This window comes from Ochotona curzoniae, unplaced genomic scaffold, assembly GCF_017591425.1.
Source record: "Ochotona curzoniae isolate NIBS_2020 unplaced genomic scaffold, NIBS_Ocur_1.0 contig_2210, whole genome shotgun sequence".
In the NCBI taxonomy this organism is placed as follows: domain Eukaryota; kingdom Metazoa; phylum Chordata; class Mammalia; order Lagomorpha; family Ochotonidae; genus Ochotona; species Ochotona curzoniae.
This window is the reverse complement of record NW_024465369.1, coordinates 5,991,298-6,063,386: the sequence shown is the minus strand read 5'-3', so window position 1 is coordinate 6,063,386 and position 72,089 is coordinate 5,991,298. Positions and strand designations below refer to the sequence as shown.

General features: G+C 38.3%; 1 protein-coding gene and 1 pseudogene across 4 annotated transcripts; both read right to left on the bottom strand.

Moving 5' to 3' along the window:
• Window positions 1-2,811: 2,811 nt before the first annotated feature.
• Window positions 2,812-3,159, bottom strand: LOC121150802 (annotated as a pseudogene).
• Window positions 3,160-20,167: 17,008 nt separating this feature from the next.
• On the bottom strand, window positions 20,168-63,733 carry SPOPL (speckle type BTB/POZ protein like). 4 transcript variants are annotated; one of them, XR_005882994.1, is made up of 12 exons: window positions 63,458-63,726; window positions 38,662-38,807; window positions 38,348-38,469; window positions 37,946-38,097; window positions 36,120-36,247; window positions 31,016-31,193; window positions 30,879-30,934; window positions 28,653-28,775; window positions 25,500-25,642; window positions 25,357-25,410; window positions 21,339-21,642; window positions 20,168-21,188 (listed from the first exon to the last, which is right to left on the bottom strand). XR_005882994.1 is itself a non-coding variant. In XM_040971519.1 (11 exons), exons 2-11 carry the CDS (start codon window positions 38,737-38,739, stop codon window positions 21,498-21,500), a joined length of 1,179 nt encoding a protein of 392 aa, XP_040827453.1. In that variant the 5' UTR covers window positions 38,740-38,807; window positions 63,458-63,726; the 3' UTR covers window positions 20,168-21,497. The 4 variants fall into 4 exon arrangements, 3 of the variants coding, with proteins under 3 accessions (XP_040827453.1, XP_040827455.1, XP_040827454.1); XM_040971519.1 differs by having other exon boundaries at window positions 20,168-21,642; XM_040971521.1 differs by lacking the exon at window positions 28,653-28,775 and having other exon boundaries at window positions 20,168-21,642; window positions 63,458-63,733.
• Between the last annotated feature and the right edge of the window lie 8,356 nt (window positions 63,734-72,089).

The window sequence follows — 72,089 nt, the reverse complement described above, 5'->3', positions numbered from 1 at the left end:
GTCATGTCTTCCATATTCTACTGCACAGACATCAGCAACTGAGGAAGCCCCATCCTGATACACACATTTCAACGTCAGAGTACACATCCCGTAATTCCCTCTATGATAGGGTCTGAGTCCAATAGTCTAGTTAAGGAGTCCTTCAAGAAACCTCACATGTGTAACCTCACATTTGACTTGTGTGCACCAGCTAGTGCAGGGTCAGGTTTTGTCTGTCACCTGCACCAGCCAACACACATACCAATGGACGCAGCTGCCAGGTCAGTTTTGTTTCAGCCCCATATCTCATGCAAACTGATGGGTGCTACAGCCAAGCCCAGCCAGCCTGCCACAGAACTGGTCCTCAGGCATTCCAGCTCATGCTCATTCCACCAGGCCTGCCTTCAGACCCAGTTTTTGAGCATGCCAGCCTTTGTTGTGGCCTAGCCTGACCCAGCCCACATCCTATTTGGCTCTTACGCACACCCAGGATTTGTGACTTATCTCAGCCTCTCTCCCCCAACCCAGAACCAGCCCTCATGTGCTTTGACAGGTGTGGCCATCTTGTCCAGCCTGACCTGCCCCCAACCCTGGTTCTTTCTTTCTTTTAAAAAGCAAATATTTCAGAGAGAGCTCTAAGCTTGTGATTAACTTCTTAGTTTCTACAACAGCTGAGTTGGGTCATGACCTGGGCCTGAAGCTGGTGATTTAATTCAGGTCTTCCATATGGAGGATGGGAACCCAACTACTTGAGCTATCATGTTTGTCTCCTAGAGTCTGCATTGGCAGGTAGCCGGAACCAGGAATCAAATCTGATACCGGGCATGATCATTCTAACCAGTATCTTAACAGAAGGCTTATCAGCCCATCTCTACATTTGTCTTTTAACTCAATTTCTCCATGAGCCTTTTGAAGTTCCCTGGTGCATTTGTTCCCTAGATGTGTGATTAACCAATAGGAGCTGGGAGCAGAGATACTTCAATATCAGTAAACCTATCAAGTTCCCAGATCTTAACTGCCAAATACCATTCTCCATTAGAATAGTGTGAGAGTAGCTGGAGAAATGGCTAATTCTAACATGGGATTAGAAGTGCAAGATAAGTCTGAAATACATTTTGTTATCTGAGAGAAAAAGAGGTATTCAAAGAACACTGACAAAATGACAGAGAAATCAGCCTGCTGAAGCTCTCAGTGGCCAAACCAGGGATACATTAATGATTTAAGTTAATGATGTGAATGGACTGCATTTCACTGAATAGATGTTTATATACATAAGTGAATAATTTAATGAAAAATGGAATACTTTCATGGCTTAAAAGCAACTCCTCACAAAATAATAATTTAGAGTCCTTATTAAAGGAGTAGTATTGGGGTGGTGTGATGGCTCAACTAGCTAATCCTCCACCTGTAAGTGCATGCATCTCATATGGGTGTTAGTTCTTGCTTCCATCCAGCTCCTTGCTTGTGGCTTGAAAAAGCAGTGCAGGGTGGCCCAAAGCCTTGGAACCCTGTGACTATGTGGGAGACCCGGAAGAGACTCCTGGATTCTCGTGGATTCAGACTGACACAGCTCTGGTCATTGTGGCCATTTAGGGAGTGAATCAGCAGATGGAAGACTTTTCTGTCTCTCCTTCTCTCTATAAATTTGCTTTTCCAATGAAAAGAGATAAATCTTGTTTTTTTTTCAGAGTCTGCAGTTCTTTTTAATAAAATCTTATGATGGCATAAGTTAAAATTTTGCACTGATGGCCTATCTCCTGTACCTCTGTTCCTCCGAAGAGTTGGCAAAAGTGCCGTTTACTAAAGACCAATGTACAGCAGCTCCTCAATTTAATCTTCCAAGTAGCTGTTTCTAGACAATCCTGAATTCTTTTTTTTTTTTAAAGATTTATTTATTTTCATTGGAAAGGCAGATATACAGAGATACCCGTATATGATTCCGTCCGATGATTCACTCCCCAAGTGAGCGCAACAGCCGGTGCTGCGCCAATCCAAAGCCAGGAGCCAGGAACTTCCTCGAGGTCTCTCACACAGGCGGGTGCAGGGTCCCAAAGCTTTGGGCTGTCCTCGACAGCTTTCCCAGGCCACAAGCAGGGAGCTGGATGGGAAGTGGAGCTGGGGCTGCCGGGATTAGAACGGCACCCACATGGGATATTTGGCGCGTTCAAGGCGAGGGCTTTAACCGCTAGACCACCACACCGAGCCCGACAATCCTGAATTCTAAGTTAATCTGAGGTAGTAAGAAATTCAAAAGTCAAGTTTCACTCGTTACTGTATCTAGTCATGCTGCCTTTCCAAGCACCTAATCTTAAAGATCATCTATCAAATATGAGAAGTGGTAAATATTCTCTAACTGATATACAGCAGCCACACTAACATGCCTTTCAGTAAGGCAGCAGTTCAGATATAGGAAATTGTTCTCATTAGATCAACACAGATAAGGCCAGAAATACAAAGCAGACATTATCATATACCCTCATCTCTTGCTTTTAGCGGGTAAAGAAAAAAAATCAGAATGCAGGTTGAGTCCTGCTTGATTCTGAGTGCTTTTCCTGGTATTAAAATATGAACCCAACCTCCCAATAGGTTTTGATTTTTTGCGAAAAGTGGAGCATGAGTTAAGTCCAGCCTGATCTCTTAAAAGAGGAAAACAGGGAGAATGTTTACTACACTGGAAATCACTACCCATATCTCAACAAATCCAACCATGTTTTATTTAACCACACAAGGCAATCTTATTTAAAATCAGGACTGCTGAACAAAAATATTCTGCCACCCTTCATGATCTGAATTCCGATGTAGAAGAATTAAATTATGGTGGACATAAAAAAGTCATGAGGCATTTCTGTTTTGACATACATAAGACAGTGGCCAAGCATTGCTCATTAGTAGCTTCTTGAGATAAGCTGTCAAGTCTGCCCTGTCATTCTTCTTCTTAATGTCAGATCATCTTGCTGCCTGGGTTTCTTGGGCTCCTCAGGTACTCCATCAGAGTGTCCTCTCCCCAGGTGATGACTTTGTTCTTGGCATTTGTGTAAGAGAAGCTGGAGGCTTGCCCCGTCTTCCCCCAAGTAGACCATGGAGATTCGGTCCAGTCTTGTGCTTGCCTCCTTTTTCCATGGGTTAGCACTGGATGCACTTCTGAACAAAAATCTTCTTGCGTTTCTCAACATCACCCATTTTTAAAGTCTGCGCTGGTCGCTGTCTGTGTCTGAAAGGTCAGCCATGGGAAGCTGGACGTTCTGCTCTCTAAATCTTTTTAATAACCAAAGAGGAGCAGTATTGCAGTTGGAAAGACTAGCAGATACCTTCTTAATGAAATAGTGAATATAATCAGTAATGTGACAAATGGGAGACATGCACAACCTATAAATGCACTGTGATAAACAGACCCATTTCTGTGGTTTCTCCCCTTGTTCTTCTGAGTATAACTGGAGTTGAACAATGAGAAAAAATAAGACCTATTCAAACTGAAGGCTGTTCTATCAATTAACTGGCCAGTAAGCATCATAAGTGTGCAGGTCATCAATGTTAAGGGAAAACTGAAGGAATCTTAAAGAGGCAATATAACAAAATTCAGCATGTGATGTTGAACTCCATCCTTTTGTCATATAGAACACTGAGGCATTTGTTGAAATGTGAATGTAGCCAGACATTAAATGATGCTGTGGGCAGTTTTATTTGTCAATTTGACTAGGCCATGAACATCCAGGTACCTGGTTAAGTATTATTTCTGGGTGTGTCTATAAATGTACTTCAAGAAAAGATAATCAGTTGAGTTGGTAAATTGGGTAGAGTAGATTACTCTTCAGTGTGAGTTGGCATCATCTAATTTTTTCAGGACCTAGCCTGAACAAAAGGAAGAGAAAGTTTGAATTTGTTCTGCATCCAATCACTTGAAGTGGGACAGTTACTGCCTGCCTTGGTGCTTCTGTTCTCAGAACCAGCTAGAATCCATGCTGGCAGCCGTCCAGCTCTGAAGCTTTCAGACCACACGAGCAGCTGTTTAGGTACCACCTTGCAGACAGCAGATCGTAGCCTAAAAAGCATGGGGAGCCAAGAACTCCCACTAAATTTCTTTATATATATTCTCTTGACATAATTAATACAGGTGGTTTTAATGTATTGCTGTCGGTTGTCTGGTTTTGATGGTTCTATTGGACAATGTCTTTGTAATATAGGAAATCCACATGAAACTTGTAGGGGTGTTAGTGCATGATGGTCACACACTCACTCTCAAATGGTTGGAGAAAATAAGTGATTTGTTTTTGCAGCTTTTCCAAAGGTTTGTGATTGTTTCAAAAATCTTTTAAAAGATAATTGTATGATAAAGAAGTATAAAAAGCATATTCCAAATATGAAAATAGAAATCAAAACTACGATAGTTTTGAAAGCATGCATAAAGAACTTTGAATGAAGAGTGATTATACTGAAAAAGAGATGACTGGAGAAATAGGGAACATACTTGTTTGTGACTTAAGATATGTTTTATAATTTTAACAGTTAATGCAATGATAATGTATGCACACATTGGTTATAAAAATTAGGATGAGCAAATAAAACTGTCAATACTTTTAAATTATGTGATCTTATACTTGAAAAAATATACTTTAAAAATCAACTAGAAAACTACTTCAAGGAGCAAACACATTCGATAAACTAGCAGAGTAGAAAATGAATATGCAGGCATCAATAGATCTTGTACACACCAGGAACAAATCAGGAAAAGTAATCAATGAAAATATTTCTAGTTCTAACTGCACACACACACACACACACACACACACACACACACACACACACACTCACAGCACCCTGATGGGAAGAAAGCAAAAGAGCTCTTTTCGATTAATGTGAAGAATTGGTATTTAGGACAGCAAAAAAAAAGACTTAAATGAACGAACTTCTTTTTATGTGGAAGACTTCACATCACAGATGTCAGTTCTTCCCAAATTAATTCAGAAATGTAATTTAATCCCTAAAGTATCAACAGATTACTTCCAGAAAGCTAAAGAAGATGATTCTAGAGTTCACATGGAAAAAAACCTTGGGAAGTGGAAAAGAGGAGCATTAAAACAAATCTAGAGCTACCAGATGCTAAAGTGAATGATAAATTCTCATAATAAAAACAAGGAGGGGCCATGTGGTTTCATAGCGTGAAAAGTTGCCTGCAGTGCTGGCATCTCATGTGGGCCAGTTCATTTTCTCCTCTACCTCTCATTCAGCTGCCTGCTAATGACCGAGAAACAAGCGTAGAGCTCTGTGACAACACAGTTCCTGCCTTCCAGCTGGCCCAGTACAGGCTATTGCAGCCAAGTGGGGAGTTAACCTGCGGGGAGAAGACCTCTCTGTCTCTTCCTCTCTGTGATTCTAACTTTCGAGCAGATAAATAAATTTTAAAAACATAACAAAACAAGATAAAGATATAAAAATAAGGAAACTGCTCAGTGTAACAAAATAAATATCCAGAGATGTGATATTGGAAAAACTAGACAGTTGTCTATGGAAGAAATATGGTTGATCCAAATCTTACATTCCATATAATCTGATTAATTCTGTGTGGATCAAATAATTAAATGTACTAGAAGAAAATATTGGCAAAAATTTTTACCACCATAGAGTAAGACCTTTGTAACTATGACTATACCTAAAATGGTTCAGAATAGGATGGATAGATACACTCATCAATAAATATATTTTAAAAAATCTTGTCCTCAGTAAAGCCCAAACATAACAAATGTAAAATACAGGTGATGAACTGGGAAAACAATTCACAATTCATATTGAAAGTACAATATTAATTCTCTTAATATATAAAAGTGCCCGATGGAAATAATAATGCCTGCAACTTAACAACAAAGTTCAAAAACAGATGAATGGATCTTATGGGAAACAGAGAAATAATCTTGTAATGGGATAACGCTAAACTTTATCCACAGTAATAGAAGCACAACTTGAAAGTCACACTCAAACACTCCTTCTTCTAGTACACCGGTGGGAATTCCAAAAATTTATTGACACATTTTATTGGAGAAGCTGTGGTGCTTGGTAGAGGGACCCAGCCAATTGCAGTGGAGACTCTGTGGCAGCAAGTGATTTTCCAATGGACTCAGCTAATCCATGTCTCAGAATTTATCTTGACCACATCTGTGCACGTGAACATAATGTCAGTGGAATTCACTACAACTTGTTTATAATAGCTAAGGATTTCTGGTGGAATTAGTAAAATCTTAATAATATCGGCTAGAAAAATTTTTCAGGGCTGGTAAACTTATAATATCAGGACTGATAAAATATATAATATTATTACAACATAATATTTATATATCCATTAAAAAAAAAAAGAGAGACGGGGGCCAACACAGTGGCATTAGCAAGCTAATTCTCTGCCTGTGCTGTTGGTTTCACAGCTGGTTTTAGAGTTTTGCCTTCTCCACTTCCAGTCCAGCTCCTTGCTTATGGCCTGGGAAAGCAGTGGAGGATGGCCCAAGTCCTGGTCCTCTGCACCCACGTGGGAGAGTTGGAAGAAGCGCCTGGCTCCCACCTTCCGACTGGTACAACCCTGTTGTGGCCATTTGGGAAGTTTGACATTTAAGTAAAATACATAAATTTGTAAGAGAAAGAATAATTAGAGAAATCCAGAAAGCTAATGAATAAGATACATCTATTTGCATATATTACTATAGAGACTTCCCAGAAAAAAAAAACAGTAAAGTATTATAAGAAGTATTAAGTGTGGATATAGATGGAGTGGAAGAAACATTTCTCTTTGGCTAATATTTGACTCTTTCTGACCTGTACAAATGATCATTTCTAATACTTGCTGTCATTGCTGTCTTATATTTTGAATGTACATGAGAGTCCAGGAGGACATGAGAGGTGCCAGGATTACTGAGCTGCTTTAATCTGGCTAGTTCAGTAAGAAATACAATTTAGAAAGATGTCATCTGAGAAACTGGCTGTTTATCAGATTATATTAATTGTTCGCTTTTTTTTTTGCGTTGGCTGATTGGAGCATCAAAAATGTATTAATATTTAATGGCTGTTTTCTTCCCTTTGGCTTTTTTCTTTCCTAATAACAACATTTTATAGTAAATGTTGAGAGTAAAAGGTTGGTGTATAAGTAACTGTAGCTGGCAAAGCTGGTTACCGTCTCTGCCTAGTACAGTGGAAGTGCTAAAGAATAGCAGAATCCACCTGGAGCACTTTTGTTCTGGCCTCAGATTGTCACTAGACGATACAGCAGGTAGTGAGCATATTGTCAACAGACTAACGTTACATTATCGCATAATCCGAGACAATTTTGGAAAGAGAATCTTTACATTCTTTTCTCTTTTTTTGAAGATTTATTTTTAAATTTTTATTGGAAAGGCAGATATACAAAGAGGAGGAGGACAGAGAGGAAGATCTTCCGTCCAATGGTTCACTCCCCAAGTGAGCACAATGGCCGGAGCTGAGCCGATCCGAAGCCAGAAGCCAGGAGCTCTTCTGGGTCTCCACATGGGTGCAGGGTCCCAAGGCCTTGGGCCATCCTCAACTGCTTTCCCATGCCATAAGCAGGGAGCTGGATGGGAAGCAGGGCCGCTAGGATTAGAACTGGCACCCATATGAGATCCTGGCACGTGCCAGGCGAGGACTTTAACCACTACACTATTGCGCTGGGCCCTTTACATTCTTTTCAAAGAATGGACTCAAAACCCTCAAGAAAGGCAGACAATAACCAGGAATACAGGACACTGCTAAACTTAAGTATTGATAAGACGTAGAAGTAACTGTTAAAAAAGCAACAGTTCCGAAATGAATAAATGCGGCAATCAGAGGCCTTTCTACAAGTTGGAAAAGAAACAGCAAACCAACAGTAAACTACAGTAATACCACTTTGACCTCTTCCCATCTCAGAGGGATACTGACCATCTGCTAGAAGAGCTGACATGATGCCACAATCTGAAAGCTTAAGTGCCATCACAAGGCATTTGGATATGTTCAGAAAGACACTTGAGGACTAGCCCCTCTAGCATATATAAAAGAATAGTGCAAGACTAGCCACTGCCTCCCTCGTTTTGCATACTGTGAATGTGTCATGTATAAAAAGCATTCCATGGGCCTAGCATAGTAGCCTACTGGCTAAAGTCCTTGCCTTGCAACTTCTGGGATCCTATATGGGCACTGGTTTGTATCCTTGATGCTCTAATTCCCTTCCAGCTCCCTACCTGTGGCCTGGGAAAGCAGTAGAGGATGGCCCAAAGCTTTGGGACCCTGCACCACATGTGGGAAATCTAGAAGAAGCTCCTGGCTTTGGACAACCCACTTCTGACGAATGCAGCCATTTGGGGAGTGAACCCATGGACAGGAGATTCTGTCTGAAAACTCTGCCTTTCAAATAAATTTTTTTTTTCAAAAAAGCAATAGCATATTTCAGCCAGAATAAATTGTTTATAAGTCCAATTTTTAAGAAGTGTTTCCTAAATTAATGTGACCATTTCCAAGTTTTTCTTTACTATTTATGTATTAGTCATTTTTATTTTCTCCCAGGGAAATGTCAAAAGTTCTGTCTTTGGTAAGTATGAGATTGATAATAGGATAACTGAATCAACATCATGGGAAACTCTCCAATGCAGCATGACAAATGTTCCTTAAATGAGAACAGATCTTACAGTAAAGCAATCTGTTTGGGCTGCCTTGCTCTTTACAATCCCATACGATAAAAATTACCACAGTGAAAACCTAATTCCTCCTTGCTTTCAATTTTCAATGTGTAATTAATCACACATCTCAAAGATTCTTGAAGCGTAGTAGCATGAATTGAACACATTCTTAATAGACGTTTGTACTTAGGGTATGACTTTGTGATATTACATTATCAGTATTTCACTGGTAGCCTCTACTGCCAGGTGCACCTACATTGATTTCAGAAACATTTCCATCGAATTTCTGATTAGTAATACACAAATGGGATTTCCTACAATTATTTTCTAATATGAAAGAAAAGAAAAACTAAGGTAATGTGTTTCCTTGGAGAATTAGCATAAAATGAGCATTATAAACTTCTTCCAGTATCTCAAGGTCTGATGTCCTGATTGCCCCATATTGCTAGGAGGGAACCAGAGGGCTTGGGACATCTCCTGCTTATTTGAAAGAGAAACTCATTAAGCACAAGGATGCCCAAAGGCTTTGGCCAACATCTGCTCTAAGATACAGCTGATCCATTATGGAGACTTCAGAGCCCACAGCTGGGTATTAAAAGCAAAGAAGTCAATTTCTGAGTAGTCCCGTTTGTGGAATGATTCATCAGTTTAGTGATGAACTGAATGCTGTTCACAGCCCAAGCATGGAGGAATGCCCTTCTCCAGGAGAACGTTTCTGTTCCATACTATCTCAGTGTCAGCAGTGTCACACACGTGAAATCTGCAGAATGTACAGCTTGAGAGAATTTCTTTAGGCATAAAATAACTAAAATAAAAATACAAATTTTCTTAGAAAAGTGAATGTTTACTTCATATGAGAAAATGGATTACCATAAATTACAAACGTTTAAAAGCTCAAAAATACTGACATCACAAGATTAATGTAAATAACACAATATTTTTATTGTCTGCCACACACTCTAGTTCTTTTCCTTATAATTTGTTTTGGCTGAATAACCTTCAAACATTTCTTCACATTGACAATTTTGTAATACATTATCTATAAAGAGGTAATAAAAACAAAATTCAGCCTGGAACATGACTGATGAAAGCTGTGTTATAGTCCAGATGAATTTTAAAAACTTGCTACTTCTCAACTTATTATTGATAATGATATGTGGGATGTCAGGATGCATAAAACATGACTTCACACCCAGTTGTTCAGCCTCCAGTATTACCTCTACAGGCTCTGTGCTTTCTACACACACAATTTTTGAAACATTTCACACAAATTCTATCAAACGGGAAAAGATGAATATGCATTGATAAATATGTATGCTGTAATACTGCTTATGCAGAACACAACTGCCATTTTTTTTTACTAGAAGTTGATGAGCTTCATTTGTTTCCCTCCCACAACTACAAGGTGAGATTTATATGGACTGGGGTTTTTTTCTATATGCTTTATTATTGCCATACTCCTAGCATCTAAACTAATACCTGACATATATAAGAAGCAATTTACAAATATATGTATTTGTATGTATATATTTGTAAATACTTACACTTTAGACTTATATATATAAGTATATATATATATATATATATAGCTGTTAATCTGCCTTTTCTCTTTTTTTAAATTTCATTTCATTTTATAACACAGTTTCATAGGCTCTGGGATTCCCCCGACTCCTCCCCATGCCCCCCCATCCATGGTAGATTCCTCCACATTGTTGCAGTATTACAGTTTAAATCCAGTCATGTTTCCTTCATTGCAAGCATGTACTATGCATAGAGCTCAGCAGCTCTGGTCTGAAAGCAGAGCTGACAGAATATCATCCCATCCAATGAAAAGCCACAACACAACATCAACAACAATTTACATTATGGAGTTAATTGACATGGTATTGAGTGACCAATATAAATGCAAGTTTTTAACCACATCCTGTGACTACTTCATTGACATCAGAACCAGCTGTTATACACCTCAAAATGGCTATAGAGAACTATTCAGCTGTCTCGTGTCTATTTTCATTTTTATATTTAGCAGTTTATAGTAATAACGCATAATTTTTACTGAACTTGGCGAATTTTAGGATAGTCTAAACAGGCTTATAACTCTAACGAGGCATATGTCAACAGTTGAGGTATAGAACAGTTTTAGGAGGGGTGTGCAGAGAAATCTTCAATACCTTAGGGAGGAGTAACTAATCTTTGTGTCCTACCTAGTAAGGTATATGTGAATCTACGCTGACCATTTCCTGTCTGGTTCTAAGCTTTCCTTATTGGTCTCTATCTAATCTATTTTTTTTTGACTTTTTGGGGGTGCCTCCGGAGTGACCTTGTTGGTCATTTCAAGAGAGGGTGGGGATCCAAAGTTGGAACTAAGTAAGGACCAGAGAAAGCTCCCCTCCCGAGTCCCGAAGGAAATTTACTGTTCTTCAGTTCTGAGGTCCACTCAGGGCTCCCCGCTATTGTTCCGATGGCATTAAGATCCTGTGAGGAAGGATCTGGGCATCTTCCATCCCATGTGGTAGATCCAAAAGGGAGTGGATGACCTCAGAGTTCTTGGCCTACAAGGGCAGTCCAATTCCCCGTGGTCTTCTTTTGTGTAGATATTAGCAAGAAATGAACTTGCCTCTTAAATTTTATAGATCTTAGAAGCCTTTATCACAGATCATTTGGCTGCATATATTTCAGATACTGCTTCTGCATCATTGCCCAAGTAATTCATTGCCACATACAGTAGCACATGCATACGTGGGTGCAATATCTGACCATGCACCTTTGCTTCCATGGTTTCAGGAAGTTGGCAGGTGGGCAGGATTGGCCCTGGAAACCATGCATCAAGCAGAAGGGCTGGAGATAACTGGACATAAATGTTTTCTGGTTCATGTACATAGATTCTATACATGTAAATATATTCCCAACTCAGTTTCCTTCCTTGGCACCTCCAGTGTCTCCCAAGACTAAGGAGTGACAAAGGGAACACCGCAGTGAGAAGAGGTGGTGATCTAAGTCCGTTGCAGTCAGCATATTTATTGATGTAAATTTCAATGACCATCTGAGTATGTAAGTGGATTACAATCAAGTCTCCTGGAGCTTTGAAGGAGATCCATCTGTACCTCGATGGGGGCCTTCAAGGTGACATTTTACTGAGATCCCAGCAAATCCACATTCACACACTAGCCCCATTAGCACAGTTTGGAAAGGCTGAATCTCCTCCTACACCCATGTTCACAGCAATGGACTTACATTATGAGTTTAGCATGGACTCTCTTGCAATTGTTTTTACCCACTTCCTGTTTCCAACACAGACCTCTTCCTTTTCCTGACTTTACAAATTGATCTCAATTCTTATCTTCACATTTCATTCATGAACTTAACAGTAGCTTCAATAAAAGATGAAAATGCTTGCCTATTGAAATAGTAACTTCGGTTTATGGCCATACCACCCTGAACATGCCCGATCTCTTCTGAAATAGTAACTTCCCTTAAAGTCAGAAAATCTGGTGTTTACATTAAATAGTAACTGATCAACTGATGGTGTGGTGGGGGAAATGAGAGCTACTTTCTCCTGTAGACAGAATGTGTCAGTTTGAATATCAGCTGTGATAGCTGTATTCATATCCACTGTCACCTAGTCTTCACACCATTCCCAAGAGGTAATTATCCATATTTAAAAATATGAAGCAGTGAATCTAAAGGTTAGGTACTTGGTCCAAGGCCACATGCTCAGCAGGCAGGAAGCATTGACTGGCAGTGATACCAACCTGATGGGTCAGCCCGGTCCTGCACATCACATGGCCTAGAACAGCACATATATGCCACTCTCTGCAGTCGTGACCATCAGGTTTAATAATCCTTCCTTCAAGTCGTAAGCTGATCTGGCCCTTTAATACATCAGTTATGCATAGGAGGGGACTGTATTCCACCTTCCACCAGAAACTAAGCTTCTTCAGACTTTTGACAACATAGAAAGCAGAAAAAAAAGAGTTCAGAAATTATACAAGATGGCATGAACACTTATGATTTTTTTTCTCAGATGCTAATAGCCCCAAGATACTCATAAATAAAGCTGATTTGAGCTATTCAGAGAGCATAAAAGAAACGCACCTTCAAAGGCCTACAGATGTCTTTTCAAAGGCGTGAACCTGAGACTCAGTGGAAGAAAGGGAGCCACCATGAAAAGAAACACAGATAAAACAAATGAAAAAATAACAAGTCTACAAGGATGAGCAGGATAGCACAAATAGCTGAAATAAAATTAACAGAAAAATTCTAAACGATAAACAAATCCATATTTATCATTGGCCTTGGGTAAAAATATTTTATTCTTTGTGTTTTCATTTCATTCTCCGGCTGACTCCAACACAGAGATAATGGAACCCTCAGTTTTCTACCATCACTTTGATCCTAACCTTCCTCTCTCGTTAGTCCAGAGTTACTTCCCAGTGCTCTATGTCAGGCCAGCAAGTTTTTACAGACACCACTGTGATGTGTGTATTCAGCAAACACGTGGTCCTTTGCTTCTCTTAGCCTCATGCTTTCTCCCTGGGACATTCCCATTGCCCTACTAGTTTCTTTGCTGTCACAGAGGCACACTTTAAAAAGCATAATACAAATCAGGCAGTAAAAGCCAACCTTTTTTTTTTTTTTTTTGAGAAACAGCAGCCCCCACATGACTGTCACTTCCTGCTTCCCAGAGACAAAGACTGCCCACTCACGTGGAAGACACCTTTCCCTTTCCACCCCCAAGCTTGCTGACACAACTCCTTCTTGATGTATTTATTTTCTTAATCCCAAACAACAGCTATTGGTTTTCCACTATGGGAGTATGAAATCACAACTTCTGGGTTATGATGATATTTATTTAGTGTTTACCTGAATATGTTTATGGAAGAAGATCATTCCCAGATGAGCTACATAATGTGTTCCGACTGCATTTTTACTTGAGTTAGCCAATGATCTTGTCTGTATATTTGCTAGATTTCTGGTTTTTGTTCATCATAAGTTAATGATGAACTTGCTGCTAGACTTGCTGCCAGAGCTTTCTAAAAACCTGCATGGGGCTAAAAACTCACTACTAAGAAAATCAGAGCATTGAAATATGAAGTTTGTTATTTAGCCTCTCTCAGAGTAAACACATACTAAAACAAATTTTTTTGTCCTAATTTTTTAAAAAAGGAATTGACTTGTTAAAACTTTAACTGCAATTTGATATTGTGGGACATACAATGTATCTAAAAATCAAGTGTATGAAACCAGAAGCACAAAGGATGGCAGAGGCAATAATAAAATTAAACAGTTGTATGCCTTTTCCAGCTGACATGGAATCGTGTAACATTAGGCCTAAGCAGAACATGAACATGAACACATCTTGCAATGTCCAGAATTGTCAGTAAAAAAGGCAAAAACTCACAGATAAAAAGAAAACAGAAGAAATTCGAGTATTAAACACACACACACAAACATATGAAGACATACACACAACATTGGGGCCACCATTATGGCATAATCAGTAAAGTTATTGCCTGCAACATCAGTATCCCATATGGGCACTGGAGTACTGGCTGGTCCACTTCCAATGCAGTTGCTTGTTACTGGCCAGAAGAATACATCTCAAGTATTTGGGCCCCTGCTACCCACATAGGAAACGGAGAAGAAGGTTCTGGTTCCTGGCTTCAGCTGGACCCAGACCCAGCCATTGCAGCCATTGGTCATTCCATAGCATGTTATTTCACTTGATATGGCAAGTTTTCTATTTTTCTCTCTGTTGTTGATTTTATGACTTCTCATTTAAGTGGATGTATAGTAACTGTGCAGTAGAGACTATCACATCCAGACGTGAAGATGCAATGCAGTGTGCATCTCTACTTCCAAAGAAAAGATGGACTCCCAATGAAACTGTGAACAATAGGATGCTGGACTCTGCCATTGTCCATGCCTAAAATGTCAGGACACACTGAAATAGCAGAATGATGGCTTATGACTGATTTGTAACAATATGGGAGAAAATGAGGGAAGGGGGCAAGGATTTGGGGAGGGGGAAAGGGAAATCCCAGAGCCTATGGAACTGTATCACAGAATAATAAAATTTTTAAAAATCTATCTTTAAAGAATAAAGGTTTTTTTTTTAAGTATGTAATTGAATTTTTTTACAAGCACATTTAAGGATCGTTTCCTTATGTTTGGCTGAAGAGAGCTTGATGATCATGTGTCATGGTGAGGATCACTTTTGGTCAACCCTGTTGGGAATTTTGTGACCTGTCTGGATGTTGCTTTTCAATTCTTCAGATTAGGGAAATTTTGCCTTATTTCATTAAATAAACCTTTAATCCCAGTTTCTCTTTCTGCACCTTCTGGGACACCCATAACTCTTATATTTGGCCATTTACTAGTGTCTTTAAATTCTTGAATAGTTTTTTTAGCTTGCCCCAGCACTGCTTCCAGCTTTTTGTTTCCCACATCTTCCTAACTTCCCTTAAGAACAACTCTATGACGCAGGGTTATCCAGGAGGGACAGTTGAGACGCACTCCACAACACCTTCTACTGCCTCATTTTTAATCAAATTACTTTATTACTTTTTTGCTTAAGATTATTGTATTTATTATTACAAAACAGGCGATATTTCCCTTTTACATATCTAGTTCTCACAATCTGATCAACTGTTGAATGCTTTTCTTGCATAAGATGCCCTTACAGAATTTGTTGTACTATTCTGTAAAAATGTTGTAATGTTATCTTTATCTTCTTTTTTTTTTTTTTACTAATTTAAAAATTTTTTTCCATTCATGTTGCCACACAATGTTCACTTTGTGATTTGGGTGATAAAGAGCATAAAGAGTTAAAGTTTCAGAATTATTTGTAAAAATCTGATTATCTGACTCAATTTAAGAATCAGGAAAACTTTTCACAAAGAATCTGCACTTTTTCTTCCCTACCTCAGATTCTTTTTTAACTTATAAAAATGGCCACCTTTTATCTTTATATTTGTATGCAATGGTATAATAAATTTTGTTACCTTTTGCCAGTTTTCATTTTCACTGTCAAACTTTTAAACTTGCTGAGATTCAATTGTTAGGGTTCCGTATGTTTACTGGTAGTATGTTATTATGCTTAAAAACCATTTCTGTGTAAATTTCAACATTAACTTTAGAAATGCAACATTAAAGACATATGATTTCTCAGATCAATATGTTTTTTTTCACTTAGAAAAGTGTTATCAGAGAAATAAAACTTTAAAATTTTAGGATATTCACATTGCTTATTTTCCAAGTCTAAGAATAACTTATTATATTGATATGAGTACTGATTCATGTATTCCACCTAATGTACTATGAAAATTATCATTTAGAAATTTTTCTTAATTTTAATACTAGCTATGCTATAGAACCTTCTACAGTCGTCTAATAATGTTTTACTACTCAGAAGAAACATGAAGGTTTATATTCTAATTACATAATAAAAACTAGAAGCAATAAAAAAGTATCATTAGTCACTAATTTTATTGCACTTATTTCTTTCACAACATCAGTTATGTCAACATTGAATCCCAACTCATCCTCTGTGAGCTCATGGTCCTCAGTTTCAATTGGGCCATCCATGCTTTTTTTTCCTCCACATTATTTATTTCCAAGCTCCTTTACTTACCTCAAATGTTTTAACTTGGCAAAGGATCCTATCTAGCCAGCTTCTGCAAACAGCTGTAACATAATACAGTCGCACTTATTTGTTTAAATGCCCACTGTGGCTCATGTTACAACGGCACAATAAAGCAGGTGGGATAAACTGAATGGCCAATAAAGTGTAAAATATCCACTACCTAGTTCTTCACTAAATAACTTTGCATGTAAAATCAAGATTGCCCGTTCAAGTTTCATGATCACCTCGTTTTTTTAAAGCATCTTATAAAATACATAGTGTAAAAACCTTTTACTCATGGTGGTAAATCTAGCATCAGTCCTTAGGAAACTGGTTGTTACTTAGTGTGCTGCAGTTGTCATTCATAAAAACGAAGTTTTTCTTTCCTTGTATCTATTAGAATTAAAGATAAAGAATTAGAGGCCTGCCTAGAACTTGAGCAAAAAGGTAGGATTAAATACTGTAGGATTCACTGGGCTGTTGTACCAGACTAGCACAGGACTATACGTAAATGTTTTACGAAAGGAATAAAAAAGGAGAATAAAAATATCAAATTTATTTCTGCCACTACTACAGATGCATACAAACCTCCTTCATATCAAAAAATCATCAATTTAAAAAGACTATACAAAACAAATGCTACTCGTAGTATTTTGAGGCAGCAGAAGAAACACACACCCCAATCTTAAAACATGGCTTAGGATTTAAGGTTGTTGCTGTTTGAAGACTTGTCCTGTTGTACTGTACTCGCATAGACAGGCTCTAAGCTTTTAGGCTTTTTTATTGAGTCTAAGTGTTGGATACAGGAAAGATTTTTTCATTGTGATCTTTCATGGCCACCTTGACCATAATTTTTAAGCACTGATTTTGTGACTCTTACTAAAAGCTGGTTCAGGAATATCCTGCTTCAGTTCTGGTTTTTGATAGCAGCAAGTGATGAGTGTGATTGGGATAAGTGAAATTAAGAAGGGTGTAAGTACCAAAGAAAAGATGATCTTTCAGTATTAACAGCCTTGACATCACCACTGATCACACACGTCAGATAAGTGTGTGCTACTTCACAGGGGGCTTTGGTAGAGCGCAAAGCCACCAGTTTCCCTAGGTTGAAAAGATAATCACTGCATAGGTTAGTATATCAGACACAGATTTGTTTTTGCAAAGCACCATACTAACCTAAGCTTTTAAATAAACACAAAATGAATCAATTTTGAATAAGTAGAAATAACTTTATTTAACTCAATGTGCTGAAATGCAAAAATATTTTCAGCAAGTGTATGTTTCTCATCATTAACATCAACTGATTAAAAATGAGGATGAAAAGTTAAATAACTTTTTATACATTTAAAACTTGAAAACCAATTTCTACCACACTTAATATTAAATAATTTTAGCAGAATTTTATTTTCAAAAATGGAACAAGTAAATTATATCTTCATTTTAAAAACTGAACACAAATTAACTGGGTTACAGTATACAATGATAAACTCTAACAACAGAAAAAGATTTAAATATAAGAATTTGTTTTCAAACATAAAGTTCACATACTGCAAACAATACAAAGTATGATTTTAATCTGAGTGAAGAAGTCTTGCATTTGGTAGGCACTCAGTATTTGTTCCACGGGGCTTAAAATTTACATCATTCCATGAACACTTAAAGTAGAGCTCCTAATCTGTATAAAAACGGTTTGCAAAATACTCTGATGTGTGCTGAAAGTGCTGTCTTTATAATCTGAGAACACCAAAACAAATCCACTCATCCATTCACTTGTTCCCCCAAGAATGCACTGGATATGTGTATTTCACCCATCAAGAACATGCCATACAGATCAAAATTCACCAACTAGCTATAAGCGAAGTGGAACTGTAAAATTGGGTATCACAAACTTAGCTTACCAAAGGTGTATTTTTGTAGCAGGAGGTACAAACTTGTATTTTAGTAGCACTAGGTTTCTATTATCCATAATTTTATAAAGAATTTGTTTAATTTTATCCATAAAACTCAAATGGGTAAGTTAATAATTATACTTGTTAACAATTCAAGCTCTCACTTATGTTTTTAAATAAATTAAAAATGCTTATGACAACTTTGTAAGAGATCTCTGATAACAAACACTTAATTCTGTTATCACTGGTGACCTAAAAAGGCACTATTTTCACATTTTGTCATGCAATAAATTGGACACTTTGAGAATCAGAATCTCCTTTGCCAATCAACTATGCCCCCAAATAAAGCAAATTCAAGTGAAATATTTTAACAAACCTAAACGTTCAACATTTAACTGAGTCCTATTTTCAAAAGTTCACTCTGAACATATCGCACACATGCCCAAATAAATTCAGGTACACAGGCACACACACACACACACACGCACAGATACAATCACATAATTCATGCAAGGTTCTCCAATTACTGTTTCAAGACAATGACACATGAGTATTCAAGGAGGTAACATTGGCAAGCCATAGTATGGCACCTTCATATTTGTGCTCCAAATACCAATAAACACTAAAATTTAAAAATGAAAAAGGCACAAATATAGTGTTTATAAATCTTAAAGAACAGTTATCCAACGTTTACTTTTTTTAACATGTAATCTTTAAAACCACTCACTACTTTTTAAGGAAAAGCCCTATTTGGGTGACAAAAGGGAAATAGAAGTAGGCTGACCAAGCAAAAGGCAAGACTCCTCTGGACAGGATCTGTGCCTATTTTGAAAATATCATGTGTGTCTTCAAAATGGAAGAGGAAAAACGCTGTTAGAGCACTGCTTCGGAACACATGAACAGGTTATATATATTTTTTTATCACTGCTGCAAGAATCCACAATACCAAAACTATACATAATAAATAAAAAATGTTAGTACAACAGGAGCCATTATAATATATGAAAAGTGGACACTTTGATAAGCACGGATATTCTTATAGCACAGTGTTTGACATTTTTGGTACAAAATGTGCTAGCAAATTTAATGTCTAAATTTATGAAATCCTTAAGATTTGCAATAAACACTACAGTAGAAGAGGCCAAGCTGAAACATTCGCTTATGTGATGTGATTACTGAAGTCACTGCTATTAGAAATGCAGATTAGAGCGCTGAATTTGCAATGTACCAGTGTGGTATGCACATATATAACGGACACACCAAGACTTTTTTGATAGATGATGATATAATTGTTTAGAGAGAATATTTGTTTTCTTTTAAGACCCTGCTAAAATCTTAGTATATATGTGTATGTGTGTACACTTTTGTACATGTATGTGTGCACACATGTAAAATTTAAAATTCCACATGTAAATTTAATAGACTCCATCTTATGGTAGAATAAAGGAAGTGAATTTCTACTCTCCACAACATTCTTACTGATGATGACGCCCATTACCAGATTAAGAATCTTCCTCTTATCCTAAGAGGTATGTCCAAATCCCAATTTAAGTTACTACATTGAAGACTCAAATATCACAAAAAGAAGCTAAAGTTTTCGAAAATACGATCTTTTGAACTCCTGTTTGTTGTGGAGAACAAATGTTTACTTTGACAGTGTTTGATCAATGTATGTTTTGCTTCTTTTAGATAACATTTAGTAAAGAAACAGCAAAAATAACATCTATTTGCTTCATTTTATTCCCTTTGCCCTGACTTCAAAATCTAAATAAACAGATTCCATTCTAGTCTGGAGGACAAAGTGATTTCTGCAAGGACATACCTGCCCCTTGTGTTCAAACGCGAATGCTGCCTAAGAAGCCCTCTGCTGCTGCTCCAGCAGGTCGGACGCAGCGTCCCGACACTGACTGCCCCTGTTTCTCCAGGACAATGCACCAAATAGACGTTCTGGAGGAACACAGCTAACAAACACTGAACATGGATGTGTGGTTAAAGCTAAAGTCCATTTACAATAAAGAACTGGCCCATGAAAAGCAGTTTATAAATAGTTTATCCTGTTCACATTATGCAGAATTTCAACACCATCCACAATGTTAGTACAGTAACTGAAACACAAAGGAGAAAACAGAGAAAAAAAGTTTCATAGTGTAATGTGAAACAGCCTGACAGCTTTCTGCTCTGCATGCACTTGCACAGGAACACAGTATCAGCTCACTGTTTGAAGGAGAGTATACTGTTCAGAATTTGTTTATTGTTCAGGTGCCTTTTCAGAAGTGTAAAAAAAAAAACACAACAGGAATAAATTCGGTAATGAATATCTGAAATCCAAACCAATTTAACTACAATCAAGGAGACCCTTCTTATATATTATCACAAACACCCCAGTTGCTTCCATCTGTCTTAAAAAAGTATTCCAAAAGTTAAGACAAAATTAATTATACCTTATTAATTCCCTCAAAAGCAGGAAAAAATGTGTACCATTCAGCATACAAAAGTTACACGTTAAAAGTGCATATATCTTTCTTAATTGGCCCACTCATTAAATTTACATTTGGTCATCCTTTTAACATATACAGAATTCTTCATATAAATGCAAGTTACTGTAAATGAAAAAAAACTGTGGAAAACATGTTTACTTATTGAAATCTTAGGCGCAATCAGTTCTCAATCATTGTAACTTTGGATAAAGCCACATTTTGTTGAATAGTTAGCATACAGACAAACACCACAAATTTTACTAAAAGTCTGGACCAACTCATTGCCTATTTGCCCCCCTGAAATGAAAGGTGGATGAGAATTGGAGCAGTGTATTGCCATAACTCACCTTGAAGGTAAGCAGGTTCTTCTACATTTCTAGAGCTTAGAATGGAGACGTAACCGGTCATCTCCAATAGAAGTGCTCTTAAGGAGAACCTACATTTAAACTTTGAGACAGCATAGGAAAAAACCTCAAACTTCTTTTTTTTTCTCAAGATAATGGAAGATCCTTTTGAGACTTAGTATCTTCAGTTATCAGCATTACTGCATTATGGAGCTAGTGCAATCCTGCATAGCCTGGTCAAAATGACAAGGCACAATAAAAAACAAAACAAAATAAAAACAACAATGTATTTTATGAAGAGAAGTCACTGAAGATAATTTAAGGCCTTGAAGTGAATTAATCAGTCTAATTTAAAGCTGAAGAATAAACCATAAATTATCCACCTGAAATGCAAGCAATATGCTTTTCACACTTTCTTTCTGAGGACTAGAAAACAGATACAACTCTTGCTTATGGTTTGTGTACTCGCATCCTTCTGGACCTGGAGGAGTAAAGGTCAATTCCATGTTTGTTTGGTTTTTTTTTTACTGTTCATGAAGATTTCATGACTGTTTTAGCCGTTTGCGAGGAATGCCAAATTGTGGACACTGTGCAGAGGCGAGTGCTCGGAAGGCTTCTGCTACCAGGTGTGGGTGCGACTGAATCATGGACTTCCACCCTGATGTTTCCATTATGTCAGTTGCTTGGCTGTAAAACAGAATTAAGAGCTGTTTAATCAAAAATACTTCTGAAAGTCACTATTTTTCCTACTTAATGGATTTCAAATATTCAAGTCATTTTAATTTATTAAAACATCATCTTACTTCTCTCACTGATATTTTCTGTGGCAAAAAGAATTCCTAAATTGTTCTGTACGTTGTAAGGTACCACATGCACCAGCTCTTCCAGGGCTCCTTGCTTTCCCTCACTGTTACAGGAAGGTTTGCTTCTTCCCAACTCTGCCCTTTTCCTCTTCCTTAACAACTATTATTCCTTCTACTTCATCCATTCTTCATAATCTTGATTGTATTCAATGATGATGTGGCCTCTCCCGAAGGATCGTTTCTAATTACTTTCTCTTTTTATTTGATTGTGCCTCAAGACCCATAAATTTAGGACTGTCAGATGAGGGCCCATTATCCCTATCCATGTATCCCAACTTCTTCCTCCCTTATAACCAATCAAACAAAGAAAGCTTCCACCATTACATAGTGACTTGTGTCAGAAACGTGGCAGTCATCCTAGACTCTATTCTTTTGAATCAATCTCCAAAGCCCTACTTCAATCCTGACGAGATCTGGAGTTCCTGGTAAAGGATTACATCAGCTCTTGTTCTTCAGGTCTTGCTCTTCTCAAACTCAGCTCCTACAAAGCTATCTCAATTATAAAAACATGGGCATGTCATGTCCTCTCCTGTACTGTGTTCCACAATGTACATCTATGTTTTTAGTTATCTGCCTCCTTATAATTAGTTTCCAACTTCCTCTAACTTCCTACCCCCTACTGCCCTAGCATGTGATGCTGGGATCATACAGTGCTTGGAGACAGTACACTGTCACTGAGGAATCAGTGAGAGAGAGACAGAGAAGGGAGGGAAGACAAAGGTTTCATTATGTGATAATTCTATGAACTACACTGCATCTGATCTCTTGCATTCACATCACATTATCAAGAGAACTGTGTTGCAGCAATTACCAAGCATCTTGCATGACCTGAAAATCTAGTACATTAATAAATTCCTCAAAACAACTGAGCCAGAATAAAAAAATAACAAAATCAACTGCACATGCAACAAACCTAGTAACCAATCCTTTCCTCCTCTCTGTTCCCTGTACTACCCACTATCTAAATACCCAAATGTTTGTTATAGACTCTCCCTTCAAAACTACTTCTTACATACTTTTACTTCCCTCCAGTCTCATTCATCAATCAGGTTTAATTCACTCTTCATTTCTTACCTGAATTAAGTAATAGCTGTACAACTGTTATTCCTGTATTTAACTTTGTTCCTCAACTATCAGCACTTAAAACTCCTCACAGTCTGTTTTCCACTGCACCTATGAGGTACAGAATGCTAAAAATGTAAATCTGATCATGCTATACTCTAGGTGAAAATCCTTTACTAGATGCCATTTAAAAATTTAAAAATACCTAAAAGTCCTGTTGTTTTAGATGGCTTTCCAGGGTCTGAGCTCTCCCTGCAACCCCCAGCTTATTCTCCTGACTGCCCTTTTCATCACCGGTTCTCCTTTTATGTTGCTCTCTTTAATCACCAAAATGTTGCACATCTCACTACCTCTTCCTAGGACACACTTTCCTTCTTCTCCCACCAGAGTGACTCCAACCAATACATCAAGCCTTTATTCTTATGATAATCCCTTGAAAAGGCCTTCTCTGACTCTTGGATGAAATAAAATACTTTTGTTATGTGTTCTAGTGAGCATGTTGCCATGCATGAAAATCACATTTTATTGCAAACTTCTTTATTATTTTATTATTAATCTATTACCAATGCAAAACTCCATGAAGGCAAGGAAAAAAATCTGTAACAATCACCATTATATTCTCACACTGAACACAGTGAGGCATGAACATACTGGATAATAAAATGTGCAATATCTGCCAAATGAATAATCAACTATTGCTTCACACTTAGTTCGTGCTCTTCTTCTTGTCTATAATGTCTGATTCATTTTTAGTTCTTCTAGCCCCTATTCCCGTTTCCACACTCCGCTCAGTTATTTCCAGAGACCCATTCCTAAATCGCCAGGGTTATTCAGTTACCAGTACATCATCTCCCCTAACACATTACTTACCAGATTACAATGAAAAGACATAATCATGTATCTAACCCCACCAGATAAACTTGTCAAGAGCACAGACTAAGGATACTGGGTGAATGTTTGTTATCTGAACTAAACAGTAGCTGATATTAATAAAACAACTATTCAAATGCCAAATATTGAATTATCAGTGTCATTATGTATTTCAGCTAGATGTTTAGAAAACAGTTCTTTCTTAATAGATATTTGCATTTATTCATTAAATATCTATAGAAACTTTGTATTACAGCTTCTCCAGAGTATCTAAAATAAGCTATGTTGTTTATAAATTAGTGAAGTTATGTAATATATGTTTTTACAGAATAACTGGGCTTCAAAGTCAAAATGTACTGGGGCCAACGTTGTGGCAAAACATGGCAGCAGCATCCCACTGTAAGCACCACTCTGAGTCCTGGCTGTTCCACTTCCAATCCAGCTCCCTGCTGATGTGCCCGGGGAAGCAGTGCAAGATGGCCTCAGTGCTCGTCCCCGCCACTCACTTTGGAGACCACAATGAAGGTCTGGGCTCCTGGCTACAGCCTGAACCAGTCCCCGCCACTGCAGTCATTTGGGGCGTGACCCTGTCTTTCCAAATAAATCAATCTTTAAGACAAAGTGAAAAAGTACAAAGGTCCTAGACTCCATATTCATTGCTAATATGGCATGTTTTAAAGTCAAAAGGATTATATTTTTAGGAATATATGCCATTTATGGTTTTATATTATCATACACTGACCAATATAAGAAACACCTAAGGATTTGAAAGTAGTCATTGTTTTCACTTTGAGAAAATGGAAGCTAATGGGAATTAGTTAGCCAACTTCATATACATGTAATCAAATGAAAGCAATAGGAAATATCATTTTATTTTCCTTATCACTGTCCTTTTGTTTTGCTTTCATATAACAACTTTCAATAGCTTGAGGAAATGAAACTTAAAGGCTCACAGGCAAAACTGACCAAAGGCTGATACAAAATACTCAACCTAACAGCTCTTTTCCTTTTTGATTTCAAAAAATCACAAAGAACAAAAAAGTGAATCTAAAAATGAGAAGGAAGAAACTTAAGCAATAGTAAATTCTAATAGTTCATATTCAGGAAAATTAAGCATAGGGGAATATAACAACTATCCAATCCCCTACAGGTTCTAGGAAAAAGGAAAAATCAACTGGCTGCCATGGTTGGAACATTAGGCAGTTAGCTTAGTGCAGCACATTATACAAACATTTGGCTAACCTGAGAAGCAGTGAGTTAGCAAATATAAAGACTTTCTACAAAAATCTGGAGGATACAGTCTCCATAGGATTAATAATTTCTGACATTTTTAGAAAGGCTTTCTGAAGGGGCAGAAGCTGGACCGTTAGCAGTGACACTTGGCTACCTGCGCTAAAGAAATTAAAAGTGTCTATCCTAACTGCAATTCGGTGCTGATCTACAGGGAGCATAGCCTCAGGAATCCACTAAGCAGTCAAATTGCTTTTTAAAAATAATTGCTAGTATGCTTCATTAAACTAACATCTGGATTCATACTTATGGTAGATGAACAAAAGGCTATGCAAACAATTTCATTTATGCAGATCAGAAACTGATGTCATCTTACTTGCTGTTCCAGTTTTTCCCATCTTTACACCCAAGTTGTCGAAGTACACTGCACCTGCATTGAAGATTTAAACACACTTAAAAAAAGTCTAGTGAAAACAATGTTGAAGGTGTCAAGCCCACTGAAATACAAGCACAGCTTACCTATTAATAAAGTCTATGGCTTGTGCTTTCAGCTGTTCTGCACTGTGCAAATCTGCAAGGACAAGGGTATCAGCAACATTTTCTACAGTGAGGTTACTACACAATGCTTCTTCGCACATGACCTTCAGCCGTTCCAGTGCATACTACCCAAAAGGAAAATAGAATCATTAGGCATTAATTCCAATAATAAGTTTTCAAATATATCACATTTGTAAGAAAACAAAACTAGAGCAGATTATACCTAGGACTAAGGTTATTTTAAAAAACAAATCACAACAAGTTTTAACTCAATGTGAATATATCCAGAAGAAAGAAAATAATTTTACTACGAAAACTTCAACTTGTACCAGTGAAGAATATAGTGTATTTTTAAAAGCTAAGACTTTGACTAAAAAGCTACCTTATATTCAAAACTCTTAACATTTCTTTTCTTTATTATTGCAAAAATTAGAGTGCACCGCCCTTATATCCTCTTAATACATAACCCCAAGAATGCATTTAATGTAAAGAAATCTTATAATCACTAAAAATCTTACAGTTGTTAGTGTGTACATATATTATGTTATATAACATGCTAGGCAGTTTCATTGAATGTAATTGAAAAATAATTATAGGTGCATACTTAAATTTTACAATCTGATAAGTTTATGAGCCACTAAACCATCCTCACTCCAACACAGGGAGCATACCCATCATTTGCCAAAGGCTGCTCCTCTACCTCTGCAATGCTTCCCTTCCCTCTCTCCCCACCCTGGGGAAAACCCTTCATGTTTTCTCTCACTCTGCATTTGTCTGCACTTTCTGGAATTCTTATAAAATAGAATCATACAACAAGTACTCGTATTTGTTTGGCTTTTCCACTTGACATTAAGATTTCCATGTGACATTTATTTCCTTTCTTTTTCTGGATAGTATCCCACAATTTATTTATTCATTAAACTTTTAATGGATAGTATTCCATAATCTATTCATTCATTAAACTTTTGATTAGCATTTAGGTTGCTTCCAGTTCCTAGTTGTTACAGAAAACGGCACAGTCAGCCAGCACTCACATCCCAGGCATCCATATAGAAGGACAACTGTTTTCTGCTTTCCTGGATTAAGAAAGAATACTTACTAGATAATACGCCATTATGTTTAACTTTTTAAGAAACTACCAAGTTTCCAAAGTAGTCGGAAATTACTTTGCATTCCCATCAGTAATGCCTAACAGTCCTAATTCTTCTACATCCTTGATTATACCCAGTATGATCTTTTAATTTTATCCATTAAGGCAGATATGTGCAAGTATCTCATGATGGTTCTAAATATTTCCCAAGCAATTACTGATTTTAATCATCTTTTAATATACTTTACAGGTATTACTGCAGAAAGTATGTACTTAAATTCTTAGTCTACTTTTAGAAATAAAATTGTTTTCTTAAAACTGAATTTTGGAGAATTCCTTATATAACTTGAATACAAAAGTCATATATGTCTTGGGTAACAGCTACTCAGTCAACACATGCAGTGCAGATACTCCTGCCCAGGATGTAGCTAATTCCCTTTATTCTCCCATGTCTTAAAAGCAATTAGAATGTTAAATAAAATCTTTTATTATGTATTTACTTCATGGAATATGGTTTTGGTGTCTCAATTAAGAATTTTTTTGCCCAATCCAAGATCACAGGACTTTTACCTATGTTTTCTTCTAGAAGTTTTACATTTTTAGGTTTATGAGCCCTTTTGCATTATTTTTCAATGTGAATATATACCAAAGCTCATTTTTGAGGCCTAGGGGTATTCAATTGTTCTAATATTGCTGATTGAAAACACTCTTTCTCTAGTTATTTTGCTTTGTACTTTTGTCAAAAATAAGATTTTTGTATGTGATTATATGAATGTATTCCTGCTTTAACACCAATACCAACACCATGATGTAATAATTACTAAAGCTAGATTAAGCACTGATGCTAGGCAATGTTAGTGTTCTATTTTAATCTTGCTTTATGAATACTTCTGATCATTCTAGACTCTTGCATTTGCACAAAAAATTTTAAACAGATTGTGAATTTAAATTTAAAAATCCCACTAGTATTTTGAAAGGGCACATGTTTATTCCTAATGAACTCTTTAGACTACACACAATAATTGCACTCACTTCAAAAGAGAACTGATACTTCAATAATACTGAGATTTTCAGTCCATGAACAAGATTTATTTCTCTATTTATATCTTAAAAGCAATTAGAATGTTAAATAAAATCTTTTATTATGTATTTACTTCATGGAATATGGTTTTGGTGTCTCAATTAAGAAATTTTTTGCCCAATCCAAGATCACAGGACTTTTACCTATGTTTTCTTCTAGAAGTTTTACATTTTTAGGTTTATGAGGCCTTTTGCATTATTTATATCTTTTGTGGCATTATTTTATAATTCTTGGTGCCTAACTCTTAAAGATTTTTTTGTCAGATTTATATCAATATATTTAATTACTAAAAAGAATTTTAAAGTCTTTATTTAGATGGAGACACATGTTCAGACATAATAGGATTTCAGTAGACAGGTGGCCCAGTTTCATCCAATGATAACATTCTTCAAACTGTACACAAATAAATGCTTTAATTAATAAGACATACTTTCAGGACTGAGAACCACAGACTGAGAATTTCTAATTTTTTAGTAGTTTCCCTACCCACAAAAAATTATTATGAAACTTAACACTGTTTTTCCTCTTTCTGTGCTGAGACAGTAACAACTGATTCTATGAATACAGATAATTATATAAAGTGTTTTTGCAATTTTTACAAACATGGGTCCTGCATGTACTATATATTAAGACTAAGAATACCTTAAAACTGCAATAATTGTTATTATATGTTCTTATAAAAAAGAATAAACATATACTCAAAACTACTGTTTATCAGCTCAATTGCTTGAAAAAAAAACAGAACTGTCCCTGGTTCAAGATACTTTTACATCTTACCGATTTTGCAAACAGTGTTATTTGCATATTATCTTACCACAGGCTATTTCATAAAATGCTGAAGGCAACTACCAATTGAATAAGTTACTACAATATTTTAAGTTATTTTGAATTGTATTTGATGATAGCCTTATGTATATATCAAGCTTAAAGATATTTTTCGGCTCTGTAAGACCTCATAACTTACTTTGTCTGCCGCTGCCAACAAGTTATCAGCCATTTTATCAAGATTTGGTGCTTTCCCCGTGTAAACAAATCTCATCATTTCTTTAAAAACCTCAGGATCTACATCACTTATTTCCACTCGATTCTGACATTGAAAACAATACATAAAAGTGAAATAACATATAAACAAATGAGCCAATGATACATCTTTTTATAGTCTTAAGAATCTCAAATCCACACCAAAGTATTTTACAATTCAAGCTCACATCCAATATACCTATTGTTAGATTCACTGCCCACCAAAGAATGAATAACTCAGCTGAATATATAATCAAGAATTTTGATGGCCTTTATTCCAGCGAACCACTGTCATGGGTTTCCCTTCCCCATGCAGCAGGAAGACAGATAGGAGGGAGAGAGCTACAGGGAAGAAAAGCAAGGAAGAGATGTGCAGGGGACTTTTAAACTCCCCTTGTTGCGGAGACAGAAAAAGGGGTCACATTGGCCCTAATCTGGTGGGGAGATATAGGCTTGTGGCCTTCACTGGGGAAACAGTGGTTTTACAGCCTGAGGGATGGACCCCCAAGAATTCCACACTCCATTCAGGGTTGGGTTGGAAACAAACTCCGCCTTCCTCCAGTTACCACAATAACCATCACATATATTCCTAAACTAAATGAGTGGTTTCAAACTAAAGTGAGTAGCTTTCAGTAAGCTATTCAAGAAAAGTGAAGTGAATACACTAATAAGACAAGCATATATCATTTAAGAGGTTAAGGACTAAAATGAGTTGAAGAGTCCATATCCTGATATTTTCTCAAAGACAAGAAAAATATTGTGGGAAGAAAAGCTTCACTTTTTTATGCAGAAGGAATAAACGAACAACCAGTAAGCTAAATAAAACTTACTAGTGTTCAGATTATGATTCCTACCTTAGGATTGGTGACTATTAATATTTTGTCAAATTCATAGGTCTCAGGAATACTGAGATCTGATAGTTCTGGTACCAGAATAAAGCAAAAGTAGGCCAGGTAATTGGGGTAATACAGTTCACTCTTTTAGGTTTCTACATTTTGTAAAATATCGTGCATGATATCAGCTAACATTTCTTTGCTTACTTGAGAGGATACTCAAGTCCAGAGAGGACTAACTGCTTTTAACATCTGCATCTTTGTATCCTGTTTCCCTCTTGAAATCAACAGTATTAAACTTTTCTGGCATACTGTTGCAAATAGCTTGTGACATCACAAATGTCTCTCCACTTGGAAACAACCAGATGGTTGACGATAGTCTCTCCCTAGATCATCTATCAGAGGAAATTCATGTTATTTTACTTCAGCTTCTAGTTCTGCAAAAAGAATAATGTGGGCCAAAAATAAATTTTGGAATTGTCAAGTAAGACAATTATGCAACCATCAAAGAATCACTTTCTGATATCCATTACAACCACAGTTTTAAATGACATGTGAAAAAACAGAAAACAAAATGAAGCAAGCCAAATTGGTAATGTTTTCCTTAGTTAATAGCATACTAATGCTGATATATTTTAATCCTGCTTGCTAAATCTTAGAATAGCTCCTTATTTGGCAATGACAAGAATGTAGACATTCTTATTACTATAAAATGAATTCCTAAACCAATGCATGAAGTACGGAAAGGGGGAATATATGAGGGTCTTAAAAAAAATTCATGGAAAATGTGTATTCTGAAAAAGCAAAGCATTTAAAAAGTTGTTTGTGCCAAAATAAACATGCTTACATTCCATTTTCCCACAATTTCTGAAGAATCCACATACATTTTAATCACAGAACCTGTCTAGTAGCAATAGACCAAAAGGACAGTTGCATAACTAACCTTCTAGAGAAAAAGAATCCATTTATTTATACAACAGATGAACACTGGAATAGCTGGTATAGGGAATTTTCACTACATTGAGCTATATCTTTTAAAACACATTTTGCCTCATTGAATTTGCTTAAAAAAATTTCTAATTTAACCTAAGAACTTGCAAACTATTTCCTATTTTCACCTTTTGCTTTGAAAGGCAGAGACACACAGAGAGCTCTTATCTGCTAGTTCACTTCCCAAATGCCTATGATAGCTGGAGTTGCCTGGAAGATGAATTAGGGGTCAGGAACTCAACCCAGGGTTCCCGTGTGGGTAGCAGAAACTCAATGTACTGTTAAAATACATAATCCACTATTTTACATTTGTAAAAATTAAATATTAGCACTTAAGCTATGTTTACCTTTTTGCTTTCTTCCATTTCATGTTCAAACATTGCATTAAAAACTGGGGATCGAGCTGTAACAAGACAGAACAGCATTACCTAATGCGCAAACCTGTGTAAAAATACAGAGAGGAATAGCCAAAAGAAAAAAGTACCTGCAAGTACTGATTTATGAGCTTTAAATTCTTGTCCTCTCACAAAAAAACTGCAATCCGTAAATCTTGTGTTTTCCCAGAGATTACCTAAATCTTCTGCCAGTCGACATTCAGGCACCCTTAACGTGTTTGTATTAGTATGTCCTGATATGTTTACTGAATCTTGGACCACACTCACCTAAAAGAGAGACAAAAAAAAAATCTTCACAAATCAGTAATTAAATCTATAACTAGGTGTTTTTTTAAAAATCATTTGGATAATTCAAAGTATTCCTAACCAAAAAACATAATGTCAGGGAATTAAACTTAGGGATTTACAAAAGATACAGAATAAACAGAAACAAATCAGATCTTTTTACACTGACATTTTAGGAAAATAAATGGCTTATTGACTAGATGAAATGTTTATTAAAGTCATTACAAAAACAACTTCTTAACAGAAAAACCAAAATGTGTCATATTCAACAAGAAGTTATTTCTGTGAACTGGCAGAATAAATTTCACAATACACAGAATTTATAATATAAGCTTAATAATGACTTTTATAGCATAAGACATTATAAAATTATACACAAATGGGAAATCTTAAAATTTTTATATTCATTTATTTTTATTCATTTGAAAAGTATATAGACATGCCTGTGCCCATACACATACACACACATGCAGAATGGGCAATGCAGAGTTTCCATGTGTTAGCTTACTCCCCAAATGTCTGCAGCATGGCTCTTAGGCCAGGAGAAGGCTGAAAGCTGTGACTCAGTTCAAGTCTTCCACATGGGTCGGCCAAATAATTGAGCCAACATCCTTTAGCTGCCAGAGTAGGAGCAAACAATGTAAGCAGATCTGGAATTGAATTGAGAAACTCCAGTATGTCACATGGGTAATCAAGGTGCATCTTGACAGCTGGCCCAAAGGCCCAAAGGGAAGTTTTCAAAGTGTCATTTCCACAGTATTGAAGTATAGTAAAACTGACTGAAAACAAAATGTTGCTTTTATGTAAATGCTAATACAAAGATTAAAAGATCTCTTAATAAAGTCATCACCCAAATAGACAATCGTGTATTTCACATACATGAGTGAACATTTCCAAAGAAAAGCTAGAAAAACCTTGCTTCAGAAGACATAGTTATAAATCAGCTTCTTAAACTTCACCTCTTCAAATCATGTGTCACAGAAAATAACTGATGCATTCATCTTGTCCCAATGAGATCTCAAAGTGAGACCAAGCTTATCTAAGATTAACCTAAACCTCCACATTTCTTCTCTTATACAATGATTTACACTAAATACCACTTGTTTAAATAATAATTTGACAGAAAGAGAGAATGAGAGAAGGTGGGGAGAGAGAGAGGAGAGACAAATTTATCCCTGGAATGCCTAGGCCATGACCAAAGTCACAGTTGGGAACACACCCCATGCCTCGCATGTGGCTGATAGGAAACCAATAATTTAAGCCATTTTTGCTGCCTCCAGGGTCAGCAACCAGAGGAAGGAAATTGGAGTCATGAGATGGCACCAGGAATCAAGCAGGTACTTTGATGTGAGATATGGGAATTTTAATTGCTAGGCTAAACATCAACCTTCACAATTCTTTTTGATATTTTCTAAAATTACTAGTATTTTCTTAACCCAATGATACCAGAGAAACTGTCTCACAACAATCTTGTGAGATACTTTCTAAGTATGAGAGACAAGATAACATACAAGAAATAACTGCCCCCTCATAAGGATTCTTCCATCTTATTAAGCTTTTAAATCAATAATTTCTAAAATTTCAAATCAAGGAAAAGCAGGTTCATTAATCCTTAGCTGAGTATTTAGTATTATCACAACAACCACAAATTTTAAATAAAAAACAGAACAGTTTAAACTGCAAAGGGTACTCAAGGATCTATTTATATAGCAGAATTTAGTGACCTAATTAAAACTGAGATGCAGCAAGTTTTGAATATTGTTTTCTTGATAACTATGACTAAGAAAATTACATATTCAAATATAGGTAATGAACACTTAATATATTTTATTGAATGGAACCTAGAATTCAGAAACTCAGGAAAAAGGCTGAAAATCTTTCAATTTGTTCTTTCACACAAAAAACATATAGTACATTAATCAAAAATTAAAAAGCAAGACCTCAATTTTATTTCACATTCCTTTCCAAACTTGTTTTTCACTCAGTCTAGTAATAATAATACCAGTGTAATTCAGACTGACGAAGAACGCGTCAGGGATCTAATAAATCTTGTGACTATCCTGAAAAACTCCTATATATGGAAACTAAGTGACATCTGTTTCCAACTTGCAAAAATCTAAATTTTCCAAACTAACTCTTACAGCTAGGAATCCCTAAAGCTCTATAGCATTACAATGTTGCTACATTTAACAACTATAGACTGTCTCTACACTGGTTCCTAGTAAGAAATGTTTAATAGTCCAATTTCATTTTGTCACCTATAGAAGTAGATCTTACACTTTTTCACTTTCAACTAAAAGTTTCATCTTTTTTAAACATCCAGAAATAAAATATGGTAATCAATTTTTAACCACAGTAATTAATTTTACATTTAGGAGTAGAAAAAAGTCGCATCCTCTACAATGTCTTAGTTTAACAGAAAAACATGTATTATCTGTACAGAAATATTTCACTTGGAATAGTCTGAGTCTGCCTGTGTACTACTGTAGTACTTAAAATCTGTTGGATTTCAACAACTAAAGTTATCTAATCAGGTTTTAAATTTTCCTAGATACTCTGTAGTTCTTGCTTTCTGTATCTCACAGGGAAAGAGGAGGCAGTGTGGCTTACACTGCCAGCAAACATTATCTGCCTCGGGTCCCTGGAAGCACTGTTTAGAATGTGCAAGACTAAGCGGACTTGCACTTGGGGTAGCATCGACTGCCTTACCTGTCTACAGCACCACTTGCAGGGGAGGGAGAGGAGGCAGTTCTTTAGGGAGGGCAGTGCTTCCTCCTCTTGTGCAAGCAGTGCTGGGATGCTGTAGAAGGAAGGGCATTGTGAGAGGGGTGCCAGAAAGGATGGAGGGCATCACGACAGTTAACTTAAAAGATTTTGCCCATCTACATTGAATACAGTGCCCAAAGTGAAATACTCAAAGATATTTCAAGGTCCAAAAGTGGATCTGACCAATGCCAACCTAAAAGTGGATATATCAGTGAGCTTATTTCAAAGGGGTCACTAGTATGCAGAATCTAGATCCCAAGCACACTTCAGAAACAATTCTAAAAAGAAATTTTAGAATTAATTTCAGCCTCAATTCTGAATTTCTCAGTTAGGTCTAGGTTCCAGTATTTTACACTATCAAAATATTTGTATATTTTATTGCATTCTAAAAAAGAGAAAAAAAATTAGCTGTAGTGAATTTAAAACTGGGTTAACTTTTTTTTAAATATTGAATTACACTTTCTAAATTTATTTGTTTATTTATTTTAAAATTGACTCATTTTTATGAGAAAAGCAGATATACAGAGAAGAGGAGAGACAAAGATTTTCCTTCCACTGGTTCACTCCCCAAGTGGCATTAACAGCCAGAGCTGAGCTGATCCAAAGCCAGGAGCCCATTCTGGGTCTCCCATGCAGATGCAGGGTCTCAAGGCTTTGGGTCATCCTCCACTGCTTTCCCGGGCCACAGGCAGGGAGCTGGATGGGGAGCAGAGCAGCTGGGACATGAACCAGTGCACCCATATGGGATCCCCAGTGCATGCAAGGCAAGGACTTTAGTCACTAGGCTACTGTGCTGGGCCCAAAACTGGGTTAACCTTTAGGATGTTACATTTCTAAAAATTTAATACAACATCTTTTAAAATTAACATGTTGGAATCTAAAATTAACAGTGTTAAAATTCTGAAAAATTCTACATTAAGAATGTCAATCTTTTAATACTGTAAATTTATCTATTTTGATTACTATTTGGATTACCTGGCTGTTTATATGCTTTAGTCTTTGTTTTCTCAAAGTATTTAATGGTAACTTCTGCTCAAGAGACTTTTACTATGTGCTTTATCACTCAGTCATATTTATAAGACTCCTAATACAATTTATTTTATTGGTCTAAACAAAAATAAGGTGCAGTATAAAGCCCTCTGAGTTCTATTTCAGTTTCAGTTATTCTTCTGAAAAATATGATATACAATTAGTCCATAATCGTGCCATGACATTTTTTGTTTTGTTTTGTTATTTAACGTATTTCCTATACAGAGCTTAAAACTAATTTAGCACTTTAGAATTCATCCTTCTCCCACTGTTCTTCAGTCCTCAAAAACTTATCAAATACATTTGATATTGAGTTTACCTGAACATAAACACTTCCTATGCACATTCTCAACTATCTTGAATATTTGAAACTGTTAACAATGTGTTTTCTTTATAAGCAAGATTGTTAACATGACACACGCCTTGAATTCATGGCAAGAACAAATCTCAAAACTTCAAATAGATAAACTTGATAATGATAATAATTTAGAAGCAAATCCAATCCACAAATTAGGACAAATGATAAGTGTAAATTATTGACAAGATCACTAATTCCACAATATAGCCTTTGATGTATGTAAATCTGCCACATAAACTTATCAACAGATGTGGGAATATTTTAAACACATGAGATTTTTCACACTGTCAATACCTATCTGACAATCCAATAGCTTCAATAATCAACAAACCTCCCAATCTTATTCAGGTACTTTTAAGCTCAAACTGGCAAACTTGAGCAATACTATTTAGTATGAGTAACCTGAAATTAAAAAGTATACTAATCATCTATGTCAAAGTTACCTAAAAATAAGAAGCTATTTAGAAATGTTCATCTGATCATGTGCAGCCCTCAAGATGAAGGATTCAACTCACCGAAGTGTAACTCTGCATCTAATTTTCAGGTAGAGAGGGGATAGTTTTTCTGAGGGCACCAATGTATTGATTTATGAGACAATACAATCAGCTTTTTCTGGTCAAATATTTAGCAAAGATACTGCAACATTAAATACAAATTGCAAAATTTTTAAAGTATATCCAGGATTAATCCAGCTTATATTTGCATTATATCACTAAACAAAATCATAACGTTACTTACAGCAAAAATATACCCACCTCACAAAATAATGTAAGCTTGTCATCTGGTAAAAGACCATTGGCTTCATCGAGCAAAAAATCCCTTCTAATGAATTTTTTAAACCCCCAGTCCTTCCCTTGCACAAATCGATATGCTCTTTGGCTTTCTGGTGAAAAACAGAACAGAAATTTAAATAAAACAAATATTTAAGAGACATGTTTTTTAATAACAATTATGTGAAATATGTAAAAACTAGCTACTGTATCTCTCAAAATTATAGATATTTGTGTTCATAAATAAAATGCTATGAGTTATGGCAGGTAAAACTAAGTTATTCGTATCACTATTCAAATTTAGAACACCAGCAATGAGCTCAATTTCAGACTTTTGGGTCACTAAGTAGAAAGGTCCAATCTAATCCAAAGGATAGGGAAGAGTGTTTTTTTCTTTTTTCTTAATAATCTAGGCCCTAAAAGGAAATGAAATTGTTTGAAACAAAGTTGATATTAATATTACTCACCAGGAAGGGTTTTTTTTTGTTTGTTTTTAATAATCTAGGCATTAAAAGACAATGAGATTGTTTCAAATTATGTGGGCATAAATAACCTAATCATCAACTAATGTGAGAATCTAAGGTGAGAGTAATGTACTTCTTTATTTTCTGTTCCCTTTAAAAACATCCTAAACAATCAAAGCATCTATTAGGATATGTCCTGAGACACTCATCCCATTAATTTTACTAAGCTACAAAATAATCCTCTAACTAGTGAAAAGGTTAAAGAAAGTCCTTTAACACTCCTGGTCTAGAAATAGTCACCTTGGTCCTAGAACAATGTCATTAAGAATTTAAGAGACATTTTCAACACAATTACCCAAAGATTTGATAACTAAATGAAATTTTCAAAAAAGATCAAAGAACATCAAGTTATGAAAAATCTATAAATCGATTTCAAAAGTCTTACACCAAAATAAAATATCTGATGAACTACTTTCAGTATCCTTATTTCTCAAATAATAATAATAATAATGTCAAATGGCTCAGGTACCATAGAACAGTTATATACTATCAAATAAGTTATAATCCACTAGAAAAATTGTCTGTTACACAAACTGGAGGTAGAAAATCAGTAATAAATCTAAAGAAAATATTCAGATATTTCAAATGACAGAAAATATGAAGAAATAGATTATTTTGGCATTTAAGCATAATTAACAACATGTGGAGGTTTTTTGGTAATAAAACTACTGGAATTCACATTTAGAAAAATATCTGATATTTAACATGACAATTCATACAGTATTTTTCTGCATACTCTATATTTCCTGTGGTTATTCTTCTATTCAGAAGTTCCAGACTATAGCATTTAAAAGTTGGCTAAATATATTGGGTCAAATTTAATCAGCACTGAAACTAAGAAAAAACTGATTTTGCTTCAATGCTCAGTTCACTGCTTGAAAGTTTTAGTGATAAAAGTAACAAGGCATTCCAGCTTCTTCAACTGTTGTTCAGATTTTATGTCACAGCAAAAAGGGAAAAGAAGAAGAGAAATATTTAATTCCTATTGTACAGGCCAGGCATAAATGAAGTACCCTGTGCTATTTTCCAAATGACAAGTGAATGCCATTTCCAAACAAGATTAAATTTTAATGCTTTTCTAAACTACTTTTATGTGTCTGATGATACCTAAGATTTCATAAAACAATGATAGTCCTACATTGAAATTAAATTAAAAGTTTTAGGTTAGGCTAAAACTTAACTTAGATTTTAGTGGGGGAAAATGCCAAATTTTTTCTAGGTAAAGGTGCAGAAGTCACAGTATGCAGTTACACAGAGACTTCTTCACTCAGTTTGCAAGTCACTTACCCATTGCTTTTGTTTCTTCCCTTTTAGCGTTCAGAAGGGAAAATTTGAATTTTGCTCGAACTTCACTTTTGGGGCAGCTGACTAAAAGCAAATATAAGGACAAGTAGTCTTTACTTTCATCATCTAATCCCTTTGGATTTACCCTCAGGCACCTAAAATAAAACAATAGGCTCACTTGGAGTAATATAATACTTGAAGCATTCAAACAAAGAGGCAATACCAAAATCATTTGTCAATTATTATCACCAACAATACTCCTGCCAACCTCCCCACAGTTCTTTACAATTCTCCATTATATTAGTAGCTTATACCAAGCTACTCAAAAATTACACTTTATTTCAGGAAGAATAAAACAAAGCCATAAATAGATTATGATCACACCAAAAAACAAAAGAATCTTACCATTTCATTTTGTCATTTGGGCCAGATGAGAATGTTGAACTTTTTAACACTTCACCCATTTCTTCCCGACAAAAACTGAAGTTATTAATGGTCCACATGTAGGAAAATTTTACTACTTTAACCTAAGGAATTCAGAAAACCACGATTACAAAAAATTACGAATCTATGCTTTTAACTTAACACACATTATACAACATCCTATGCTCTATTCTTCTAACCCCATAACTATGTCATAGTGTTTCTCAGTACTATTCTCAAAATCAAACAGTAAAGTTTTAAATTGACTTAGAGTAAGAAACTTAAACAGTGTGTACCTGTGTGTAACACCAGCTTTCTGCTATTGGACCAGTAGACATTTCTCCAGGCAGAGGTGGGGTTGGTTCTCGAGACATTGCCACTTTTATTTTTATTCTAATTTTTTTTGGGGATTTATATAATATCTCACAGTTGAGTATTGCACCTACAAAGAAAAGAAGCAATTTACAGATAAACTCAATTGATTGGTCCAGTAATTATGGGAACTCAAATTTTAAACCATCATGAAACAATTACTGTCTCAAGCTGGATTGTGGGAGAATCTGTGAGGATTTCAAATAATTGTAAAGAAATTAAACCAATAAATAAATAAACAACAGGCAAATTCATCACACTTAAAATCTAAACAAAATTTAAGACATTATTTTGTCAAAGCATATTTTCCAATTTATCATGAATCAACAAATAATCTAATTTCAAAGCACGATTATTCATGAAAATTGAATAGCAATGTGATTTAACTTCCTTATCAATGATTAGTATATTCAATAAGGAAAGACAGACTGCAAAGTCAGAAATATAATATTATTTATTCATCTGTCAGAAGTATTCAACAAGTAAAGCATGGATTTTGATACCATAGGTAAGAGTGACACAGTTTTGCACTCAAGTCTACATCTGCCTCAAACTGGTGAGACAACAAAGTGCTTCCTGTGGAGAAGTATAACATTATACATTTCCTTCCCAAGTACTGTTCTTACCATATCTATTTTGATGTATAATGCATAATTAACCCATAATATGGCCAGCCTATTAGTAAGCAGATGATACTATCTTGTAACATGGGAAGTTCATAAACGAGAGTTATATCAGTAGTGTACTTTGTAAAGGGGCAATGGAATTTCAAGAGTGTATTCCTACTTATGTTCTTCAGTTTCACCATACATGTTAGTGAAACAAACTGAGCAAAGTTAGAAATTGTAATAAGTTAAATAAAAAGCAAACAAGAGGTTGGAGTCATTGCTATTCAATGACCACAAATTCTTCAACTAGACAGGAGGGAGACTGCTTTAGATAGGGTAATCAGTTAAGGCTTCTCTGAAGAGAATATGTGAGATGAGGATTGAAACATAATAACAGCAAAGACAAGTCAAGGAAAAATGTCTGTAGAGTAGGTAAAAGAATAGCAAGTGCAAGTGCCCCAAAGCAGGAGAAAATTGGAGTAACACTTCAGGAAGAAACGAGCATGTTTGACTGATGTCACTGACTTTAAGTAAGGAGAAAACAGTATAATCAGATGGTGGTAAGATCAGAATGACAGCTTTCAGGAAATAAATATAGGGAAAAATAAAAGCAATAAAACGAAATTAGGCTATTGTATTAATAATACAAATAAATAAATCTTAAAAAAGAATACTATGATGAGAGATAACAATGACAAAACATAATATGCCAGCAGAGATGGAGAAAATTATCCACTGACTGAAAAACAAAATACTTTAGAGTCAATAGAATTTGTGATTACAAATTTAGTTATATAACAGGATTGAAACAGAAGAAAGGAGAAGTCAAGGACAGGTCCTACCTCAAGACCTGAGCAACTTGGAGGGTGGCAATGTTATATGCTAAGATGGGAAAGACAGGGACAAGAACAGTAATTTTGAGGGAGTAAAGAGTTAGTTTTCAACAATGACAAATGAAACATCAGAAAACACTCATATAAAACAATTTTTCTTTGTTGCTGCTAAGACTTACTTATTTAACTTTAAAAGTTAAAGTTACAGAGAGAGGGAGAGACAGAGATATTTTTCATCTGTGAGTTCATTCCCCAAATGTCCACTACAGCCAGAGCTGGGCTGGTCTGAAGCTGGAAGCCAGGAGAATCTTCTGGTTCCCCCAACTTGGGCTTGCGGCCAAAGCCTTGGGCCATCCATTGCTGTTTTCCCAGGTCATTAACAACTAGGGAGATGGATCAGATATGGAGCAGACAGGATTGGAACTGGCACCCATACATGAGGCTGACTCTATAGGCATAGGATTAGCTTGCTACGCCAAAGCACCGGCTCCCTATGGAACAATTTTAAAACAAATTCTTTACGATTAGGTAAATAATGACATCTAAATGCCATATAAAAATCCTGTAAGGTAATGTGACCCAAGCACTTGGGCCACCTCCTGCTGCTCTTTTGAGCCACCCATGCCACCTTCCAAGGCACATTACAGGGAGCTAGGTTGGAAAAGGAGCAACAGGGAACAGAACACTGATTTGGGATTCTGGTGTTGCAAGTAGCAGTTTAGCTGACTGCACCACAATGCTAGTCGCAAAACTGAGAATATTCTGAGAAGCATTTAAAGGTCCTGCTACCCAGAAGCAGACATTCTGAATCGTTAATGTTCCACTTGTGTCTAAGTTCGAATCCTACCTCTACTCCTAACTCTAGCTTCCAGTAAAAAACATTCTAAGAGGTAACAGGTGATGGCTCAAATATATGGGTCCCTACCAACCACGCAGGAAACAGGGACGGAGTTTCCAACTCCCAGCTTCAGTGTGGCCAGCCCTGCCCAAGCCCTGAGGAAGCTGGGGAGTGATCCAGTTGAAAGGCTCTCTAGAATGCTCTCTCAGTCTCCGCCTTCCAAATAAGTAAAATAACTGTAAAAGTTGAATTACATTTCTAAGTTTAAACCTGGTAAACCAATAATGAGCACTTAAGGAAAGGTGAAGAAAAATACAGGGGAAGAAAGAAAGTAAATAGGCTTTTGAAGATAACGACATTTATCTACTCTGAACAAGAATTCCTTGTTTCTACATTAAAAAAATAGATTATGATCTTTAGTACTTCCAACTGTCTGCATTTTGAATTACTTTCTTTTTTTTTTTTTTTAAAGATTTATTTTTTTATTATTTTTTCATTGGAAAGGCGGATATACAGAGAGGAGAGACAGAGAGGAAGATCTTCCATCCGATGATTCACTCCCCAAGTGAGCCCAACGGGCCGATACTATGCCGATCCAAAGCCAGGAGCCTCTTCCGGGTCTCCCACGCGGGTGCAGGTTCCCAAAGCTTTGGGCTGTCCTCGACTGCTTTCCCGGCCCACAGGCAGGGAGCTGGAAGGGAAGCGGGGCTGCCGGGATTAGAACCGGCGCCCATATGGGATCCCGGGCGTGCAAGGCGAGGGACCTTTAACCACTTGCGCCACCGCGCTGGGCCCTATTTACTTTTATTTGAAAAGACACCGTGCAGTTGTAGTCACAATGGTTAAAATCAGTAATAAGTGTGGTTGCTGGGGTCTCTGTTGATTTTTCAATTTTTGTGTTTAAAGCCTAGCTAGCAAAGCTATAGGGTACCCTCTTCCATTCAAACTGACTTATCTACTTTTAGCCAATAAATCCTAATTTATTTGGCTTAATTCAATTTCCTTCAGTTCCAAATCAAGTCCAATCCCTCTATCAGCATAGCTTCTGGCTAATTTTGCTATCTTCAGGCTGTTAAAATCATTCTTGCTGTCTACAGAACTGTGCAGGGAAGCAGGAGTAGACATATGAACTGGATGTTTCTCTTAAGTAAAGTCACAGTAAATTAAATTAAAGTACTAAAAAAGGAATGACTGACTATTAGAGTTATCTGGTTAGAAAATTTCTAGTCACACACGAGAGGGTCCTGTCCAATACTGCTGTCAGTGACTCTGACAGAAAAACAATCCATGGATTGTACATTCATTGGTTATATCACAATGTCTTATTGCATGAGATACAGGCTGTTAGGGGTTGGAATAATATTACAGTTTACAGGTACTGTTTTTCGGACTGACATCATTTCATTTTAAATTAAGGCAAACATGTGGTATCTAAACTTTTGGGGTTGGCTTAATTCCCTTAGCATGATGGTTTCCAGTTGGGCCCATTTGGCCACAAAAAACTGCATTTCACTTTTTTAAATAGCTGAGTAGTATTCCATGGAGTAAATGAACCACAGCTTTCTTATCCAGTCTTCTGTTGATGGGCATTTCAGTTGCTTCCAAGTTTTTGTGATTATTGATTGTGCTGTGATGAACACAGGGGTACATGTTGGTTTCTCGTGTAACAGGTGTTTTGATACATTCCTGGGAGTGCTATGGTATGCAGATTTTGAGTTGTTTGAGTGTTCTCCAGACTGATTTCCATAGAGGCTGTACAAACCTGCAAGCCCACCAGCAGTGGAGTAGGGTTCCCTTTTCCCCACATCCTCACCTAGTATAATGTTTTTTAAGAAATGCTGTGTGTATGGGCGTGTGTCTGTGTGTAAAATGTGCCTGAAAAGATCTCACTTTTACAAATAGCACAGTTAACAGAGGTACAGTGAGTAACTGAAGAAAGATTGGCAGATTGGTGCACCAAGATGCACTTTGGCATTGCACTGGTAACGCTGCCAGGACATGTATGTAAACATTAGGAGGTTATCTTTGGGTAGACTAAGCATTCCAGTTATCATACTGATTAAAAGAACAAATACAATACTGTAAGGTGTGACAACTAAGTTATGTGACTCAACAGATTCAACAGGCAAAAATGCACTAAATTTCAGTAAGTTAGGAAAGACCCGAAACTAAAAATTGTAGGGGCAACCACTGTGTAGTGTTACGCCAAAGCATTCAATGATGGCATTCCATGGAATGCTGCTTCAAGTCCCAGATACCCACTTTGGATCCAGCATCCTGTTAATGTGCCTGTGAATGCAGAGATGATGGCCCAAACACTTGGGTCACACAAAGGAGACTCAGATGGAATTCCAGGTTTCTGGCGTCTTCATCGCCTTTTGACATCTTGGTAAGTGAACCAGCAGGCAAAGGATACTTCTCATTGCCTATCACTACTCCACTTTTCAAATAAATCAACAAATATATCTTTAGAACTTTTTTTCAAGATTCCATAGTATAACTTAAAAACCTATTTCTAGGGAGGAAGAGAATATCACTATGTTCTTAGAACTTTATCTACAAATCATTGAATCTGCTAAAAAAAAAAAAACTAATTAAAAACTGAAATTAAGAAAAAAGAAAAAAAAAATCACTTAAGAGGTAAATCTAACGTTACAATCTCTGCAGCCACGAACCAATACTGAGAGAAAGTAAAGAGAAGCTGAGGTAATGAAGGACATACCACCTTTGTGAAGTAGAAATTGCAGTATTCAGTGATATAAGGACCTCAGTTCCTCCCACAGTGACACATAAATGCAATCTAACAATTTTAAGGATCCCAGTGGAGCTTTTTCTGGGACATTGATGATGTAATTCTACAATTTACAAGAAAAAACAAAACCTTGAAGAAAACAAAGACGAAAGACTTGAGTGCAAGAAGGCAATTTAAAATATAGCAATTAAGACTCATTAATACTGATGCAAAATACAATCTAGAAACATACACATACACAGATTAGCATCACTTTACTTATGACAAAGGTAAAAATTATACAGAAGACAGACTTAATAAATGGTGCTAAATAAGTCATATGGGAAGCAATTATCTTGACCCTAGTTCACACCATAAGTAATAATCGATGCCAGGCACATTCCAGTTATAAATACAAAAGTAAAGAAATAAAGCTTTGAGAGAAGGGAATAGGAAAATACTTTCATAACTGTAGAGGAGACAAATAGCCTTAAATAGGACATAGATACAAGAGGTCATCTGTAATACCGGAATCCAAAGTTTTTTCCCCAAATATGCAGAGAAATTCTATATATTAGTGTTTGAAATGCAAGTAATCTTGCAGTAAAAAAATGACCAAAAATTTAATATAAACACAAGACAAAACAAAAAAAAGATGTCCACGTTTTTTAGTCATCAAACACCTTAAAAGTAACAACATGGGGCCCAGCGCGGTGGCGCAAGTGGTTAAAGGTCCTCGCCTTGCACGCCCGGGATCCCATATGGGCGCCGGTTCTAATCCCGGCAGCCCCACTTCCTTTCCAGCTCCCTGCCTGTGGCCCGGGAAAGCAGTCCAGGACGGCCCAAAGCTTTGGGACCCTGCACCCACGTGGGAGACCCGGAAGAGGCTCCTGGCTTTGGATCAGCATAGTATCGGCCCGTTGGGCTCACTTGGGGAGTAAATCATTGGACGGAAGATCTTCCTCTCTGTCTCTCCTCTCTGTATATCCGCCTTTCCAATAAAAAAAATGATAATAATAATAAAAATAAATCTTTAAAAAAAAAGTAACAACATGATACCACTATTATAATAGAATGGCTAAAACAAAAATGGTTAAGTATGTGTTGATAGAAGAACTGCCTCTTTAAAATTACAATAGAGTATTAATTATAAGCACTGTGAAAACTGTGCTTAATATCTATTAACAACAGAAGAATGTTACAACCAATTTCACTTCAAAGTATATGTAAATCTAATAGAATAAATTCCTATGTTCTCCAGAGATATAAAAGAATGTTTATAGCTGGATTCTAGATAATTATGAAGCTAAAGCAAAAAAGCACTTTTGATGGGCCACAAATGAAAAACAAGTCAAATGTCTACTAACAACATATGTGTAAACAGTGATACAGTACTAATGTATGTAATGAGAATGAACAATCTTTGCCAGAGTCCAGCTCCAGCTGAGTTCAGAACTCAAGAAGGGTGCATGGATGAGGCGCAAAGAGGAACGAAACGGACCACTACAATTCCAGGAACATAATGGACAATGCGAGAAAACTGTCCGTTTATTTATACAGAAACAGTCAAACTCTGGCTAGACTTTTTAGTCATTGTCAAGTGGGTATTTTCAAGGATAATTCTGCCATTTGTTTAACCTTAAAGCAGGATATCAGCTGTCCTAACCCTGAGGCCAGGAAGTTATATTAATCAGCAACAGATTGCTACTACAATCCTCATTCTACAACTTAGTCTTGAATCAGTTAAGCAAGGAAATGCATCAAATAAGGAAGGAGTAAAATATTAAGAAAAGAGGGAAGAATAGATTCCCACTATACCTGGGGACTTAACACCCTTGATTAGCATCTGGTCAGAGGGGGCAGCCGAGACAGCAATAATGAAAGGCCCTTTTGCTAAAATGGTATCAGCAACATCAACTTCCAAGCTCACATTGGTAGTTAACACCAACTCCTCAGAGGCAGACAATGCCTAAATAGTTTACAGAAATCTCAGTGGGGTTGTCTGGTGTCCTTGCAAAAGGAGGTGAAGCTGCATTCAGGTGGTTGTAGAGACACCCGCAGGGCCCTGCCGTACAGTACAGCAGGAAATTCCTTGTGGCCCTGCCTGCAAAGGAACAATACTCTTCACACCTTCCTGTCTTCCACACCCACCACACGGACCCCAGCAAATCTTAAAATAGACTGCATCAGTAAATCTCATATATATTACAGAACATTCAGACATAAAACAGTGCGTGCTATATGATGCATTATCTACAAAGCTGTAAAATTAGCTTACTATAAAAAGTCAGACCTATAAAACTGTGTCACATAATGCAATGTAATTAATTAAATTTTAAAAATGTACATTCTAAAAAAAAAAAGTCAGGTATTATTGGACCCGGTGCAATAGCATAGTGGTTAAAACCTTTGCCTTGAACCTGCCGTATGAGCGCCGGTTCTAATCCCAGCAGCCCTGCTTCCCATCCAGCCACCTGTTTGTAGCCTGGGAAAGCAGTCGAGGATGGCCCAAAGCCTTGGGACCCTGGACCCACATAGGAGACCTGGAAGAGGCTCCTACCTCCTGGCTTCAGATTGGTTCAGCTCCAAACGTTGGGGCCACTTGGGGAGTGAATCATCAGACAGAAGATCTTCCTCTCTGCCTTTCCTCCTCTCTGTATATCTGCCTTTCCAATAAAAATAAGTAAATCTTAAAAAAAAAATCAGATTGCCTGTGATGCAGGTAGACAGCTGAGTCCTTGGCTGTTCTCTGATCCAGCACTATGCTAATGCACGTGGGAAAGCAGTGGGAAGAAAGCCAACTCCTTGGGTCCCTACATCCAAGTGGAGACCTGGATGAGGCTCCTGGACCCTGGCTTTGGTGTGGCCCAGCCCTGGCCCTCTAAGCTATTTGGAGAGTGAACCAGCAGATGGAAGAACTTGGTCTCTCTGTGATACTGCCTTTCAAAAAAATAAATCAATCTCACTATATTTATATACACTCTCTCTATATATATGTAAGATATATATATTTCAAATAAAAAACAAATCTACATATGTACTATCTATATATATCTATTTATAGATAGATGTATCTATCTATATCTTTATCCATATTATATATATTTTATATATATATATACAAATCTGTTTCTCCTTCTCTACCTAGCCCCACTCCTGTCAATGCCACTCAGCTTTTCCAATAAACTTTATTAAAAAAAAAAGATTGTTCTTCCCATGAGATTTCTTAAGACTCCATCTATTGATTGGATTTGACATATAAATAAACATTTACAAAAGAGTATATAATTTACTGCATTCAAAAGTAATTCAGTAATACAGACTGATCTAGAAAACAAAATCATCAGGGTTAAGAGTTTGGTTGCTGATTTTAGAGTTGGGTTCAATTATGTAGCTATGTAACTTCTCTGGAACTAAGTTTTCTCATCCATAAAATGGGAATAATAAATGTGAACTGTTGCAAATGATTCTTATGTTGAGGAAATATAAAGGAATCTAGCACAGTATTTGCCACATACAAAACACTCAATAATTAGTTCTATATGCATTAACACGAAACACAAACAGACATAATTAATATATAAATATAAATCTCATGATTCACTGCTTTCTAAACTCTTCTTAGCTGGGTCTCCCTCAACTAAATAAATCAGCAATTAACTCTGGTGCTCTCACATTATGTAAGTTTTTTTAAATGTTCTTTAAATATATTTCAGTGCTTTATTTATTTGAAAGGTAAGTTACAGAGAGGGAAGCACAAGGAGAGAGACTTTCCATCCACAGATTCACTTCTCAAATAACCACTCTGGCTAGGGCTGGGTCAAGCTGTAGTCAGGAGCCTAGAGGCACCCAAGCACGTGTGTAATCTTCAGCAAAAGACTATCTTCCTGAAGGTACATTAGCAGGAAGCTGCATTGCACACGGAGAACTCTGTACACCCTATGGGATGCCCGTATTGCAAGTGGCGGCTTAACCAGTCGCACCACAGCATTAACTCAGTGTTGCTTATCTGTGCCAATTTCTGTCATTTAATGCTAGTGATACAGAGGTGCAGTTAGCGAAGGACTTCTGTTGAAAATATCTGCTACTGTGTAAATTTTCAGAGGATTTTCCTGGGGTGATCAAAATGACTGGTAAATTAATTGGGCTGTAGATACACAAGTGAATTCTTATATTAAACTCACCAGAATGCAGTAATTCAGTAAATTTTTCTAAAGATTCAGATTTCCTAACCCCTAAGGAGTTAGTTTCCTTTACTGGTCTTTGGTTTTCTCTTCTTCAGAGAGGTACACTCCAACTCACATAAGGAGAGATGGCCTAGAAAGTAGTACCTAGGGGTTATTTTCCAAGTCTGGATCTGCTACTATTAACAGTAGGCATTTCTCAAACTTTTTTGAGTCCTAAAACATTCAACAAATATAAGAGCTGTATTTTCCTCCCTTTCTCTCACTTCCCCTAATTCTTCTGTTTGGGGAAGATTTCATCAAATATCTGACTAAAGTTTACCTCTAGCAGTTTTGGGTTTTGTTTTGTTTTGTTTTTTGAGGAGGAGGTACACAGAATTGAAATGGATTTCCCTTTGCCTTCCAATTTCTTATTTCTTTTAATGATGGCTAGAAATTTTTACCTTAAATTGCCAAAGACTTCTTTTTCCACACTTTGCCCCAAGCTCAATCTATCATAATTCATTCTTCAAGTCTAATGCTTCATTGAAAGGAACAGCAAAGTAACCAGATGTTGGAAATTACAATTGTAATAATTGGTGAATGTTGTGAAAGTTTGAACTTTGCAATATGTTCCTGTAAACATCTAAAAATAAACAGTTTTTCCCTCAACATTTCAATTAGCATTAAAAAACCTAGCCAGAAACTACCATTTACCAATATACATAATTTCCTATATTTCCCTTTTGAACACAAACATGCTAAAATTACAGTTCCTTTAACTTGTATTAAAGTTATTTTTTCAAAGAGACTTTGTTCCAGGATACTGGAATTGTTTTGTATTTGCCTACTATTTACTGAAGAAATATTTGTTAAATATCTAAGCATCTCAGGTAATAGTCAAACAAAGATTACAAAGATAAGGTCAGAGAGGTAAGTTCCTAACTTAGAAAGATGAAACGGAACTGCCAAAACAGTTAACAGCCTGTTGTCACATCGGTGAAGGATCTAGACAAAGCAAAGTGAAAGCAGTTTTTTTCAAAGCCACCACTGCTGTTTCTGCTCCATTTTTCTATACTTCTGTGAAAGCTGTTTGGCAGCTACATGAGTCAAATGTTACCCTCCTTACTCTCTTCTCCCTTGGTATCATCTGTATACCTCTCTTCCAGTGAGGCTGCCTCACTGAGTCTTCCCGCTTGTCTCCCTCCATAATGTCCACCAGTTTCTGTCACCACCTTGGATAACACTGCATGCCACTAGCAAAGTTCCTTGATCTTTCTGCTTGACTTCACCTAGGTAAGTTGGCAATCTTTTCACAGATGAACTTACTGCCTTGAGTAGTTTAACCAACTCTGAAAAAAAACCTTAGCGGGCCCAGCGCGGTGGCGCAAGTAGTTAAGGTCCTCACCTTGCACACCCGGGATCCCATATGGGTGCCGGTTCTATCCCAGCAGCCCTACTTCCCTTCCAGCTCCCTGCCTGTGGCCCGGGAAAGCAGTCGAGGATGGCCCAAATCTTTGGGACCCTGCACCCACATGGGAGACCCAGAAGAGGCTCCTGGTATAGCATAGGCCATTGTGCTCACTTGGGGAGTGAATCATTGGATGGAAGATCTTCCTCTCTGTCTCTCCTCTCTGTATATCCGCCTTTCCAATAAACAAAATAATAAAAATAAATCTTAAAAAAAAAACCTTAGCATATTATTTGTAATAGAATTTATTCTCATTCTGTCATGGTTTGCATCAGTCAATATCTCATCAGTAGTATTTCCTTGACCCCTTCCCATTTTTCATCATGATCTCCATCATGACTTCACTTCCTTCTTATTAAACCCTCAATTCACAATGCATCACTTTCAACTCTCTCCAACTGCTACTATGCCTAACATTTAATTTTTTCTTTTGCAACTATCTTGTAAATCCTGTTCCATATCAACCTAATCACCTACTCCTTTATTTGAATTCGGTGATGTAAAAAAACTTCTTAAAAAGCAAACAGCAGCTTTGTAAGTGCAGGCTTTCATTAAACATGTACTTTTTAAAGTTTTTTTTTCCAAAGCAAAAGTCATACCAAACAATGAAATAGTTAGTGAAACCCCCAAAGGACAACATTCATGCAACATTCATGCAAAATGCAAAATAAATAGATATAGGTAAACATGAATATACAAATAGAGGAACTATATCATGGAGACTAGCATATCAGGAAGTAAGTTATGTTGAAGTATGCATATCCTTAATAGAAGTAAGATTCCAATGAAATTGTTACAATGTTCCTTGACAGTATGATACAAGATTTCCCACCATTGCCAATACTTACAATGCCATGATACAGTTAAATGGCAGAATGTTGGACCTGTGACTGTTGCTGAAGGACTATATACTATTGTAACAATGTGGAGGGAAATGGTGGAGTGGGGGGAGAATGAGAGAGGAAGGTAGGGAGCTGTGTGTGTGTGTGTGTGTGTGTGTGAATTCCCTATACCTACAAAACTGCCTCATGGAAAACAATAACAATAAAAATACAAAAAGCATACAAACAAAACAAAATGCTATAAAAAATAGGAAGAGCATACAGATTACCCTCCCTGATATGGCAGCTAATTTAACTTAAATACAATTAGAAATACAGTTCTTCAGTGATACTAGACTCAAGTGTTACATGAGTGGCTACTGGTAACTGCTTTGGCAAGTGGAGATGTCAGGACATTTTCAGCATGGCACAAAGCTTATTAAATTTTGCTATTCCATATGCTCTACTTTAGTTCATATACTTTAGTTGTCACTACTTTAGTTCATATAACCTGCTATTTCCCACTGACTCTACCTATTGTCTTTCTTGTGCTTCATGAATCTTGTAGGTCACAGCAATGAATATGATCTATGTCCACGTACTCTAACTGGCCTATAAGGGTAGCAGCATCAAATGTATCTCCTACCATTTGAAGATAGAGTTAGCTTTTCATAGTCATAGCCCACTTCTAAGCATGAAGGTGATCCTCTCCCCCAATACTGTCATTAAGGGAAAGTATTGGTTAGGCTCTAACTGGAAAGAGTTAGAAAAACAGAAGTATACAATTAGTGAATGCCTTTCAGGTTCCACCAGCAGTGAAAGACAAAACTGTGCATGTGTATTTCCATATCACTAAACCAGACCACAGCAGAAGTCAGAATATTAAGAAACCACCAGTATACGTTTCCATTTTAATTAAAAGGAAAAAATCTCTGCAAGCAAATGTTGAACTGAACAGGATGCAGGACAAAAGGCCTAAGCTAGCATTGTCCTGAGCAAAACCAGGAGAAAAGCAGTAGGAAGAGCAACTGCTCCCAGTTAGAGTACGAGGTGGTAGAAAGCTATGTATACTTTCCTATCATGGATCTGGATTCCACAACCCTTAAAGTACTGCAATGCTAAGTAATTGTTTAATGAGAGAGACCTGAGAGTGAGATCCAAACTTCCGGGAATTTGAAATGTGAACTAGCTTCTCTGCTTCTCAAAATAAAAACAATGTGTTAGGAGAATCCTGTATTTTAATCCAGTTTCTTCTGAAATGATATTACGTATGGCTAAACTGGATTTACTAAAATGAAATTACTGTCATCTACCTTTCATTCTTATCTTCTCCATAAATATTTTGCAAAATAAACTTCACAGGAAAACCTGAATGACATCTAAGTTCTTAGGATGAGTGACTAATTCTATGATTCTAATCACCAGTGAAAATCAATTACTACACATGAATACACACAGCAAAAGTGTCTCTCAAGCCTCTGCATTATCATGAACTACTTTGTAACAGGCAGCAATAAAACAGACTCGAAACACTGGTTAAAATGTTGGACAAGAGCAAGCACTGCGGTGCAATGGGTTAAACTGCTGGTTGTGATCCTATGCCCCCTATCAGAGTGATGGCTCCACTTCCAATCCAGCTTACTGCTATCAGTGCACCTGGGAAGGCAGTGGGTGATGGTCCTGGGACTTGGGTCCCTGTCAAAAACCTTAGTTTTCACCACATAATTTGATAATAAACAGATCAGCAACACTCCCTTCTGTAAAACTTAACAAAAAATTCCACAAGTAAGAAATTAAACATGAAACAACATACAGGATAGCAGTTGGCACAGTAGCTAAGCTGCCATTTCTAAAGCCCACAGACCATATTCAGAGTGACAGCAGCCCATACTGTCCCATACATTCAAGGCAACAGCTCAGGTCCCACTTCTGCTTCTGCTTCAGGTTTCTGAAAAGGTGGACCACGGCAGAAAGCGGGTTATGGCTCAAGTACTTTTCCCTCGCCCTCAACTGGAAGAGCAGATGGAGTTCTGCCTACTGCCGGTAAGCCTGGCCCAGCCCTGGCTATTAAGGGCATATGAAGAGTGAACCAGAAGATGGGAAATTTCTTTCTTTCCATCTCTTGTTCTTTCATATATTAAATACATACAGAAACAGCAGTAGCCACACAATACGGCTTAAATTCTCAACTTCACTCTCAAGTTCTGAAAAATAAGTACACTGTATTATGTAGCTAAGTGTTGTCTTTCAAGGTTAGTAAAATCTCATCAAATAACGAATAAATAAAACTAACTGGGTAGACAGTTCACTAAGAACATGACATTCCAGCATTGTGTAATTAAATTTTGGGCCAGTGTCAGACTTGCTCAGCAAAATAAAAGGACCCGCAAAACTTTTCACTAGCTTGCAAAATCTTAAAATCTTTCCTAAGTTTAGCAGGTTAGGCAGAAAAGTACTATTTGCCAGAAAGGCAATAAACTACACTGTGAAACTAATTTTCGTGACTGGCCTATTTTCATTAAATTAAAATTAAACTTCTTGTACATTCTAGATCTAGTCAATTTTCAAAGCAACCAGAATTACTTGATGGGTTTTATGAGAATGCACAGGTCTTTATTTCCTCTGGTGCGTGCAAGGGAAGGGCCCAGGGGGAGGGTGCAGATAAACTGAGGTTCATGGTTACTGTCCGCTCACGCCATAATCTCTAGTCACATGAGGGCTATTAGAATGTCCAGAAATGTTATCTAAATAAACTTTTTAAGAAAGATTTTTAAAATACAACAGCGATTTTTTTTTGTTTCAGAAAACAGCCTATTCAAAATGTAATAACAATTTACACCTATTGGGATGGCTAAATAAATGTAATATCAAGCAAATATCGCAGAATATATTGAACAACCAACCCACTATTTTTGAACTACAAATACACACTGAACTAAGTGAGCACACACACACATAACCCATAACCCAATGGTCATACCATAAGGTATGTTCCAAAAGAAATGTATGAATGTGCGTCAAGAAGCATATACAGAAATAAGAATTTTCTAATAGAGCCCTATACATAATAGCTCAAACTGGAAATGATGCAGACACTCATCAACGAAAGAAAAGAAAAGCTACGATACACACAGATACACATATACACGTATGTATGCACATACATATATATAATCATACAGTGGAATACTATAGATCACTGAAAATGAATAAGCTACTGCTTTTTATGTAACATAAATGAATACATGGATCACAAAAACATGTTTTGGGGGCAAAAAGTCAACATATGGTATATGATGATGTGTTTGTGTCGCACAAAGTCTGTTACACTTTAAAAGTTAATTTAGGGGCCCGGCGCGGTGGCGCAAGTGGTTAAAGGTCCTCGCCTTGCACGCCCGGGATCCCATATGGGCGCCGGTTCTGATCCCGGCAGCCCCGCTTCCCTTCCAGCTCCCTGCCTGTGGCCTGGGAAAGCAGTCGAGGACAGCCCAAGGCTTTGGGAACCTGCACCCGCGTGGGAGACCCGGAAGAGGCTCCTGGCTTCGGATCGGCATAGTATCGGCCCGTTGCGCTCACTTGGGGAGTGAATCATCGGACGGAGGACCTTCCTCTCTGTCTCTCCTCTCTGTATATCCGCCTTTCCAATGAAAAAATAATAAAAATAAATCTTTAAAAAAAAAAAAAAAGTTAATTTAAAATAAAAGTTGACAATAAAAATCAATGAACAAGTCTTACTCTTCTGAAATATAAAATACTGCTCATAATAGCATTCTTTTTGCACTCTAAAATTTAGGTCACTTTTAAAAAATCTCTCCTCATGCTATTTTAAAACATTTCAATATTCAGACTAAGAAGTCTGAATTAAATATAATGCAACGTTCACATCAAACGTCTCCCCTTCCACTGCTACCTTGCCCAGTCTCTTCATCTCTGTTCCATCTTGTAAGAGCTCATGCTTCTTTGCCATGTACTTAGTAACCTAGTAGGACAGTTATGAGGACTAAAACAAAGAGAGTCCCATATAATCCCCAGAACTGTGCCTAAGTATTTAACGACTAGACAGTAGTAATACATCCTAGATAGGAGTTTTTCCACGCCAAAGGCTACTTCCAACTCATTACTATAAACACTAGATCTGGCATTTAATAGTTGATCAATTAGTAAATGTGAAGTAAATAAGTAATATTGAGGCCAAAATTAAAAAGGCAATACAAATAAGGCAAACATGGGGATGAGAGAAAAATCAAGAAGCTCCAAGGTAGCTATTCATCTGTTTTTGTTATCAGCACAAATAATATTTTAAAATTTGATGATAAACTGGGCCTAGAACAGTGGCATGGTGGCTAGGATTCTCACTGTGCATGTGCCGGGATCCCATGTGGGCTCTGGTTCTAATCCTGGCTGATCCACTTCCTGTCCATCTTTCTGTTTGTGGCCTGGGAAAGCAACTGAGGACGACCCAAGGCTTTGGGATCTTGCATCCACATGAGAAACCTGGACAAAGTTCTTTGCTCCTGGCTACTGATCATATCAGTTCCGGCTGTTACAGCCGCTTGGGGAGTAAACCAGTGGACAGCAGATGTCTCTCTTTGTTTCTCTTTCTCTCTGTGTATCTGCCTTTCCAATGGAGATAAACAAATCTTAAAAAACAAAAACAAAAAATCTGATGATAAACTAACAAAATCGTGAGCATACAAAGCCTTTAAAATAAAAATGGCTTCAGTATTACCATTCCTTAGATATTGTAAAATGCATTAAGTGGTATGTTTGAACTGAAATTCAAACTTGGTAAGTGAGAATCTAGGACTGGTCAAGTTGCTACTTTGATCACCCACATACCATATGAGGTGTCACATATGAATCCTGGCTCCGCTTCTAATCCAGCTTCCTGCTAATGTACATCATGCAAAACTGCAGATGGAGGCTTAACAACAGCAAAAATAAATCAGATATATCAGCAATATTTAAATATGCTCCAAGAGAGTTCAAAAAATATTCCTTGATTCAAGTCTGTTCAATTACCACTGATAAAATACCCAAACAGAAAGCATTTTAAAATAAAAAGATGTACTTTCAAATTATTTAGAAAACATCAAATTTTAGTGTGACAAAAATCTAACAAAATATGTGTAAGAACTACAGAAGGAAATCACAACACTGATGACTGAAATCCAAAGAATTAAACTAATGGATAATATTCCATACCATAGGTAGAAACATTAAATATATTGTCACACATCTATTTCATTTCTTCTCAACTTGATCTACAGATTCAACAAAATCTCAATGCTATTTTGTGGATATCAGCAAACTGATTCTTTTTTTTTTTTTATTGTTGTTAACATTGTATTATGTGATACAGTTTTATAGGCACTGGGGATTCCCCCCACCCCTCCCATACCCCTCCCCCCATGGTGGATTCCTCCACCTTGTCAGCAAACTGATTCTAAAGTTCACAGAGAGAGAAAAAAAAAAAAAAAAACCAGAAAAATCAAGTTCAGACTGAAGAACAAAGTCAGATGACTGACAACTACTACCCATTTTGAAATTTATTGCAAGTCACAGTAACCAAAATAATGTGTCATTAAAAAAAATGAAACACCCCAGGGCTGGCACAGTGTTACAGCAGGCCAATGCAATAAATGGTCCATGGTCTTGGGAACAGGGAAGACAGGGAGGAAACTTTTGGCCCCCAACTTTGGACTGGCACTGCTCTGGTCCTGGCAGCCACTGGTGAGTGAACCACCAGAAGGAAACCCTCTCTCTGGATCCCTGTGCTTCCCTCCCTCTGTAGCTGTGACTCTAACTTTCAAGTAAGAAATCAACAAATCTGAAAAAAAAATTAAAAGTTTATAGCTAATTACTTGGGAAAGGATGGAGAAGAGATTACAGATACATTTTATAGGAAAAAAACATTTAATTTGCTTCACTGAACAGGCTTACAATGGTATCATTTTTGTTAATCTGAAATAGCATTTTTAAGGCTGGATACTACTTTTTAGTGTATTATAACCTTTCAGATGCTCGTTACATTAAAAGTAGGACTCCTTTACATAATTTATTTAAGAGGCAGAGGAGGGAAGGAGGGAGACAAAAAGGGAAGGAAGGAAGCAAGGAAGGAGAGAGAGGGAATTGGTGAAAGGGAGGGTTACATTCGGAGAGCTATACAGGGCAAGAGGGGAGGGAAAAAGGAAGGAGAGAGGGAGAGAGACAGAACTCCTGACAGATGATTGAGCCCACCAATGCCCATAACGATGGGGGCAGAGGCTGAGCTGAAGCCAGAGCACAAACCAGCTCCCCCACATGGATGTCAGGAAGTCGAATGCTTCAGCTATCACTGTTGTCCTGGGGTCTGCACTGCAGAAAATGAGCCAGGAGTGGGAACTGACTGCAGGTTCTCTAATATGGCATACAGATGTCTTCACTGTTAGGCTATGTGCCCACTTCCCCGCCCTCTGCTTTTATTTTTCCTAATCATTTTTATCATAGCTAATATAGGAAGAAAGCAAACCAACAGATTCCAAGCATATGCACAATGCACAGATGAACAGTTTCAATACTTTAGTTTCAGTTGTACACATAATCTATCTCAACCACAATCTGAAGGAATGCAGTTTTGAATTTGAGAATATTTTAAAATCTGCTAACTTCGGAGCTGGCACTGTGGCCCAATAGGGTAAGCCGCTGCATGCAATCCCAGCATCCCATATGGGCACTGGTATGCATTCCATAGGTTCCACTTTGCATTCAGTCACCCCATTAATGGGCCTAGGAAAACTGAACATGGCCATAGTACCTGGCCCCTGTACCCACATGAGAGATCTGGAAGGAGCTTTGGGCTCCCAGCTTATGGCCTGGCCCAGCCCTGGCAACTGCAGTCATTTGGGGAGTCAACGAGCTAGTGGGAAAGTCTTTCTCTATAACTGCCTTTCAAATAATTTTTTTAAAAATCTAGGTTTATATGAAATTCTGTTTCCCATGTTTATCTTCCACAATTTAGAATACACTGCTAATAATTATTCTATCCTGCTTTTGAACACATGTAAGTCTAAAGAATATCAAATAGAAGTTACACTTATATTCAAATAAACAAAAGGTTTGTAAACACATGCCTATAACATAGTAAGAAAAATTCACAGTTGTTACACATGTATAGAGTTGACCTATGAAAGTAAAAGCTGTGAAAAGGGCAAAAACAGAAGATAAAAAAATAAGTTAAAAGATACCAAAAAGATATTTTTCTCACCATAAAAATTAAGGAAGAGCAATTCACAGGTGAGAATAATACAACCATGCTTCTACAATTCCTCCAAAATGTGCTTCAGAAAACCTTAACAGAAATCTCCCCCACCTTTATCTTAAAGCAGATACCATCTGGAACTTTTATGTACTGTTTTTTAAGATCTGTTTTGACATCATTCTTCCTTCTATTCCACTATTTTCTAGGAAACTTCAACTGTATCAATTAAGTTTTCCCAATTACAGTGTACTTTAGAAAGTGTACTTCAGATGAAGTATGTTCACAATCCAACAGAAATGTGCAGGGACCTTTAGACTCTGTGACATAAAACAACCATCTAAAGAGGAGTGAGGTATCAAGGGACCGTTTTTATCCTACCAAGGCCAAAGGCACTGCAGCTAACCACACGTCTGAGGTTTAGTAGTAGACCCTAGGCAATCCTTTTCTTTCATCAAGGCCTTTATTTTTAATTCTTAAACTTGAGGAAAAAAGTTGTATATACAACTTTTCTTCCATAAAAAAAAACAAATTATATGTAACTTTAGTATTTGTTAGAAGTTGTTTAAAGTTTCTGTAACTTTAATACACAAAATATCTAGCTAAGAAGCAAAAATAAAATACCACTTCAGAAAATAAACACCAAACACTTCAATTTCTTAAGCTATCCAACACATACCTCCACACCTGCTGACTGCATGAATTTGGTGATATTACTCAAAACAGCAAGCCCATAAAACAAGGTGTAACTCCATATGAAAAAAAAAAAACTATCCTTAACTATCATTTTCCTTAAAATGTCTTCCTGATACCTCTATGCTTGCAAGAAACCTGAATAAATCAAATGACAATATTTAATTGTCCACTGTCCCTAATTTGAGTCGTAAACACATATCCAGAATTGAGTGCCTGATAAATAGTATTTTTAAAATATCCTCTTAATTGAATGAACTGTACAAAAAAATTTTTGCAATTTTTATAGAACATCCAGATGGCAATAAACAAATATGAGCACATACTCAAGGAAGTTACGGTTCATGCTATAGATAATTTTATTCTAAATTTAGAATGGTAGCTGTGCCAGATTAAAACAAAACTCCTCATCAAATAGTTTATAGATAAACTGATGACTGAGTCATCCATGATTTTCTCCATGCCACTGAATCCAATGTGTACCTTAATTCCTCAACTGATTTCTCAGCTGCATTCAAAATAGTTAACTAACCACTTCCTCTCTTCATTCCCCTGCCTTGGCTTTAGTGATAAGCCAAGCAAATCCACTGGACCTGTTTGTACTCCTATCTCTTCAGTACCCTTTCCCCAATATTTGAATGGTAAAGGCACCTAGGGGTAAGTATCCTTATCTTCCCTGTACAGTCTCTCCTTAGGCCATCTTATCCTTCCCCTCAAGACACTTAGTACAGACTATGTTCTCACTATTCCCCAATGCATCTTCAATCCACAGTTGTTGAGCTCCAGGCCTATATATCCAACTGCTATTAACCAGCTCCACGCGTACATTCCACTTGCAGGTTCAACAAATCTCAAAACAGCTCTCCTTCCATAAAATCAAACTAAACTACTAGCCTAGAAATAGATTTCTTCTTTCAAATCTAATACATCAAAGCATATAACCTTTACCTCCCAAATTATCTGTCAATTCAAGGTACTCTATCACTGTCATCCTGGACCAAAATCTGATTATCTTCTGCCTCAATTACTATGATAATTAGACTCAATGCTATTCAAAGTGTGGCCTATAAACTAACACTGGTTCACAAAAACTTGCAAAAATTTTTTGCAGCAATCTGACACTGTCAAACTATTTTATTATGTTATTAATTGGGAATTAAAACAAAACAAACTTCACCACAGTAACCTGAAAAGTAAAGCTAACTCATCTTTCTGCTTCTCTCCAATTTGTCCTCCAGAGAACCGCAGAGTAATGTTTTCAATACAAAAGTGTAAGCAATGTATTCAGCCATTTAAGAATCTCTGATGGGTCCCTACTGCTTTTAGGATTAAGTACAAAACACTTAGCACGAATTTTGGTCACTGTGATCTGTCCCAATCTCATTTCCCCCAAGGAACCATGTGTGCTGACATCCAGTATGTACCAGACTGAACAGTTAGAAATTTAAAATTGTTACCATCATTTGGATAATCAGAGGTCATCCAACAGCTTTCAGTCTAAGCATGATTAAAAAAAAAAAGAAAAGATTTATTTATTTATTTACTTGATAGCCAGAGTTGCAGAAATAGGGAAAAAAGAGATCTTCCATATACTGGTTCACTCCCTACCTGCTCCCAAGAGCAGGCCTCGGCCAGGCAGAAGCCAGGATTTTTTTCCAGGTCTCCCATGTGGGTGGGTGTCAAAGGCAAAGTACCTGTGCCATCTTTTCCTGGGCCATTAGCATGAAAATGGATTGCAGTTGGAGCAGCCAGAATAGGAATGGGCATCACAGAGGGTAACTTTACTTACCATTCCTCAACGCAGACTCCTAAACATGATGTATTTAAAAAGCATTCTTCAATGAATTACTATACATTTGTTATTTACAATAATTCTCCTCTGTAGCAGAGAGTTAAATAGGTTTGTAATTTCTTTGTTTAGTTTCTTTACTCCCCAACAAACTTGCTGACATGAACACAGGCACCCTCTTTTCAGTAACAAGTGTCACCAGAGTCTAGCAGAGAGCCTAACAGATGAGCTTTTCAATCACTTGCTAGGTGAACAAAGTCAGACAGGACACACGAGAGTGAACAGGACCACCAATGCAATCCCTTCAATAGCTGGTCAGAGACTGGACTTGGACACAACTTGCTTATCAAGTACTTTACAAAAGCTCAATCTCATTTATTTCCCTAAGCATCCTAAGAAAACAGAGAAAGCTCACTCCTGAGACTGAACTTTTAAAAATAAATTTTTACAAAAATGAACAATTTTAGCTAATGTTTCACCAAAAAAGAATTAGAATCTACGAACAACAAAATGAGGCTCTAAAAATCAGAATGCTTGACTGCACTGTGCAACAGGGGAAGTCAAATCATCTGTCTCTCAGGTTCCTCATTTGTAAAATGGGGATAACAATAAAGCCTCATTTGGAGGATTAGTACGTAATCAATTGAAAAACAGTGCTTGGAATGGTGTCTTGTATTAGCAATTACCATCTTTACTAACAATACCAGCCCTGACTTAGAATAATTTTCTCTACTTGTTTACTGTCATGTCAGTGCAATTCTAGAATACAAAGCAGAAACTGTATTGCTATTCTTTGATAGAGCTTTTCCCAACCAGAGGTCTGCAGGAACTTTAACCTTACTAACACTATTTTGGGTGACTGTTCGATCTCAGGTCAAGCATGGCACATACTATTCTCGGTATATAGAAGCTGAGGTAATTAACTATTTTTCTTGTGTGCCTGGACCATCGGGGTTGGACCTTCCCAGAAGCTATGGTTCAGAAGGGTTATTCTCATACCCAAGATGTCTAGCACAGTAGAAGCCCAGTAAATATTTCTGGAAAGAGTGACTATTTACAAGACCAAACAAATACAGGGCACATCCACAAATTTAGGGAAAAATGAATTAACTTTGGTTGGAGTACAAAAATTATGAAATCAAACTCAGGATTTTCAAATGGAAAATCTGAAGGCTTCATGGAAACTGTATTACAAAAAAGCTAAACGTACTAAATGTGAGGAACCAACATAATCTTTTCATCCCAGTTTCCTACGAACTTTCTGAAGTAGCCATGAAGTACTAAGTTAATGCTAAATGTTTATTTTATTCCACCAATTCAACTTTTCTATAAGCTTTAAAAGTAAGATAAGAGAGGCACTACTTTTCTTCAACTCATGCTTTCTTTTCATATTCAGGGCCAAAAATGCAGAATAGACATTAGGAAACCAAAACACTGAAGTTGGCAAGAATCATGTGGAAGTAGTAAGAGGTGAAAGGTAAAATTTGGCTGTGTGGGGGAGCAAAGGTTATTCTAGGCCAGGAAACAGCATGAACCAAGGTAGTGTCACCCAAAGACGAGGGTTCCTTTCACTGTTGGTATGAAAATGACTTTAGGATAAAGGTAAGAAAAGAATGTAATGTATGCACATATTTCCAACGTAATTAGAACTTCAAGGTTTTTTACTGCTTAGAAAACTAAATAATGACTAGATTTTTCTTGTGAATTCAAAAGTGCAAAGATGTATTAACTCAGTAATGAGAAGTGAGTAAATACATTGAAAACTATCAGAGTTTTAACAAGTGAGTAAAAGTAGGTAAGCATCAAACAAAGGCATTTAAACAGGAATGATGTAACAGGTTAAGAGAAAAATGTCACCAGTCTCTTCGGAAGGAAGGCAAAGTTGTATCACCCCTAAGTGATTCCAGGAAAGGTCAGGTGAGTATGAAGAGGGTCTCCAGATGCAAGGATTGCACTTGCAACACCAAACTTCTAACAGCCTCATGTCCCCAACAAATCTACTACTCACAGTGACTGACTTCTCTTATCCTCAGAAAGAAGACAAAACTTCTAAAGTTTTAAATAAGTATCTGAAAGAGGGTCTAATCTGTCTGTAGCTTGGTAATTTACTTGAAAATACAGACTTAAACTCTCGTATTTTCCAAAGCAGAAGGAAAAATAAAACAATATCCACATCAAAAAAAAAAAGGGTATTAAGAGAGGGCAAAAAAAAAAAAAAAAAAAAAAAGGATAAGAGAACGCTTTCTACCCCAAATTTTTCCCTCTCTCAATTCAATTACCAATACCTAAAACCATCCAGGGAAAGAGGTGAAGATAAGGAACATTTATCAGGCCCTTTCCATGTGGCCAGCACTGCTCTGAGCACTCTGTCCGCCTTAGCTTGTGCAATCACCACCACCATTTCATAAGCCATATCACTAGTCATGCTTTATAGCTTTAGAAATATCAGGGCCCAGAAAAGAACCTGCCCAAGAGCTGGGGGTGAGGAATGGGGACCCACGGTTTAGATCATCTGAACTATTCCACTAGCTCCATTAGGTCCAGAAGAAAGGTAATTTTCCCATAACCACTTTGATTCCCAGTCCAAGAAATGCTGAATTCAATTTTTAAACTAGCAGCAGGAAGATGGAGACATTACAATGGACCAAACTAGATTTAGAGCAAAAATCGCAGGCGCCTCCTAAGGATGGTTGAACCAGTATCCACAGTCATGGAAGGTAAAGAAGCAAAAAGTTAGGCTAAGCAAGGTGAATTCTACTTCCACTGGGCGCTGTAATTGTTTTGAAGGAGAAAATTCCACCAATTCTTTCCCTTCAGGTCTGTCATCACTCAAATATGCAGACTGTAAAGGAAAAACTAGGGGGAAAATAGGTAAGAAGCAGGAGATGACAAAGGGAAAGTCCAGATATGGAGATTTCAGTCCTTGGGCCCTGAACCACAGGGTGAGCCTACCGTGGCCTGGGTAAATGCGAAGAAGCAGGTGTGGGGAGGCAAGCAGGATGTGCTGGGCGCTAGGGAGGATTGGGGCACTGGGCGCGGGGCAGGTCCTGGGGTGGTCGGTGGAGCCGAGCCCACTCTCACCAGGAAGTGGGTGGGCAGGGCCGGGAGCCCCGGGGCTCGGGGAAGGCGTTCTCCATATGGCAACACTCCCGCTGGGGAGGGAGACCGATCTAAGAGATGGGATGGGGGTGACCGTGCAAGTAGATGTACAGGGACCTCGCTGGAGGGACACCAGCCAGGCAGAAAGCCGGGGGCGAGGCCGTGCGGGGCACTAAGTGGGGGTCCCGGCAGGCGGAAGCCAGGACATGCAGCAGGAACTGGAGGCATCCCCGGAGCGAGCGGCGAGGCCAAGGGGGCGGCAGGGCGGTCCAGGGCGGAGGCGGGAGAAGGCCGCTGGGGACCCCGGGGCCGCGGCGAGAGGACACCCAGAAGGGAAGGAGGCCTCCGCCGCCGGCGACACGGGGAGGCCGGGCGCGGGAGCGAGCGCGCTGGGCCGCGCGGGGACCGGGGACCGGGGACCCGGGAGCGGCACCTACCCGGACACGCGGGGCGGCGGCGAGCAGTCCCAGCGACGGCTCCTCTCCCGGGGCGGCGGAGGCGGCGGGGGCCGCGGCGGCCCCAGGAGCCGAGGCTGCGGCGGCTGAAGCGGCAGGGGCGATGGCGGCGAGTCGCTGTGGCGGCCGCCTCTGCCGACCCGCATCCCTCCTCTGCCCGGTCCGCCCTCCTTCCCTATCCAGCGCCTTTTCCTAAACTTCTTTTCCGGGATAAACAAACCCGCCGCCAGGGGCGGCCGCCTCCGCCGCACAGCCCCTCCCGCCCCGGGCCCGTCCCGGCTCCTGCTTCCGAGTTACGAGTCCAGCCCGGGCGTCCCCTAGCCACCCTCGAGGCCGCGATCGCGCGTGCGCGGCGGCGCCGGCTCGCCAGGCTCGTCCCCCTCGCCGCGCCGGGCACTTCCGGGCGGGCCCGGATCCGCCGCCGCCCGCTGGCCCCGAGCGTCCAGCACCGGGGGCCTGGCTCGGCCGGGGCCCTTTGCCTTGTGCATCGCTCAGCTGGGCTGAGGCAGCTTTCGTGGGCCGGCGGAGCTGCTGACCCAGGGCCCCGTGCACACACCCCAGCGGGAGTCGGGGACAGCCTGTGTCCACAGGGGTGGACTGGTGTTGAGGAGGAGATGAGCCTGGCTTGGAGGTCTCAGGCTGAGGAGGGGTCCGGCGGCCCTGGAGGCCTGGGATGTGCAGAAGAGCAGGTGGTGGCCCAGGACGGGAGATGGGCAAATTAAGCTGTAAAGGAGCCAGTATCTGCAGAGGTGAGAGTGTGGTCTTTTGAGAGTGTCAGAAGTTGGAGAAAGGGAACAGCAAAAAGAATTGTATTCAGCATTCCCAGGAGAGGAGCGCCTTAGGCTGGCTCCAGGAGTTAATTCTTACTTACTCTTGAAGGGCCCACAGCAGGCCTGAATGTCACTGAAGGATCCTTTTGGTTTTTAACTGTGCTTGAACCCGCCTTTTCCAAGGGAAGCCACAGACTAAAGGGGGAAAAAAATATGTTGGTATTTTACTGTGTAGCAAGCCCTGCCTAGACTTGTGTCATTTCCTTTTTAGTCCACTGGACAAGTCTGTTGCTCTATAGTAACAACCATTCCCTGCTTACAAATAAAGGAATCCAGACCTGGAATGAGAAGTGACTTGTCCCAGGAGTACTGCAGTTTGAAAAATGGGCATGCCTTGGGACTTTAAGCCACTGCCTGGGTATCTGCCATTGCCTTGGAGCACTGCTTGTGGTCCAGCGGCTCTACATAGTCCTGCTGCTCCAGCTCCCTGCTAATGTCCCAGGGAGGTAATGGGGAGAAACCTGGATGGAGTTTTTGTTTTCTAACTGGTGTAGAAGTCACCATTTCGGCGATGAACCCACAGACGGAAAATGTCTCTAGCTAGCTACCTAACTGGCAAGCTAGCTATCTTAATTGCTAGCTATCCTTAATTGCTTTCCCAGGCCACAGGCAGGGAGCTGGATGGAAATGGGGCTGCCAGGATTAGAACTGGTACCTATCCTGGTGCTTGCAAGGCGAGGACTTTAGCTCCTAGGTTACTGTTCTGGCCCCATAAATCTTATCCCCCCCTCCCTTTTATTAAGGCACAAAACAGCCTAGAAATAAACTGTCCTCTCCCGGTTGCTTCTGTGAGTGAGATCAGCTTCCCCCCAGAGCTTGAAGTTCCCTTGAGTTGACTTGGTAGGGTGTTTATGCAGATCACACAGCTCCAAATGTTAAAAAGCAGAAGTGGAAATGAGTATGAGGGGAGGGGGAGGGTGGGGAGGAAGTATTAATGCAGACATTTCAGCAGCTCCAAACACTGAGCAAGAAATCAACTCTGTGTGTGTGTGCACACGCGTGTGCGCCTGTGCTAACTTTGTAACAGAAATGGTGGAAATTACACGGAATTTTTTATCAAACCTTTTGGCTATTTCAACCCCTTCTTATTTTATCACCAGATCTCTTCCAGTAAGCATGTATTATCAAGCATATAATGCAATATTTTCAAGATGTCAAATGATACTCCTAACTCCTTCAAGGACATTTACAGCTAGGAGTTAACACATGAATGATACCTACTGACCCCTCAGCTTAAGAGAGTTCAGACTGGGGCCTGCTTCAAGGATTTCAAATGGCCCAGAGTGCATTCTCATACAATCTTTTTCTTAGAGACTAATGCTGTGGCATAGTGGGATAGTTGACACTTTCCACCCTAGCATTAACAACAGCATCCCACACAAGAATGTCTGTTAGCGTCTTAGCTGCTCACTTTTGATCCAGTCTCCTGCTAATGTGGCAGGGAGATAAAAGATCTTCGAACAGCTTGGGCCCCTGCCATGCATGTGGGAGCCTCATCTGGAATTCCCAGCTCCCTGCTTTGGTCTGGTGTGAGCCTAGCTATTGTGTATACCAGAAAAATGAACCAGTAGCTAAAAACAAAACAAAAAAACCTCTCTCCTTCAAATAAATAATAAATGTTTTTTTAAAATCCTTTTCTTAGGCTTAATCTCCCCATCCTTAATATTTAGAATGCACTGTGTCTCTTATTCTTGGAGTGTTGTTTCTCCCATTCTTGGAGTATTCATAGACTAGACAGATATGAAGTGATAGGAAAGGAGACAGTGTAAACATGCTGCTTGTAAGGAATGCTGATGAAACTGAGAAGGTTTGGCAAAGTAAAACATGGTTTATGATGCAGAAGCTTGGATCAAAGCGCGATACTATGTTACTAATCTGCTTCAGGACTACCTGTCATGATTTGATTTTCCACTAACTGAATGCTTTTGAAAAATTAGACTGTTCAATTAGGGTTTTGTTTATTGCTACCATAAATAAATTTTAGAAAAGAAGGCAACAGGTTGCCTCCAACAACTAGTTAAGCAGTGTCCCTCCCTGCAGGTGCTACAATCAAGATCACTCAGCTCCTTAGAGGCCAAACTTGAAGGTATTTCAGATGTTTATTTGCTACTCATTTCCTACGTTCTATATGAAACTAGTCATGCTTCTCAGTAGATGGGACTGCCCTGGAAGCTCTCATGTTGGTAGTCTGAAGTGAAGTTCATAACAGCCACTTTCCCAACTTAGGAGATACAGGCATCCCAGTCTCTGACGACACTTGAAACAACCCTGGGAGACTCTGGGTGTGATGCCAACAAAAATTCTCATTTTGACACTTTCTGTGCTGCAGTTTTGTAGTTTTTCTTCCCCTTTCCTTTCCTTTCCTTTCCTTTCCTTTCCTTTCCTTTCCTTTCCTTTCCTTTCTTTTCCTTCCCTTCCCTTTCCTTACCTTACCTTCCCTTCCTTTCCCTTCCCTTTCCTTTCCTTTCTTTTCCTTCCCTTCCCTTTCCTTACCTTCCCTTCCTTTCCCTTCCCTTTCCTTTCCTTTCCTTTCCTTTCATTCCTTCTTTGTTTTTAAATTTTCTGTACAGTAAATTATGAATAAGAAGTCTTATGTTGAAACAACAGGGCAAAAAAATTGTTTTTTAATAAGACATACAACAGTCTTTGTACCGTTGAGTGTTAACTACGTCTAGTACATTCCAGAGCGAAGATGCAATCAACAGTTTTCTCTCAGCACCAGCTATCAAATCCTAGCCTCGCTGCCTGGGGATGACCTGTGAAAGCTCTATGGACTTGTCTTTTGTAAACTCATACCACTCATACCACAGATGCTCCCATTTCTTTTTCTATTTTGTTTAAATCTAACTTATTTTCATTGGAAAGCCAGATTTACAGCCAGAGGGAGATGAACAAAGAAAAAGATTTTCCATCCGCTGATTCACTCCTGATGTGGCTGCAACAGCTGAAGCCAAACCCATCCAAAGCCAAAAGCCTTTCCTAGGTCTCCCATGCAGGCGCAGGGTCCAGAGGCTTTGGGCCATCCTCCACTGCTTTTCCAGGCCGTAAGCAGGGAGCTGGATGGGAAGTAGAGCAACCAGGACATGAACGAGCAGCCACATGAGATCCTAGCACATGCAAAGTAAGAATTTAGCCACTGAGCCATTGCACTGGGTCCAGAGGTTCCCATTTCATGACTAGGTATCCACAATGGACTTCTGTCCGTGCCACTGCCTATTTTGTCCTCATTTTCCAATTCCAGTTGTGAAAATCTGCCATGCAAAATCCACTGTTTTGTATAAAGATTTTAAAGAAATGCTAGCAGCATACTTGTTAGCAATCTTGTAATAGCTGGTGCAGGGTCCCAAGGTTTTGGGTGATTCTCCACTGTTTTCCCAGACCACAGGCAGGAAACTGGATAGGAAGTGACTGAGCCACTGGCACCCATATGGGATGTTGGCACTTGAAGGCAAAGGATGAACCAGGCAGTCTAGCCATTGTGGCAGCAAAACCTCTCTCCCCCAACCCTTACTTTAATAAATAAACACTCGTGATCAAACATTCAAAGGACATTTGCTTCTGAAAATAGTGAAAGAAAAGGACAAATCATTTGGTAATTGTTTTTTACTTTGATAAATATTATTCCTTTTATCTAAAAAGAAACACCAAAATCTTTGCTTAAAAATGTTTAAATTACTGTACATTCTGTGCCATTTTTGTTCTTCTCATGTCTCCATTTCTTTGTCCTATGTCTGGCTTTTCACCTTGCTTATGAATTGCTGATTTTCTAGTACTTTTAAAAGAACTCGTACAAGAATTTCAAAACTCAAGAATTACAACTACAACAACTGGTAATGATCCCAATAGCAAGAAACAGCATGCAAATTTAATGTACTTTTTGTTCAAAAATCATTCCCAGAGCATTCGTGCAGATAGGAGAAAGAGCCCACCCAAAATCCTGAGTAGAGGACCATTTTAAAGTTTTTCCAGGTCCTCAGTGGCCAGGACCAGTTAGGTCAAAGCCAGCAAGCCAGAACTCTGTTTGGTCTCCCATGTGCGAGTGACAGGGGCCAAAATACTTGGACTATGGTCTACTTTCCCAAGAACATTAAAAGGGAGTTGGATTAGGTTGCTGACACTGTGGCATAGCCAGTAAGGCCTGTATTTGTAGTGCTGGTATCCCATATGGGTGCCAGATCTAGTCACGGTTGCCTGCTAATTGCCTGGGAAAGCAAGATTTTGGGCACCTGCACCTACATGAGAGACTTGGCACAGTTCTGGCCATTTTAGTCATTTGGTAAGTGAACCAGTGGATGGAAGATCTCTCTCTCTCTCTTTCTCTCTCTCTGTGGCTCTTTCCCTCTATATAATTTTATCAAATCAATAAATTTTTTTTTATTTTAAATATGTTGGAGGGGTGGCTAGATTAGAAGCAGAGCAGTTAGAACTTAAGCCATTGCTTTGATATGGGATGCCAATGTTGCAGGCAGTGATTTAACCCACCCTGATGCTCCTACATTGATGACCCCAGCTAATGTGGGTGAGGCAGAGAGTCAGACTTGCTCTTACCCAAGTCCTGTGCACTTCCCAAATCCTGTCATCTACCAAGTTCAGTCAGTGATTGAAGGCTTGACACACTCTCTCTTAATTTTGCCTCTTCGCCTCATGTCCCATCATGCTCCAGCCGTGACACCTTTTGGGAAACCAATGGCCCAAATCCACCCTCATCTCCTAAAACGTTCACTCTTACCTGAATGTGTGCTTTTTGCCTTTCAAGAAATCTTGATATTCTGTTTTAGCTGTGTCTTCTGCTGGCATTCTTTCTTAAGGAAAGGCAAAAAATTGGACTGCATTCAGCTGTGGGCCTCCTCACCTCCACAACACAGTAATATTATGTCAAGTATTTCAGAATGCTCCCATTTCTCCAAGTAGATATACACTCATGTATTTAATGTTTTGGTCATTTGACCTTGTCAGATCAATTGCTAGGGAGATGATTTTTTTTTTCTTCCACTCTCATGTAAAGAGCAAGAATTGAATTGCATTTGAGTGATTAACATATCACGATGGTTTATAGCCATTAACTAAACATTAAATTTAATCAGATCTAAATTATTTGGGGGACTATTGAAATGTTAGCAACTCTTAGATCTTGAATCACTGGCTGCCTAAAAATGTGGAAAAATCTTGGGCCCCTTCCTTGCATTTGTCTATGGACACTATGATGGAAGAAAACACAAAAAGAGTAACCTCTTGAACAAGATTATCTGAAGCCCTGTCCCAGTCCTGTGGGCATCCCTGAGGACTCGCTGATGCATCACTAACAGTTGCTGAAATCCTTTTATTGTGCCAGGTCCTACGTGGGTGTTGTTGCCTTCGTCTTATTCCTGATGACCTCTCTTCAACTCTGCCAGCTAAGCTCTCTGTGGTGTCCTGGCCCCATTCCTTCTCTGCTGTTGGGTAACCTGAGAAGACTCCGGATCCTGGAGCTGTTCCCAGGGGAATCCTAGAGTGTGCACTTGCTCCCCAGTTTGCTCTCCAACCGAAGGTCAGCAACCCCTGCAGCAACCCTGAATGACCTGGAGGTGCAGCTGTTAAGTCTCCTCCTCTTTTATTTCTGCTCAGTTGTCGCAGTGTCTCAGGGTCAGGATCTGTGGTCTGATCCCACAAAGAAACACCCTTTGGCCTGTTGGGGCAATTAGGTAGCTAGAGAAGTTGAAACATTTGCCACTGTGCCATCCACTGGTTGGCTCTCTGTATCCTTCCCCCCTCTGTTTTAGGATCACTTGTTTCTGGCCCCAACTCTAGAAACAGTAGCCATGTGACCAGCTTCTCAGAACACATGAGTGCCTTGAGGGCACTGTTGGCTTGGATCATCTCTGGTTTGATTCAGATTCAAGCCCCAGTCCTAAGAAGGAGGTATGTGGAATTAGGTCCTGAGCCCAGACCCATCATCTCCAAATCCGGCCTTATTGCTTGAGTGTCTGTTGTGGGTTTTTTTTTTATTAGTTGAGTTTCTGCACTTTCTTTCTTTCAGATTTATTTATATTTATCAGAAAGTCATATATAAATAGAGGAAGAGAGACAGAGGAATATCTTTCATCCGCTGATTCACTCCCCAAGCAGCTGCAATGGACAGAGCTGTGCCGATTCAAAGCCAGGAGCCAGGACATTCTTCCAGGTCTCTCATGCTGGTACAGCGACCCAAGGCTTTGGGTTGTCCTCTACTACTTTCCCAGGCCACATGCTGGAAACTGGATGGAAAGTGGGGCTTCCAGGATTAGAACCGGTGTCCATTTGGGATCCTGGCACATGCAACTTTAGCCACTAGACTATCACACTGGACTCTGATGTCCTCTATGTAAAAAAGATTTATTTACTTTTTTTGGAAAGGCAGATTTACTGAGAGAAGGAGAGACAGAGAAAAAGATCTTTTGTTTGCTAGTTCACTCCCCAACGGGCTGCAAGGGTTAGAGCTGAACTGATCCAAATCTAGGAGCCAGATTTTTCTGGGTCTCACATGCGGGTACGGAGTCTCAAAGCTTTGGGCCATCCTCCACTGCTTTCCAGGGTGTGAGCAGGGAACTGAATGAAAGTGGAGCAGCCAGAAACAATCACCCATATGGGAATCTGGCACTTACTTTGCGTTGAACCCTCTGCTATGTTCTTAAGATTGGCTGGCAGCTGACTGGATACCATGTGACTCAGGAGTCATGAAAACTCTGGGCCTCAGTGATCCTTGACTCATTAATTTCCCACTGCTGTGCTTCCTCACAAAGATCAGGTTCTCTTGCTTGGTTCTCACTTCCCTCTTGCTATTTTCTTGCTTCAGAAAGTGAAGTCCTGCTGTCTTGCCTTTGGCAGTTCTGCTTTCACAGCTCTTCACGGCACTGAGTGGCCTCCTCCTTCCAGGAGGTTCTTTCTTGCTATTCAGAGTCTCTTTCTGCCAGCCAGCTTGCTGGATTAGAAACCCTGGTATGATCGTTTCCAAAATTAGAAACCAGACTTTGCCCTCTCCAGCGACACTGTGCATGCACCTCCGAGTACTCAGTCAAGCCAATGTCTGCAACTGCCAGGCACCTTCTGCCAAGGCCTCTCCTCTCCACTCTTGCTTTTCTACTCCTTGCCTGCCCAGCATTTGTCTTCCACTCTTTGCCTGCACAGCCTTTTAACACATTCTTGACTTTCCATGCCGGAACTGGGCCAGGCAACAGAAAGGCCAGTTCAAAGATTACTTAAGCCCTGGATATTCTGTTGAAGACCTCATACCATAGCTTTCCTTTGTTTATTTTTCTAAGAGATTTATTTTATTTATCTCAAAGGCAGAGTTAACAGAAAAAAAAGAAGAGAAAGAAACAGAGAGAGAGAAAGAGAGATCTTCCATCTGCAGGTTCTCTCCTCAAATGGCTGCAAAGATGAAGCTAGGCCAGGATGAAGCTAAGAGAGCTTCATTGGTGTCTCATATAGGTGCAGAGGCCCATTCACTTAAGCTATCTTTTATAACTTTCCTGGGTGCATTAGTGGGGACCAGGATCAGAGCAGCCAAGGCTCAAACTGGCCTACATACTTGTCGCCGGCTGTGGCTTTAACCTACTATGCCACAACACTGGCCTTCCCTCCTTTTAAACTTTGGAAAGTGTAGCCATATCCCACATGAAAAATACAATGTTTTGTTATAAAAAATTAAAGGACCTTATATAATTTTTCTCTTAAAATATTTATTCATTTCTTTCGAAGTTTTCTTTGTGTCTGAGAGCCAAGACCTTTTGTTTTCCAACTTTCACACAATGTAATAAAATCCATAA

Excerpts from the sequence above, each read along its gene's own strand:
- SPOPL (XM_040971519.1), bottom strand. The coding sequence starts at position 38,739 with ATGTCTCGAGAACCAACCCCACCTCTGCCTGGAGAAATGTCTACTGGT. Across the intron at positions 30,935-31,015 it reads TCATAAATCAGTACTTGCAG|CTCGATCCCCAGTTTTTAAT; the intron begins GTACTTTTTTCT and ends GTCTTGTTACAG. Across the intron at positions 25,411-25,499 it reads GCCATAGACTTTATTAATAG|GTGCAGTGTACTTCGACAAC; the intron begins GTAAGCTGTGCT and ends TCTTCAATGCAG.